This window comes from Lissotriton helveticus, chromosome 4_1 (assembly GCF_964261635.1).
Source record: "Lissotriton helveticus chromosome 4_1, aLisHel1.1, whole genome shotgun sequence".
Taxonomy (NCBI): Eukaryota; Metazoa; Chordata; class Amphibia; order Caudata; family Salamandridae; genus Lissotriton; species Lissotriton helveticus.
Genome location: NC_136063.1, coordinates 1,337,233,359 through 1,337,305,447, shown reverse-complemented (window position 1 = coordinate 1,337,305,447; position 72,089 = coordinate 1,337,233,359).

Sequence of the window (72,089 nt, the reverse complement as noted above, 5' to 3'; positions counted from 1 at the left end):
CTCAGGCATCAGGCTTCAACATCAGCCATCCCACATTTGCCAAAGAATCCTCTAATGGCAAAACGAGCCAGTGTTTGGGCTGTAGTATCAATATTCGTAGGAAACTAAGGTGAAAAGAATAAGAAAAGCGGGGGGTTCAAGTAAAAATCCCTACCACCTGGCAGTTATTTATTTAATTTGTATTTCTTGGTGATGGAAGGATAATTAAAAACACTAGGCATAGGACAATCACAGTCTGCTTATGGTGCTAATTGTCCACTAGATCAACATGTTTCAGCCCTATTGTGGCCCCCTGTGAGGTTTCCAGGGGTTTCCTCAGGACTGTACTGAACCCAATATGTCCCTATCATACTTCCTTACACACTGTGTTCAAATATCACGCATACTATACCCGACTGACACTTGGTCCAAACCGGGTTACTTCCGCTTCTGTAGGAACGTTATCTACAACACATAAAAAGTATATTAATGTTACAATAAGCACATTTATATGTAAAGGCAATCACAGTAGATTGATCTTTGTGAGTAGCCAGAGAATACTTATCATGCAATGGTCCTTCCAAAACAATCCAAGATCGAAAGATTACTTTAAGTCAATTGAATTTCATTGTTAAAAACACCTGTGTATACACACATTAACCTTACAAAGTTACAAGGCCACTGTCTGTGCATCAATATCAATAGTATTCAATATCGATTCTTACCCTTACTGTTTAGGAATTATACCACATGGAGGGGTGGGAGAGGGAGTCCTGTCGTCACATCCTAATTCAGTATAATAATAACAACCCCCAAGCCCAATGTTTTTTCTTATCTCGTGGTCCTGTTGAATGCCAAGATGAACTAGGGCCTCAGAAAAAGCAGCAAAAAATGGGGATTTTACAAGGGCAAATGTGGCTATTTTTTATTTTGCCTCTAGATTGGGCAAGAAACAAATTGGGGCACTTTGGCGGATCTATAGGGCCAACAGTATTGCCAAGGTGTTGTATGGCAGCATAATCTGGGGTTATATCACTCAATAAGCCTACAAATAGCCGAAAATATCTTTCTGAGAGGGCTCCTGGCAGTAACTCAGGGTACCTCTACCTTTGTAGTCCTTGAAGAGCTCAGTATGTCTTATCTCTCCGACTTGTTGGCCTTCCCCTCCCCCCCTCGTTATGGATACAAATCTGGCTTGGTAAAGGGACTGTTTTAAACAAACAGATTTTAAAGGACTGCACGGCCCTTGATGAGATTTCCTATATTCCGTGGCTCAAATATATCAAGGAGTGGCTTTTTGAGCCCGGGAAGTGTAGATTTTTTTTTTAACCTGGAATTGAGTAGCAAGAAGGATTTGGATCAGTTAAAGGGGACCTTCTTTAGACCGCAGTCTTCAGTCAAAGAAGTCCAGGAGCTAATGAAGCCCAGCATATGTAGATGTATCTTATTAAAAACTAAGCAATTCACGGAACCTTGTCTACTGGGCCTTTCAAGCTCTCACAATCGCTTTCTATTGACTAGGTTCCGGTTTGACCTCTTTCATCTACTTCTCCACGGGACATGATCCATCATTTAGGAAGATTTCATGTGTGCCACGAATCTGTTTTTAATTAGATGAAATATTTTAAATAATGGAAAAGTATTGTTGAACTGAATGTTTTTTATATTTTGATTAAAACTTGATCATCTTTTTACATTTTTTGTTTGAACTCATTTGTTGCAATAGTTACTATTATTTACCTTTGTGCATAATTTTAAGTTACTTGGGAATGATATTTTTCATTGTGTTCCATTAATTAATGCTCCATTATTTAATGTTTTGCAGTTTTTATGAATCGCCTAGGAAGACTTATATCATCTTTATTTTAAAATTGGCTAATTTTAGGCAAGTCCATCCAGCTTTTACCTTTTTTTTAATGTTTTCAGGTAGCACAGTATTTGATGTTCTTAGCTTTTGAAATTCCACAGCTAGGCTCAGATCTAGCTGTGATTAACAAGTGGAGGGCGTAAAATGGGCATCCCCTATTTTTCTCATCATGTATTTTGTTTATGTACTTTTATCTTTTTTTTAAAAAAAAGAAAAACAATTATATAGGTAACGTTATTACATTTATGTTAGCAGCATTTGGGTTGTTAGTTGTGTTCTATAGACCTGATATTTTGTATATTTTCTCTGGCAATCTGACTTTTATGGTTTTTGCACAAGCCAAATAAAGTTGTTGTTGTTCTTGTATGCTATTGTTTTGCAGTTGAAACTGGGTCTGGAAAAAAGTGGTAATTTGAGAGACAAATGTATGACTTCAAATGTGATATTGACCTCCACAGCCCACTTGACTTCTCATGCTTGGATGTATGTAAGAATAATGAGGATTTCAATTGTTTCTTTTACTTTTGGAGATAGTCATAACCGATACTCTAAACAGGCACTGGAGCTTATAACAGAGAGACCTTCATACATACTGACGGCAAATGGTCTAAGGAGTTTATTAAAGAGTAAACATAGCTGAAAAACAACAGATTTCTGTAAAAGAGGCAAGGAGTTCTGTTGACTGGTCTGAAGACAATTCCATGACATCTTCATAGGGTTGAGTGTTAGATGGTCAGATATAGACAACGGTTAGTATTTTGAAGGGCCTTTCCTAAACATTAAGTGCTGCCAGTCTTCTGAAGAATGTAATTCTTAAGCACAGGTGCACCACATGTAGGAATTGTAAAAACGAAGTCACAAGCTTATTACAAAGACACTGAGAGTAATGTTAATTTTTTTAGAAAAAGTCCTCTTTATTGTTCCATTTGTAAGAAAGAACAGCCGACGCATTTCGTCCCAGATGGGACTTCTTCAGGGCGAGATGTAAAAAGAAGAAGACCACGTGGTCGGTAAGGCAGCTTATGTAGATATCAGCAAATGATGTGTTAACTGCTTCTTTATAAGCTGCCCGGATGTCTGTATATGAAATTGTAGTGAAGTTCCTCCTATTCACTTCGTAGTTGAAGGAGAAGGGTCCCTGATCAGGGTGCAATGGAGACGAAACTGCAGCTTGAACGTTATAAGTTCTGACACTCGTTGCCCTTGTGTAATATCCAGGCGTGCAACATCAATGAGATGTGCCACTATTACCTGGTTTCCAAATCTATGGCTCAGATCGACAATCCAAGGTATGAATAAAAACCTTTCTTTGTCTGCAGCCGACTCCAATCAAAGAAAATTATGTCATGTCCAGGGGTGCACCATCAAATAGATGTGCCATCTTGACCTGGTCTCCAAAACTGTAGCTCAAATCGGCAGTTCAAGGTGTAAATAAGAACCTTCCTGTTTCCGCGGCCGACTCGCGGTAGGACGGCTTAGGATGCTCGATCTGTCTCCTTCAAAACACGACTTCACTCCTCCAGTACGAATAGCACCTGGTAGTCTTCTGAAGAATATTGGACTACACTACTCAGGGGGAGTTAAGTAATTAGCAGGAAATAATATTCTATACCCATATAAACATCGGGATTAAATTATAATGAAAGTAATATTTTCAAGTGTGATTAGTAAAACAATTGAAGACAATTACATTGTGAAGAATCCAAGAAAACTTACAGTGTAATCCTTAACTTTGTTAGGCTTGTACCGCTCATTTCTTCATTATATGAATATTACTTAGTTACTGATATAAACTGTGGCCCAGTGCTTCCTTAAATTCACATAAGGCAGTAGCCTAAGGATACCAACTTGAGATCATGGTAAATTACTGTCAAAGGACTGAAACTGCTTATTTATATCTGGCATACGATAAGCCAAAAGCTTATTGCATTGTAAACACTCAGCGTGTGGTCAGCTCCCTTTTTTTTGATAGGCCAAATGCATTGCCCTTTTAATGTGTTAAGTCTGTTTTGGGTCAATCAACAGGATTTTGCAAATGTTTGCATTTTTTATTAGAAAACAAAGGTTTTCTTTTCCTACTCATTGTGACAATAATAACTTGTGTTTTTAACACCTTAGCCGCGGTAGGATTTACCGTGGCGTGCTGAGTTTTTTTAAAACCCGCGTTACATAACGAGCTCAGCTCGTCATGAGTGTACGAGAGGCGTACCTCATGACGAGCTGAGCTCGTCATGAGCGTGGAAGGGGTTAATAGAGCGTCCTATCACACATCTCCAGAACTGTAAAAAACTAATGCACGGTTACCAAATCAATGGTACTCAGTATACTGACCTTATTTATTTGCTTGTAAAGCACCAGAATCGACCCCGAAGGGGTATCTCTGCGCTCGAGAATGGGCTGCGTGAGGGAAGAATGTCAGTTAGAGATCGGAGGTGAAGAGATGGGTTTTGAGCTGCTTTCTGAAATGAAGATGTTCCGTGCACTGTCTGAGTTGTACAGGGAGTTTGTTCCAGTGGAGGGGACCCAGATAAGATAGGGCCTTCCCACCCTGCCTGGCTTGTTTGATTCTAAGCACAGCGAGGAGATGCTTGGATTCTAGAAAGGATCAATGTGTCTTGCAAGGATTTGAATCTATAAGCCGCAGCTCACCACATTTTGTTAGTGGTGTGCATTCAATTCGGTAATCCACCCAGCTGGCTCATGAGAGGTCTGCCCTCACTCTGTCTTTAGTATCCCACTAATTAAATGTCCCCACCATCCTGCTTTCAGTGAATGTGCCGCCAAAGGAGGAAGACAGAGAGACGTCACTACAAGAAGAGAGATTTCCAGGAACATTGTGATGTATTCCTATAGGTTCTGTATCGATCCCCCTATTCCTGACCCTATTCTGGTTAACAAGTTAACTAGCAGCCATCCCGTGATGCAGAAAGCCCCCATGATGCAGGAACCGTTATCTGATTAAGCCACACTACGGCACAGGAACGTGTTATCTGATTAGGTCATAACGCTTGCCATCTAATTAGACAAGCGATATTCCTCCAGCCCCTGATAAGGCATACGGAGTTCTCAAAACAAATCAAACCTATGACAGACCTGGGAAAACCCTGCGGCCATTGTTTTGATTTCACCGAGAACTTCAGCAAAAGAATGTGCTAACGACCAGGTCGTATGACATCCTTATTGATGTATCTATGTCCATCCTTACGTCAATATCGGCACCTTAAAGGTATAAATATTACCGATATTGCCCTATGCAAACACACGCGGTGGTGACGAGATCGGAGCAGCCAGACTTGCCGAAGCCGAGAGCAGAGCAGACCCCGCTGGCGCAGCCCCGCCTTCCTGACGCGCTGAGAACGAGACGCTGCTTTCTCCTGCCGAGAAATCCAGCTCCGGCGCTTCCGGGTAGCCCTCGCAGGCAGCCTGGAATATCGAGACCAGAGATGAGAGATACCATCCCTCATTCATCCTAGACTCCAGGTACAGAACTGAATAACCCCTCACAGAGAATTCTTGAGTCAGTCACTTGGCAAAACAAACTTAACTTAAACTGCTACTTTCTACTCCCGCCCACGTATTAGGCTTAGGTCAGGTACATCTGGGGTAGGCGTAGTTAGAAACACCAGTTGAGTACGATTAGTCAAATGTATATGTGTATGTATCTATTTTATCCATTTTAAACCATCATATGGCTTAGAAACCATATCAATGTTTTTACAGTATTATTTTATACTTCTGCTTTTAATGTATGCACTTTACTTAACCATAAGTATTGCAATAATATCGATCCATTTCTCTTGTATGAGAAAAGAGACTGATCAATAAATAACATCTTTTATTGAACACGCCCGTCTCTTCCTTTTCTCTACAATCTGGTGAGATTAAGAATGCACGTACTGACCGAGTAAAATAAGTCGTCTTTTGTTTTCACACGACTCTAGAGATACACTCTTGATTAGGGGAGAGCAAAGTTGTCATGTTCTATGGTTGTCAGAAACTAAATCCCTTCTTGTCTATCCAGGGAGGTTCAACTCCTCCTTGCCTAGTCGAGAAAGTTTCTAGTGAACTCTGAGCTAGCTGGCAAACCCAAAACTTTAAGTCTAATATCGACAGTAGTAGACCTAGTTAACGTCTGGTTCAGGCCTATACTATTGAAGGTATTATTCCAATGCGCAGAGCCTATTGGGATAATAGGAACTACACTACATGGCGCCCAACGCGTTTGGATGGGCGATAAAACTAACGTAAGACATTTAGAGTAACTCAGTCGTGCTTTTTCACTCAGACCCCTTTTTCCCATAAAACTCCAAAGACGTCTGGAGTGGGTGAAAGGTAATATCCGCCAAACCTCGCAGGAGGAAACTCCTATGTATGGTCCTTGGTTTAGTCAACGTTGAAGGATACACTGTTCCAAAATATTGTGCATCTAATCTTTGTTTCCATAAGAACCTGATCTGCAAACAAACAAAATAACCTTCTGGACAGTACAATGTCAGACAATGAAGGAGAAAGAGAGGCAGTTAGAATAGCAACTGAACTCGCAGCAGCTGATAATGCACTGCAAGACGCTGACCCGGAGATAATACTCATCGCGGTCAACACAAGAACATCTATAACTTTAAAACTTATAGAAAATGGACTGACACCTAGAGGTGGCACGGTCATATTCGTAATTGAGGCACACGAATATCGGCAGACAGAGGTATTCTATTCATGGATACATTTTCCAGCAGCAAATGCTGTAACAAAGGTCTTCCACTATTACAAAACAGAGGAACCTCCTAATGAGTACACTCCTTTCGAGGAGGTGGAAGTACCACTTAAATTTCAAGAGCATCTGCTCTTATTTAATGGCGCCCTAAAACATAATAATCACATCACCAGGCTCGGTCCATTAGGTAGACCAGGAGCAACGTGGCCGGTTCTAGCCGGATACACACCACATCCAGACATCGATGGGATGTCTGCAGCAAACCTTTTAATACAACTAAAACAATTAATAAAAATACATAGACAATTAGTCCAATATGTAATGCGGACTTCAACAATCCAACCAGCAATTAAAATTCCACAGCTGACCCCTCATCAGGGGAACACAAATAAAATTACACCACAGAACATACAGTCCTGCCTAGGTAAAATACCAGCTAAACGGGATCAAATACCATTCTGGTTAGCACAAAAAATCACCCAAATAGAGGCGGTGTTTCCAGACACCACCCCTTTAGAAAAACACAGGATTCTGACTATCTGTCTTCCAATGGGAATCGCACCACACGTGGAGGACTGTGACACTTGGGGTACAGTCTTTGCTTCCATCTACACAAAAACGCACGGTGTTCCATCCATTTCGGTAATACCAGATGTGCTAAAACAAATTCAAGACGAATACGGTCCAGAACCCGCTTTAACTCTTGGTATGAAATTACTGAAAGACTTCAAGCAGGTCTCGGCTATATTATTAGCCAACATAAAGGGAGAAGCAGCAAACGTGGCGATCCGCCAGAGGTTAAAGGAGACAGATATAGCAGACCAACCAGCTGAAATTGCCAGAATTATAAAAAAATCCTATGAGGAACTAGGTAGAGATAGTTTAGGTGGAATACCAGTAAAACCACAACTGATTGAAAGTCCTGAAAAAATATTTTTTAATAATAATTCAACATCACAAAAAAAGAGCTGGGATGGAAACAAACAATCCAATCCTAAAGAAAAGAAATTCCAGTCCAGAGGAAGGTCTCCTCGGCGGAGAGAAAAATCTCCGAACCAGAGACACAGGTCACCCCAAAGTGACCCCTCTGGGAAAAGATATAACCTTAGGAATAGGGATAATATAAAGAAGCCTGATAGATATCAAGACATTGATACACGTCCCTCTCAATCTTTTCAGACTTCCTTGCAGAAATCGGAAAGAAGAGGACGATCAGAACAAAGAGAAGAGCACGCCAAGTTCAAAAACAAGGAATCTGCTCATCTAAAAAAGAAACTACAATTTCCAAAAAAGAAGGTAGCCAGTATCAAGGTAGTAAACAATGCCGAGAATACTGAGGACACAACTGAAAAACGGAGAATGGGCTCAGACAATGCTAGACAGCGCAGCAGAAGTGAGCATAGCTCGCAAAGTCCTTATGAATCTTCTGGAGACAGTGGACACGAAGGAATATCTTCAAGTGGAAACTGCAGACACCAGAGTTAGCAAACCTCACAAAATATATGAAATAACTTTACGTATAGAAGGGGATAAGACTAGAAAAATAAGGGGACTATTTTGGGATAATCTCTCCAAGGGCTATGACATCCTTCTAGCTGAAAAAGACTGGCCACCAGAGTTTTTCAGGGAGTGCCCTCATGGCGAAGAAATAATTATGCCTGCCTTCTCAAATCATATCCCAATTCATAAAAAATACACACTTGCCAGAAAGTGGGCAGTAGCTCAAGCTCCTGCTTTATATAAAAATCATGTAGGATGGGATGAGGACTCTCCTCCTCACAAAATCCAGTTAAAATCACAACCTACTGCACAAAGACAGTACCCAATTAAGCAAGAAGCTAAAAAACAGGTAAAAGAAATCCTAGATCAATTAGAATACCAGGGGGTGATTGAAACTTGCACCTCATAAATGAACAACCCTTTGTTTCCGGTCTCCAAACCAGACAATTCATATCGTCTAGTTTTGGATTACCGACACCTTAACTCATGTTGCAAAACTTTTGCAGTGCAAAACTCGCATAGTGCTGCACTAATGAATAACATAGTGCGCAAAAAATACAAAACAACATTAGACATCTCTAATGGATTCTTTTGTCAAAACATAGCACCAGAGAGCAGATATTTGTCTGTGTTCTCAATAAATGGCACTCAAAAACAATTCTGTCGGTTAGCCCAGGGGTACAAGAATAGCCCAGGGGTATTCTCAGCGAGAGTAACAGAGTTACTACAAACATATGATGACGAAGCATTATCTTATGTCGATGACATATACCTAACAGATGATGACTTGGATACTCACTTGAAGAGAGTGAACACCATAATACTTGGGTTCGCAGCAGAGGGTTACAAATTCAACTTTAAAAAATCTAGAATTACCCATCTAACAGTCCTGTTCTTAGGATACGAATTATCAAGTGAAGGCAAAAGCCTGGCTGACAATTTCCTAGAGAAATGTGCCGTACTCCAAGCACCTAGAACACTAAAAAACCTACAGTCAATTCTAGGCTTCCTAAATTTCGGAAGAACATACATTGCAAATTACGCAGAAAGGGTCAAACCCCTTTATGATCTAATAAAACCAGATTTTAAAAGAACCAATTGGACTCAAATACACACAGAAATTTTGAGATCCTTACAAACAGACATGTTAATTAAAACAAAATTAGAAACACATGATAACACACGCAATCTTGTGATTCGAGTCATCCCAGGAAGATGCGGATTCACATACCTGACCTCTAATGAGGGAGAAAAGGTACCAATTGCATTCAAATCACACTTGTACACTAAGGCTGAAATGAAATTTAGCCCAAAGGAAAAAATTCTTACTGCAACACAGACAGCTATAGCAAAAGAACGAGCCCTGGCACAAGGTAAACGAATAATAATCGTGACACCAATACCAGCCCTAGAGGCTGTAACAAAAGCAAGCATTCCAAATGCTAAAGCGCTCCATCCGAGATGGATACAATGGGCTAATTCTCTTGCTGCAACAGACGTGGCATACGAATTTGATCCTAACTTAAAAACACAAGAATTTCTCCAATATGAATTTGAATGTCCTCCGCCGACCGAAATTCTGCCTCTAGAGCATTACGGCTGTATAATATATACAGACGGATCAGCACAACCCGCAGTAGGGGGTAAACAAGCTTACAGTGCTGCGTGAGCGATTGTTAAAGGTCGCTGGCACGAAGGAAAATTCAAACCAGCTATCACTAAGACACAATCTCTAGGAGATTGTACAGCTCAGCGAGCTGAACTACTGGCGTTTAAGATGGCGCTTGAAAATACCGATCGAGAATTCCCCACACTCATAGTGTGCGATTCGTATTACTGCGTTCAGTCTTACAATGAATACTTGCAGATCTGGCTTCAGAATGGCTTTAAGGATGCAAAAGGAGGCACAATCAAGCATAAGATGCTCTGGGAACAAGTAGTTCTATTACAAAAAGAACTACCAAAGACTCACGTGATACATACGCTGAGTCATCAACGTGATGGCGTTCACGTTGCAGGGAATTCATTGGCTGATGAGGCCGCGAAGGCAGCTGTGCAAATGGCTTCCGTAGCTGCCATCACACGGTCAAAAACAAAAATAGACAGCGAAATATTACAGGCTGTCAGCGCTACAGAAAAGGATTCGATAGAAACACTCCCGAAAGGCTTTCCAGTAAAATACTCATACATAACTGATGCAAACAATGTTCCTTTTGCTCGAATCCCTGGAGTGGGGGATAGGGCAATTCCAAACATGGAACATAGGTTAGGACTGATAATAGCGGCACACGAAGGGCTTGCTTCTATACATGCTGGCGTCTCAGCCACAGTATCATTATTAAAACAGAGATACTGGTGGCCACAAATGAGAAGACAAACAAGGAACTATGTTTTAGAATGTGAAATATGTCAAAGAATGAAAGTATCAACGGTGAGACGTCCAGCGCAGACGCCCCTTCTAATCTCGGATAAACCATTAGCCTGTGTTTACCTAGACCACTGTGGTCCCTTACAAAGGGATGGTAACTATAAATATATCTTGGTTGCAGTGGACTCATGCACGAGATTCATATGGATGTGGCCCCAGCGAACGGCTGACGCCAGAACTGTTATAAAAGATTTGCGAGTCTTTATCGGCACATACGCAATTGGCATGCTGCATTCGGACCATGGTCCTGCTTTTAGCTCTAGAGCTTATAAGGAGGCCATGGTCAGCATGGGCGTTACATTGCGGTACTCTTGTCCATTTCACCCTGAGGGGAACGGAATTGTTGAAAGAAAAAACCGTGACATAAAGCAATCTATAACGGCAAAGGTATTAGGTTCGGGAGCTGGGTGGGTCAAACATCTAATAAGTGTCCAACGTAGTCTAAATAACCTGCCAAGAAATTCTCTGAAGGGATTCAGTCCGTACGAATTAATATTTTGAACTAGGATGTTAGTCTTAGACCTCGACAGTCAGACTTCAGTGGTGAAGGAAAAATGCTTTGATATCAAAGATCGTTTGGCTATTTTGCAGGACTTAAACGAAACAAGAAAAGACCTGAGCAACATAAAGTTGAAACAGCAGCCAACAACCACTGAAGAACCACCACCTGTCCCAGCAAGACCTGTCTGGATTCCAAAAGTCGGGGATCTAGTCAGAGAAAAGATCGCGGTAAAGAAGGAATTTGGGCCTTCTTACAGAAAAGCAGTTCCTGTCTTGTCTATCAACGGGACAAGATCAGTTGTACTACCGCCGCTTGCTGGTAAAAAGGAGAACCGAGTTGTATCCATCGACCTGGTAAAACCACAATCATGTGGCCGATAACAAATAGTAGGCCAAGTGGACTCCCGAAAAGTAGTAGAACACCAAGATTTGCTACAAACACAGAGGTCCAATCTAAGAGGCTAATCACATTCGAAATGCCTACAGAACTACAACAAGGACTATGCAACAATGCAATGGAACTTAGACCTCTGAAAACCCAAATAAAAACATTTAGCAGAGACACACCAATCTATAATGAAGTAACAAACGACTATGCAAGAAACAGTAATCCTGAAGCAATTGGAACAATTGACAGAACTGCATCCGGCTACTTCATAAACTTCGATGATTCCTCTGAAGGCTTCACTGAATCAAAAACACAGCCATCAACAAAAACCTTTAAAGATAAAGTTAAAGTACTTTTGAAACAACTGAAAGAAAACATATCTGATTTCTCCATGGATTGAATTTTGGGTGGGTTTTGGTGCATTTATCCTCATACTTTGGCTCATCATGGTACTAACTTTGGGACGCTTCATTGAGGGAAAATATGCTAAAATGGACACAGCAAGTCAGAAAATCAACTTGATCCTCAAACCACACACATCTTCACACGTCGAGAAAAGAGAACTTTCTTCAGTCAACTTCACAGCCAATCCTATACCGGGTGGGGTAGCATGGGACAACACTGACTACGAAATTTATGGTCCGGTTGAAATCCTGAAATATCCACACCAAATTAAGATCTCGTTGAGTGACTTTGTAAAACCAAGCTCATTTGCTGATGATTGGGACTTTGAAAGTATAAATAATATGATGTCTGACTTAGTGATGTCTGCTAAATTTACCAAACATGATTATTTGCAGGGTTCGACAAATTATGATAGTATGTACTGTTATAACCACTATGGTAACCATTTTCTACATAGATCTGCACAACCTAGAAATGTTTTAAATTATAATCAATGGGAACATTGTGCAACCCCTCCAAAAGGAAGCTCAAGAACCGTTTATGACAAATATTCATACTTTTCAGGTTTCAACTCAAGTAATGCTGAAACATTTTATTTCAAATTGTCAAATAAGACAGGGACAAAGACCATGATAACAAACACAAAATTGATATATTCAGACTCATTCTTTGAACAAATGAATACTTTTGGTTTTGATTATTGGGACAAAAATGTTGAAGTAAAGAGTGTTTGGGGTACAAAAGAATGGCAAGTACAGGGTATAGAATCTTTGTTTAGAGCCTGCATGATCCCAGAACAAATTATATTTTTAAATGACACTGTTCAACAAACTACCTGTCTTGGCCTAGCCAAAATCAAAGACTTAAATAAACCGTCTATTCCAAAACCAACAATGAACAGCAATAGCTCTACAGATGAAGAGATAGACGTAAATTATGTATTAAACCAAAACAGAACACATCCTGATTGGAAAAAGTGGTTGATCTGGCCCACAGATACTAATAACTGTCAAGACAGATTCCTGTCCAAAACACAGGGGTTCAAAATGACCAGGCCAGACCCTAGATATTCCCAAAGACAACACCCAGGAATAATAACCACCTACAGTGTGGGCAAATTATGCCTTCAATGGCTACAAACTTCCACACTGGCAGAAATTAAGCAACACCTAACTTTACTTACTGATGGTGCTGACTTGCGTGATTTCATTATGGGACCGCGCAAACAGCGTCAGAAACGTTTCATAGCAGCCTCTGTATATGCAGCATACAACGAGGCCTGGAAGGTGACTCAAATTGAGACAGCAGAAAGAATACGGGAAATTGACCGTATTAATTTGGAAAAATCACTTTCTGTAGTGGACAATGGGTTAATGACTCTGTCCTCCAGAATTTTTTCTCTGGACAGCATTGTGTCTTCAGCAATCGACATAATATCGCAAGACTTACTGTTGTTACAACACGGTCAGTCTCAATTGCGTTCTATTGTACAGCTAGGCTGGACGTTACAAAATCTTCGTTCAGGCTATGTGCCTTGGCGTTTAATCAACACAACGTCACTATTCAATATCTTTAACCTTACTGATAAACAAATCAGTATGGCACAAAAGGGTGCTGATTATACAATCCTGAGCATTGAGAAACTCGAGAGATTACCAGTGACAATGTCAGAACGACCTGTCAGTGAATGGATAATACATGGGATAATTAATATTCCAATATCAACCTTCAGGTTTCAATACTGCCAAAAATATATACAGGCTGGCATGTACGAAAAATTGGGAAAAGGGTACATTAAAACAACATGGAACTTGCCCTATTCACATGCATGTGTCAGTAATAAAGGACAGAAAGTGTTTCTTAGTGGCAATAATTGTGCGTTGTCACTGAGCGGTACACTTCTGTGTAATGGAATTAGTTTGCATGGAGCCTGTGAAGGGAACTCAAATAACCTTTCATGTCACCAGCTAGGCGCACCTGCAACAGAGATAGAACCATTCTTTCAAAGACTCTATAATGGGAGTTACGTTCTAATTGTGGACCGCAGATGCTGTAGTCTTATGCCCGGGACTCCTTATCTCGTAACTACGACTGCGAAGGTCAAGTGCTCTGGACGCTTATTGTTCCCCAGCTCCCTTCCAGACATGGAGGCAAGGGCATGGCCCAACTTGAAAATTACTTCTATTCGAATAGATACTTTAAGCAGAATGAAAACAGTGCTTCTTCAGACGCCGACCAGGCTCACGTCATCAAAAGAAACGTATGATCTCCTAGTCGCAAGGACGACTGCAGAGATTCACTCATTGTTATCAACTAATTCCCCCATACATTTCGCAGAAATCCTGAATGAAATCTTAAATATTTCTGATACCAGTGGAGTCTCAAAAGTATTTAAGACAGTATTTTCGATGGCATTAACACCATTCAAAGCCATACTGGGTATTTTTCCAGATTTCGTCCATTCGATTTTTGGCGGACTTCCCCTCATTTTGGGACTATTTGCAGGAATCCTATTCCTAGTCCTTATATTTCGTTATGGCAAACCATGTCACAGACAAAACACCTGCGACAAGGGAAGAAACAATCCTAGCCATTGGATACCGGGACCGGATATCAAAAATCCTGGGACTATCCCGGCTTAGAGACCTGAACATGACTTGGTTTCTTTCATTTCGACCAATGTGGCAACGATGTGTTTTACCTGTATTAAGGTGCTTGCTATGCGGAGAAGAATGCGTGTTAGACACCTGTCTGACGCTACAATCAGATGCGCCAATGGATGCAGAAACATTGTTGAGTCCAATAAAGGCTCATGCTTTGTGCTGCCCTCAACGGCTACCAATCCTGATGACGGCATTCGTGGAAGCTTCACCACTACGATTAAGGGGTAGTGAAGTTCAAGATGAAAGCAGCATTGATCAGGTACGACCTTCTGTCAGCAATTCTAATCAAAACGTCAATGGAGACAATCATGCGCACGAATGCATGGTTACATCCTTTTCCGAGTTAGTGGAACTCTCCCAGGAAGCTGTTGACAGCTTTTTCGACAGTCTAAATGATATGATGTTCTCACCAGAGCAGAAATAGAGACTTTTGAGCAAGCTCGCACACGGCGTTCCCTGAATTTGGCCTTCAACTAGAATAGCAAAATACCATGAACAATTTTCCCTCCAGTTCACGGACAGCAATTTTTTTCAGCAGCCCCAAAATATTTTTACGAATTTTTCGGGACACTTATTTTCTGCTTAAAGTAAGAACTATTCTTAGAGAACTAACATTTCTATTTTTAGATACTTTATAGACATTAGCTGCCCGCTGGTATGTTCATAATTATTTTAATCTGTGATGGAATGGTCTCGAACCTTTTTTTTGTATTAAGAGCCATTTCATGTGTAGATTCTCATATACAAATTAGTGATAATGTATAGATATGCGTGATTACTTTAGCATTATTCTACGGCTTGAGTGCATATATTACATGTGACTGTTTTTTCCGTATATTTGATAATTTCAAAATGCATTTTATGTATTTTGGGGTGGTAAGGTATACACGATACTCTACAGTATGTTTTACTATGCATAGATTCGTAAATATGTCCATAGTTAGCGTGGAGTGGGTGTGATGTATTCCTATAGGTTCTGTATCGATCCCCCTATTCCTGACCCTATTCTGGTTAACAAGTTAACTAGCAGCCATCCCGTGATGCAGAAAGCCCCCATGATGCAGGAACCGTTATCTGATTAAGCCACACTACGGCACAGGAACGTGTTATCTGATTAGGTCATAACGCTTGCCATCTAATTAGACAAGCGATATTCCTCCAGCCCCTGATAAGGCATACGGAGTTCTCAAAACAAATCAAACCTATGACAGACCTGGGAAAAACCCTGCGGCCATTGTTTTGATTTCACCGAGAACTTCAGCAAAAGAATGTGCTAACGACCAGGTCGTATGACATCCTTATTGACGTATCTATGTCCATCCTTACGTCAATCTCGGCACCTTAAAGGTGTAAATATTACCGATATTGCCCTATGCAAACACACGCGGTGGTGACGAGATCGGAGCGGCCAGACTTGCCGAAGCCCAGAGCAGAGCAGACCCCGCTGGCGCAGCCCCGCCTTCCTGACGCGCTGAGAACGAGACGCTGCTTTCTCCTGCCGAGAAATCCAGCTCCGGCGCTTCCGGGTAGCCCTCGCAGGCAGCCTGGAATATCGAGACCAGAGACGAGAGATACCATCCCTCATTCATCCTAGACTCCAGGTACAGAACTGAATAACCCCTCACAGAGAATTCTTGAGTCAGTCACTTGGCAAAACAAACTTAACTTAAACTGCTACTTTCTACTCCCACCCACGTATTAGGCTTAGGTCAGGTACATCTGGGGTAGGCGTAGTTAGAAACACCAGTTGAGTACGATTAGTCAAATGTATATGTGTATGTATCTATTTTATCCATTTTAAACCATCATATGGCTTAGAAACCATATCAATGTTTTTACAGTATTATTTTATACTTCTGCTTTTAATGTATGCACTTTACTTAACCATAAGTATTGCAATAATATCGATCCATTTCTCTTGTATGAGAAAAGAGACTGTTCAATAAATAACATCTTTTATTGAACACGCCCGTCTCTTCCTTTTCTCTACAATCTGGTGAGACTAAGAATGCACGTACTGACTGAGTAAAATAAGTCGTCTTTTGTTTTCACACGACTCTAGAGATACACTCTTGATTAGGGGAGAGCAAAGTTGTCATGTTCTATGGTTGTCAGAAACTAAATCCCTTCTTGTCTATCCAGGGAGGTTCAACTCCTCCTTGCCTAGTTGAGAAAGTTTCTAGTGAACTCTGAGCTAGCTGGCAAACCCAAAACTTTAAGTCTAATATCGACAGTAGTAGACCTAGTTAACGTCTGGTCTAGGCCTATACTATTGAAGGTATTATTCCAATGCGCAGAGCCTATTGGGATAATAGGAACTACACTACAACATATATACAACAATATTTTCTGAGCCAACCTAAATAAACAGCACATGCTAGCGATAAAGGTGCCAATTCTTGACATGCAGGCATTCCTGAATTTTCAAAATGAAGAGCACTGACAAAATTAAAGACTATTTCCTATGATTGGAAACTTCTGCGCAGCTCTACCTCTATCTCCATTTTGCTTGGATGTGCCCTCGCTGCTATAGTTTACATAAATTGTAAAAATAACAAAAATAACATGAGATTTATATGTAGCTCCATGCTTCAGTTCTGCAATGTCTACCGAAAGTAAAGTACTCAATTTACCAACCTATGTAAAAAAGGTGAATCTGCATTTTCGATTCAATCTCATCAGTTCAGCACCTTGCATTTTGGTGTTGGTCTAAGATCAGCTCAGGGAGCTCTCCTGCCATCTAAATAGGAAGATATGAGTATGTCAGCTCGGTGGATGTAAGATATCAGACATGATATTGTGGGTAAAGTAAGTACATTGGAGATCACTATAGCATTGACCCTTCGCTCATGTAGCATTCTGGATGCATTCTCTGCATTTTTTTGTGTATTTACTCAGGGCTGTTCACTCACCATGCTAATCCAGTTTCCAAACGGTTAGGTAATGTTTGAGGATGTGGAGGTTATTGCCAAGGAGAAATTGGCATGACTGTAACTCAGTCACATAACCTGAGTACTCTTAGTTGGGAAAATCATCATTGAATGTTCTGGTTGTTTTTCCCTCGGTATCATTGTGCAGAGGGGGTTAATTTGAAGTTCCGCAATATATGTTTTCTATTTTTCCAGATCTAATATTTCTGCTATGGCAGTAGTGAGCACATTTATTCCAAAAGTAAACCGGTCCTGTGCTATCCAGATATTTGTAAATGAGACAAAGAAGTTTAAACAAGGATCCTTTCCTTACTGGAAGCCAGTAAAGAGCTTTGAGCAAAGGGACAGATGGGGACCCTGGGGGAAGCTAAATGACCAGGGAGTTCAGCCGTATTTTGAATGACCTGTAGTTTGGAGAGGATCAGCTTCTTAGCCGCTGCCAGTAAGGCATTCCCATAGTTAAGATGACTGAGGAGTGAAGAATGCTGAAGAATGCTGATGGGGAGCATGGGCTGCTGTGACCTCTCTGAACCTGGTCCTGTGAGGGTCCCAAGGAGAGTGCTCCTTCATGCTGCTTGGCCTGCCTGGTGAAAGCTACTGTTGGGCGGTGGCCCTGCACTGGTCCTTGCAGTGGGGTCTGAAGCTTGGGGGGACTCGTTGTTAGGTCCCCTGGTATGTGCGATTAACTGATGGGTTGGGACCAACTGACTGAAGGAGGCCTGGCTACTTCCCTGACATCTGTGGTTTGAGAGGCAGCTCTGGAGATGCTGGAGGGCTCTGGCATTGCGACGTCTGGGCGATGCCGCTCGGCCTGGAGTCCTGCTGGGGGAGGGGCTGATGCTGAGAGTTGGACAAATGCTGTGCTTTCCCCGTTGATCACTGTGTGTGAACAATATGGGAAAGTACTCTTAGAAGAGGGAATTGATGGATCCCAGTTGTCCGGTTATGCCAGTGACCAGTGATGTTGAGGATTAAGGACAGACAGCATCTGGCACAGATAGGGGCTCACATGGGGCCACATTGGACACTATCTTGAAAGCAATCAAAGACTCACAAGAGGCCCTCAAATTGACAATGGGCGTTGTGGTGGCAGACATGGGGATTCTATGGGATGACCAGAGGAAGCTGGCGGAATGGGTCAGGTTCAGCGAGTGTTATACATCTTTGTACATGGAGGCTTGATCAGGAGCAGCAGGAGATTGCCACCTTCTTGGCAGCCCTACCCCTAACGGTGCTCACCCAAAGAGGAGGCTGAATTGTTGGGGGGTGATATTATGATCTTTGAGATTAATGAAGTGGTAAAGAATATGGCCCTGGGGAGGGTGCTGGGGGTGGATAGTATCTCAGTTGAGTTTTATGCCATGTATATTGATATGCTTTTCCCCAGACAAGTGGAGGTCTACAAGATGACGAGGAAACTCAGTTGTTTACTGGCCACTATCTGTGAGGTGCTGGAGATCCCATTAATAAAACCTGACTATTGCTACCAATCCTCAGCACACTCAATTATTAACATAGTAATAAAATGTAATCTATATTTACTATTATAAAGAGAACTGGGAACCTTTGAAGCGGGTAAAGTCGGGAACTACCGCGCCAATCCAAACACCCAATACATCATTGGAATTGTCAGGGTAAGCAGATGGACATAGGCTATATAACAAAAAAATATATATGTTAGAAGGGCAAAGTATGTTCTTTGCCAAAGTAGTCCCTTGGAAGTAGCGCCATGTCTGAGGTGGGCATGTGCGCTAACGATGTACGTGTGGAACGTGCTGACATCACGGTCAGACATTTGGTAAAGTAAAGTAAGTAAACCAGGAGCACGAGAAAGAACGGTCAGGAGCGCGAGGAAGAGCAGCCAGGACAGCGAGGCTGAGGAGCGGCGGCGCCCGCGGTGGGCTAAGGTAGAGGTCCGACATGCCATGGGGTAGGAGCGGCCAGGAGCGTGGGGAGGAGTGGCCAGGAGCGTGAGGCTGAGGAGCGGCGGTGGCTAAGGTAGGTGAGTGTCACCCGGTCTTTGGCCCACGGCTGCACAGGTGGTTGGGGGCCAGGGATTCGGGACGCGGCATGCTGCCGGAGGTCTGTGCACGCGGACCATGTGCGGCTGCTTGGGGGCCCTGAAGGTGGCAGTTGCGCTCAGGAGGACTGCGCAGTGAGCCTCATCACCCCCGGACAACGTCGGGACGGGCTGCTAGTCATTATATAAGAAAAAGTAAATCATTGTATTCTGTTCTTTGTCTTTATTTCACAACGCCCAGCCAACACTTGTTTCGTCGATAGGGGAATATTCTGTGACTTTTTCAGGGCTAGAAGAACATGATAACACCAGTTTCAAAGTCAATTCATAAGTATAATACTGAGATATGGTGAAGACAAATCACCAATGTGCAGAAACCAGTACAAACGGAGTGAAAGCACAGACGTCCAAATCATAAACACTTCCGTATCATGGAAACCCATGCATCCCGTACTCTTGTGACAGAATGATACATCATGTGAGCCAAAGCTCCCAGACGGTGTTGCACTTGTGACGCCTCATTAGGAGGTGTAGAGTTATTACATGGTGCGCAATGTTGAACTTTGTTAAAAAAACAATTTTATATGAATCCGTGTATATCAGTGTATATTCTAACCGTGTGACAAATAATAACCCCCTACACCTCACTCCCAGAAAGATATATCCCATCCGTCATGCTCGTCACTTCTCTTGCTATACTACTCCTCATCAATAATGGGGATAGAGAGAATCACCAAAAGCTCCCCGATGTGTTCAGAGAGCCATAAGTGCAATTATAGTTTGTAGCCCTAAAGTATTAGAGTACTGCATGATCTCTTGTGTCCCTTACCTCTCTGCGGGTTCTACTTCTGACCCGGCTGGTCAATTAGATCTAAGTCCTCCCATAATTGAAGTGAAAAGTCACCCGTATAATTATCCCCTATCGATCAAGAACCAAGAATTACTGTCTAACTCAATTCAGATGTTCCCAAACATGTTCTCATGAATTTAAGAGACACCCTACACGTCTTACCTGATTATAGGGGTATGTTTCACCGACTGCTGTTAAATCCAGTGTGAGACGCTCATTTGTCACGCAATTTCCTGTCAATACATAAGCCAAATGGCAGAGTATTCCATATCCCAAAGTGATTTTTACCACCCCTCCTGGCTGCGTCCGGTGTATTCAGACACACACCTGTAATTGAGTACGCTTGCAGACTCCAATCCTTCCAGCGGTCGTAACGTACCCCCTGAATGGGAAGCGGAAGTTACAGCTTCAGTCCCACTATTTGGCTGTCCGGTTCCTCAATGACTAGAGCGCTAGTACCATCTTCTCTTATAAGATCTACCATGCAGGAGCTGCCACCAAGTCTATTTATAGTGTTTATTTGTAAAATTTGTTATCATATGGCCTCGCTGTGGGCACCAACCTAATCTCCATTGATTATCGAGATAAACCTAGTGCGAGCGTATAAATCGCAGTGTGTGTATATTAGTGACTGGGTATACCCTCGTCCCAGCTCAACCTCTCTAATGCTCAACTCGTTCCAGTCACATTCTTCCCTGTGTGTAACTATCGATAAATAGTGATACAGTTGTCACACCTGTGATTACAACTCAGACAGACATATAATTGCTATATATTCAGAGATGTCCTACTTACAAAGTGTCACAGCAAGAGGCCCTCATTATAAGGCCAATACAACGTCTATGGCTGAATATATGGTACTGCAATAACCATGTTGTATCTTATACATTTAGAAATGACCTGTTGTTTAAGTATCACAACGCGATGCCCTTAATTTGTGGCCATTACAGAGTATATAGATGTGCGTATGGTAACATTAAAACTATCCCGTGTGAACCCTATCATATCCACCAAACGTGATTCATTCAGAGTGTACAGGAACACATCATGAGATCAACATATGGACACATTGTTTTTTATATTCATTTACATTGTCCTGTCATCCCCATCTTCCTCCAAAATGAAATGTTAAATCCCTTTTAGGAGTCTCTTCCCTAATCTCCAAGGAAATATTGCAGCTCGTGGTCCATATTAAGGCCCAGATCAACAGATTAAAGGTGCATTATCAACATAGCTTTTACGCGTCTTAGTTTAAGCGCTCTATTGCCACCTCTGGGATTCTGTGCTATTATATCAATCCCGAAAAAAGGGAAACTGTTTGTGTGAACCCTGTGCCATGCACTCAATGGCATGTATTGCCATTGGATATCTGGTGTCTTGTGTTTTCAGCGCTCTTGCGTGCTACCTGATTCTCTCTTTCAGGGCTCTGATTGTGCTCTCTATGTACATACAATTGCATCTACACTCAATGATGTAGACCACGAATTTGGAGTTGCAAGTTATGTTGTGTCTGAACGTGTACTCCCTGTTGTCATGTCCTCTAAATTCCTTCTTGTTATCCATAGCCCACCTGCAGAAACCACATGCCCCACATTTGTGAAATCTTATAGATTGCTGTGCAAGCCAATCTTCCACCGTTCTATTTTGTAGAACGCTCGGACTCAGGCTGGACTTCAATGTCCTGCCTTTCCTGAATGTAATCCCAGGTCTGGCTTTTGTGCGCAATTCCAATGATTTGTCCGCCCTTAGTATGCCCCAATGTTTTTCAGGCTTCTCAGTAATGTCTTAGTCAATCCATTATAATTTGTTATAAGTCTGACTGCTTGGTCTTGTTTCTTGTTTGAAGTTTTCTCCTTAACCCCTTCGGGGCTGATGACGAGCTGGGCTCGTCATGGTGCACACCGGTCGTGCGCTGATGACGAGCCCAGCTCGTCATGAGCCCCAGCCTCGGGGGAAGCGCTGGCGCTCCCCCCGAGGGTCTGCGATCTTCTTGCATGGGAATCCCTGATGACGTCAGCGCGCACAGCGCGCGCTGACATCATCAGGGATTCCCAGGCGCTCGGGAAGCCATTTGCTTCCTGCGCACCAAGGGAAAAGGTGGGTTTCTCGTGCTTGGGGGGGGGGGGTTTGGGGCCGCAAAGAGGCATCAGGGGAGAGGAAAGAGATTTTCCTCTCCCCTGATGTCTCTTTGCAGGGCATTTCTGCCTCACGATCGCGCACAGCGTCGCGATCGTGCAGCGGAAATGCCCCCACTAGCACCAGGGATTTTGAATTTAGCTTTTAGGAAGCGACCCCTTGGGCAAGGGTCACTTCCAGGTGGGCAGACATTTACTTTTCGATTTTCTGCCCCCCCTGGGGGCAAATCGGCCCGTTTTTTTTGCCGTTTTGCCCCCAGGGGGGGGGCAGAAATTCCCCACTAGCACCAGGGATTTTTGTTGGGGCAATGTGTTTGTTTTGGGAAGCGACCCCTTGGGTAAGGGTCGCTTCCAGGTGGCCATGATTGTGAAATGCCCACTAGCAGCAGGGAATTTAAATTTAGTTTTTAGGAAACGACCCCTTGGGCAAGGGTCGCTTCCAGGCGGGCTGTGATAATCTTTTTGATTTTCTGCCCCCCCGGGGGCAAATCGGCCCATTTTTTTGGCCGTTTTGGGGGGGGGGGGGCAGAAATTCCCCACTAGCACCAGGGATTTGCTTTGGGGCAAAGTTTATGTTTTGGAAGCGACCCCTTGGGCAAGGGCCGCTTCCTGGTTTCAAGTAGTTATGTTTTTGAATTTCTGCCCCCCCCCCCCCCTTGGGGCAAATTGGCCCGTTTTTTTGACGTTTTGCCTCCTGGGGGGGCAGAAAATTGCCGCTAGCACCAGGGTTATTTTTTTGCATGGTTTGTATTGACCCCTTGTGCAATGGTCACTTCCTGGAGGGGTCTTAATTTTTTATGTATATTTTTGCCCCCCCCCCCGGGGGCAAATAGGCCAGTTTTTTTGCCCGGGGGGGGGGGCAGAAAATGCCACTAGGCACCAGGGATTGTTTTTTTTATTGTTATGGCGGGTACCCCTTGGGCAAGGTTTGCTTCTTAGAGGGAACTTGTTTTAGGAATGTTTTTCTGCTTCACCCCCACCCCCCTGGGGGCGAATTGGCCCTTTTCTTTTCTGTTTTTTGGCCCACTAGACCCTAGGATTTGAGTTTTGTAGTGTCAAAGCGAGCCCTTGGGCAAAGCTTAGTTCCAATGGTGGTTATATTTTTGGTTGTTTTTTACTGGCCGCCTCCCTTGGTGCCAGTTGGTCTTTTTTTGTCCTTACTGCCCAGTGTGATGGGGGTACTGTTAGGAGCAAAAGACCGACTGGCACCAAAGGGGTCAGGCAGTAAAAAACCTTCAAAAAATTAACCAGTGTCTTGATGGTTTTCCTCACCTAGGGGCATATTACCAAGCAATAGCGATAATTATCGCTATTGCTTGGTTAGAGATAAAAATTTACCGCAAAGCTGCGGCGATTTTTATCGCAAATAAACCTTGGTATTACCAAGGTTTATCGCAAATGCGATAAAAATGAGGATTATGAATCCGAAACCGGTCCCAGGATGCTTGTTTCCGGTCCAGGGAAGACATGGCTTGGCAGTTCGGGCTGGACTGTTCCCATGAGGCACAGGGTCAGACTGATTGGCATATGGCCATGTCTGAACTGGGGTGGCAGAGTGGGCTAAATAACGGTGTTGGATTAGACCCAGATCTGTTGACTGGGTGTGAGTGTTTGATTGATTCAGATGCTCCATCCATCACCACCCCCTTTTGTACAGCTTTGTTCACCATAAGTTGGCAGGGTATGCTCAGACGTGAGTCCCTTGCTCACTTTGCCACTGGATACAAGCAAGCCTGGCTGAAGACGGCTGTAATGCCAGAAACCGGTCCTAGGAAGCTTTTTTCCGGTCCAGGGAAGGCATGGCTTGGCAGTTGGGGCTGGACTGTTCCCATGAGGCACAGGGTCAGACTGATTGGCATATGGCCATGTCTGAACTGGGGTGGCAGAGTGGGCTAAAGAACGGTGATGGATTACACCCAGATCTGTTGACTGGGTGTGAGTGTTTGATTGATTCAGATGCTCCATCCATCACCACCCCCTTTTGTACTGCTTTGTTCGCCATAAGTTGGCAGAGTATGCTCAGACGTGAGTCCCTTGCTCACTTTGCCACTGGATACAAGCAAGCCTGGCTGAAGACGGCTGTAATGCCAGAAACCGGTCCTAGGAAGCTTGTTTCCGGTCCAGGGAAGGCATGGCTTGGCAGTTCGGGCTGGACTGTTCCCATGAGGCACAGGGTCAGACTGATTGGCATATGGCCATGTCTGAACTGGGGTGGCAGAGTGGGCTAAATAACGGTGATGGATTAGACCCACATCTGTTGACTGGGTGTGAGTGTTTGATTGATTCAGATGCTCCATCCATCACCACCCCCTTTTGTACTGCTTTGTTCGCCATAAGTTGGCAGGGTATGCTCAGACGTGAGTCCCTTGCTCACTTTGCCACTGGATACAAGCAAGCCTGGCTGAAGATGGCTGTAATGCCAGAAACCGGTCCTATGATACTTGTTTCTGGTCCAGGGAAGGCATGGCTTGGCAGTTGGGGCTGGACTGTTCCCATGAGGCACAGGGTCAGACTGATTGGCATATGGCCATGTCTGAACTGGGGTGGCAGAGTGGGCTACAGAACGGTGATGGATTAGACCCAGATCTGTTGACTGGGTGTGAGTGTTTGATTGATTCAGATGCTCCATCCATCACCACCCCCTTTTGTACTGCTTTGTTCGCCATAAGTTGGCAGGGTATGCTCAGACGTGAGTCCCTTGCTCACTTTGCCACTGGATACAAGCAAGCCTGGCTGAAGACGGCTGTAATTCCAGAAACCGGTCATAGGAAGCTTGTTTCCGATCCAGGGAAGGCATGGCTTGGCAGTTCGGGCTGGACTGTTCCCATGAGGCACAGGGTCAGACTGATTGGCATATGGCCATGTCTGAACTGGGGTGGCAGAGTGGGCTAAAGAACGGTGATGGATTAGACCCAGATCTGTTGACTGGGTGTGAGTGTTTGATTGATTCAGATGCTCCATCCATCACCACCCCCTTTTGTACTGCTTTGTTCGCCATAAGTTGGCAGGGTATGCTTAGACGTGAGTCCCTTGCTCACTTTGCAACTGGATACAAGCAAGCCTGGCTCCAGACGGCTGTAATGCCAGAAACCGGTCCTAGGAAGCTTGTTTCCGATCCAGGGAAGGCATGGCTTGGCAGTTCGGGCTGGACTGTTCCCATGAGGCACAGGGTCAGACTGATTGGCATATGGCCATGTCTGAACTGGGGTGGCAGAGTGGGCTAAAGAACGTGATGGATTAGACCCAGATCTGTTGACTGGGTGTGAGTGTTTGATTGATTCAGATGCTCCATCCATCACCATCCCCTTTTGTACTGCTTTGTTCGCCATAAGTTGGCAGGGTATGCTCAGACGTGAGTCCCTTGCTCCCTTTGCCACTGGATACAAGCAAGCCTGGCTGAAGACGGTTGTAATGCCAGAAACCGGTCCTAGGAAGCTTGTTTCCCGTCCAGGGAAGGCATTGCTTGGCAGTTGGGGCTGGACTGTTCCCATGAGGCACAGGGTCAGACTGATTGGCATATGGCCATGTCTGAACTGGGGTGGCAGAGTGGGCTAAAGAACGGTGATGGATTAGACCCAGATCTGTTGACTGGGTGTGAGTGTTTGATTGATTCAGATGCTCCATCCATCACCACCCCCTTTTGTACTGCTTTGTTCGCCATAAGTTGGCAGGGTATGCTCAGACGTGAGTCCCTTGCTCACTTTGCCGCTGAATACAAGCAAGCCTGGCTGAAGACGGCTGTAATGCCAGAAACCGGTCCTAGGAAGCTTGTTTCGGTCCAGGGAAGGCATGGCTTGGCAGTTCGGGCTGGACTGTTCCCATGAGGCACAGGGTGAGACTGATTGGCATATGGCCATGTCTGAAGTGGGGTGGCAGAGTGGGCTAAAGAACGGTGATGGATTAGACCCAGATCTGTTGACTGGGTGTGAGTGTTTGATTGATTCAGATGCTCCATCCATCACCACCCCCTTTTGTACTGCCTTGTTCGCCATCAGTTGGCAGGGTATGCTCAGACGTGAGTCCCTTGCTCCCTTTGCCACTGGATACAAGCAAGCCTGGCTGAAGACGGCTGGAATGCCAGAAACTGGTCCTAGGAAGCTTGTTTCCGGTCCAGGGAAGGCATGGCTTGGCAGTTTGGGCTGGACTGTTCCCATGAGGCACAGGGTCAGACTGATTGGCATATGGCCATGTCTGAACTGGGGTGGCAGAGTGGGCTAAAGAACGGTGATGGATTAGACCCAGATCTGTTGACTGGGTGTGAGTGTTTGATTGATTCAGATGCTCCACCCATCACCACCCCCTTTTGTACTGCTTTGTTCGCCATAAGTTGGCAGAGTATGCTCAGACGTGAGTCTCTTGCTCACTTTGCCACTGGATACAAGCAAGCCTGGCTGAAGACAGCTGTAATGCCAGAAACCGGTCCTAGGAAGCTTGTTTCCGGTCCAGGGAAGGCATGGCTTGGCAGTTCGGGCTGGACTGTTCCCATGAGGCACAGGGTCAGACTGATTGGCATATGGCCATGTCTGAATTGGGGTGGCAGAGTGGGCTAAAGAACGGTGATGGATTAGACCCAGATCTGTTGACTGGGTGTGAGTGTTTGATTGATTCAGATGCTCCATCCATCACCACCCCCTTTTGTACTGCTTTGTTCGCCATAAGTTGGCAGGGTATGCTCAGACGTGAGTCCCTTGCTCACTTTGCCACTGGATACAAGCAAGCCTGGCTGAATACGGCTGTAATGCCAGAAACCGGTCCTAGGAAGCTTGTTTCCGGTCCAGGGAAGGCATGGCTTGGCAGTTGGGGCTGGACTGTTCCCATGAGGCACAGGGTCAGACTGATTGGCATATGGCCATGTCTGAACTGGGGTGGCAGAGTGGGCTAAAGAACGGTGATGGATTAGACCCAGATCTGTTGACTGGGTGTGAGTGTTTGATTGATTCAGATGCTCCATCCATCACCACCCCCTTTTGTACTGCTTTGTTCGCCATAAGTTGGCAGGGTATGCTCAGACGTGAGTCTCTTGCTCACTTTGCCACTGGATACAAGCAAGCCTGGCTAAATACGGCTGTAATGCCAGAAACCGGTCCTAGGAAGCTTGTTTCCGGTCCAGGGAAGGCATGGCTTGGCAGTTCGGGCTGGGCTGTTCCCATGAGGCACAGGGTCAGACTGATTGGCATATGGCCATGTCTGAACTGGGGTGGCAGAGTGGGCTAAATAACGGTGATGGATTAGACCCAGATCTGTTGACTGGGTGTGAGTGTTTGATTGATTCAGATGCTCCGTCCATCACCACCCCCTTTTGTACTGCTTTGTTTGCCATAAGTTGGCAGGGTATGCTCAGACGTGAGTCCCTTGCTCACTTTGCCACTGGATACAAGCAAGCCTGGCTGAAGACGGCTGTAATGCCAGAAACCAGTTCTAGGAAGCTTGTTTCCGGTCCAGGGAAGGCATGGCTTGGCAGTTGGGGCTGGACTGTTCCCATGAGGCACAGGGTCAGACTGATTGGCATATGGCCATGTCTGAACTGGGGTGGCAGAGTGGGCTAAAGAACGGTGATGGATTAGACCCAGATCTCTTGACTGGGTGTGAGTATTTGATTGATTCAGATGCTCCATCCATCACCACCCCCTTTTGTACTGCTTTGTTCGCCATAAGTTGGCAGGGTATGCTCAGATGTGAGTCCCTTGCTCACTTTGCCACTGGATACAAGCAAGCCTGGCTGAAGACGGCTGTAATGCCAGAAACCAGTCCTAGGAAGCTTGTTTCCGGTCCAGGGAAGGCATGGCTTGGCATTTGGGGCTGGACTGTTCCCATGAGGCACAGGGTCAGACTGATTGGCATATGGCCATGTCTGAACTGGGGTGGCAGAGTGGGCTAAAGAACGGTGATGGATTAGACCCAGATCTGTTGACTGGGTGTGAGTGTTTGATTGATTCAGATGCTCCATCCATCACCACCCCCTTTTGTACTGCTTTGTTTGCCATAAGTTGGCAGGGTATGCTCAGACGTGAGTCCCTTGCTCACTTTGCAACTGGCTACAAGCAAGCCTGGCTGAAGACGGCTGTAATGCCAGAAACCAGTCCTAGAAAGCTTGTTTCCGGTCCAGGGAAGGCATGGCTTGGCAGTTCGGGCTGGACTGTTCCCATGAGGCACAGGGTGAGACTGATTGGCATATGGCCATGTCTGAAGTGGGGTGGCAGAGTGGGCTAAAGAACGGTGATGGATTAGACCCAGATCTGTTGACTGGGTGTGAGTGTTTGATTGATTCAGATGCTCCATCCATCACCACCCCCTTTTGTACTGCTTTGTTCGCCATAAGTTGGCAGGGTATGCTCAGATGTGAGTCCCTTGCTCACTTTGCCACTGGATACAAGCAAGCCTGGCTGAAGACGGCTGTAATGCTAGAAACCGGTCCTAGGAAGCTTGTTTCCGGTCCAGGGAAGGCATGGCTTGGCAGTTGGGGCTGGACTGTTCCCATGAGGCACAGGGTCAGACTGATTGGCATATGGCCATGTCTGAACTGGGGTGGCAGAGTGGGCTAAAGAACGGTGATGGTTTAGACCCAGATCTGTTGACTGGGTGTAAGTGTTTGATTGATTCAGATGCTCCATCCATCACCACCCCCTTTTGTACTGCTAGATTGAAAGATCGCCACTTTCCTGAATACATTCCTCCCACTTCCGCAAGAGACTTTCCGACTAGAAGATGCAGAGTCTGTTGGCGAAGAGGCGTGCGAAAGGAGTCTCGTATGTACTGCCCTGACTGTCCTTCTAAGACTGGATTGTGTGTGTCAGCTTGTTTTAAATCGTACCACACGCAAAAAAAGTTTTGGGAGTTTTAATGAGCTGTAAAGTGAATTGCCTGGTCTGTATTCTGTAAAAAAAAATTGTTTGTTTCAAGGATTGGCATTAGTGCAATGTGTTTAGTTTTAGAATTTGTGTTAGCTGATTTGTAGGTATTTCCATTTGTGTAGTGTTATTTTGAAAAAAATAGTTCTAAATGTTATTGTGGTGTGTGCAGGCAGGTGCTTGGATGGCGGTGTACGTGGACTGGCGCTTGGCTGGTGGTGTGCGTGGACTGGTGCCTGGCTGGCAGAGTGCATGGATTTGTGTTTTGCGGGTGGTGTGTGTGGATTTTTGCTTGGCTGGCGGAGTGCATGGTTAGGTGCTTGGCTGGTGGTGTGCATGCACTGGTGGTTGGCTGGCAGGCTGCGTGGACTGGCGCTTGGCTGGTGGTGTGTGTGGAGTGGTGCTTGGCTGGTGGTGTGTGCGGAGTGGTGCTTGGCTGGCGGTGTGTGTGGAGTGGCGCTTGGCTGGATGGTGTGCGTGGAGTGGTACTTGGCTGTATGTGCACGGAGTGGTGCTTGGCTGGCAGTGTGTGTGGAGTGGTGCTTGGCTGGATGGTGTGTGTGGAGTGGTACTTGGCTGTCTGTGCACGGAGTGGTGCTTGCCTGGCGGTGTGTGTGGAGTGGCGCTTGGCTGGATGGTGTGCGTGGAGTGGTACTTGGCTGTCTGTGTACGGAGTGGTGCTTGGCTGGCGGTGTGTGTGGAGTGGCGCTTGGCTGGTGGTGTGCGTGTAGTGGTACTTGGCTGTCTGTGCACGGAGTGGTGTTTGGCTGGCGGTGTGTGTGGAGTGGCACTTGGCTTGCGGTGTGCGTGGAGTGGTGCTTGGCTGGTGGTGTGTGTGGAGTGGCGCTTGGCTGGATGGTGTGCGCGGAGTGGTACTTGGCTGTCTGTGCACGGAGTGGTGCTTGGCTGGCGGTGTGTGTGGAGTGGCGCTTGGCTTGCTGTGTGCGTGGAGTGGAGCTTGGCTAGTGGTGTGTGTGGAGTGGTGCTTGGCTGGCGGTGTGTGTGGAGTGGCGCTTGGCTGGATGGTGTGCGTGGAGTGGTACTTGGCTGTCTGTGCACGGAGTGGTGCTTGGCTGGCGGTGTGTGTGGAGTGGTGCTTGGCTGGTGGTGTGCGTGGAGTGGTACTTGGCTGTCTGTGCATGGAGTGGTGCTTGGCTGGCGGTGTGTGTGGAGTGGCGCTTGGCTGGATGGTGTGCGTGGAGTGGTACTTGGCTATCTGTGCACGGAGTGGTGCTTGGCTGACGGTGTGTGTGGATTGGCGCTTGGCTGGATGGTGTGTGTGGAGTGGTACATGGCTGTCTGTGCACGGAGTGGTTCTTGCTTGGCGGTGTGTGTGGAGTGGCGCTTGGCTGGTGGTGTGCGTGGAGTGGTACTTGGCTGTCTGTGCATGGAGTGGTGCTTGGCTGGCGGTGTGTGTGGAGTGGCGCTTGGCTTGCGGTGTGTGTGGAGTGGTGCTTGGCTGGTGGTGTGCGTGGAGTGGTACTTGGCTTGCGGTGTGAGTGGAGTGGTGCTTGTCTGGTGGTGTGTGTGGAGTGGCGCTTGGCTTGCGGTGTGTGTGGAGTGGTGCTTGGCTGGTGGTGTGTGTGGAGTGGTGCTTGTCTGGCGGTGTGTGGAGTGGCCTTTGGCTGGTGGTGTGCGTGGAGTGGTACTTGGCTGTCTGTGCACAGAGTGGTGCTTGGCTGGCGGTATGTGTGGAGTGGCGCTTGGCTTGCGGTGTGCGTGGGGTGGTGCTTGGTTGGTGGTGTGTGTGGAGTGGCGCTTGACTTGCGGTGTGCGTGGAGTGGTGCTTGGCTGGTGGTGTGTGTGGAGTGGCGCTTGGCTTGCGGTGTGCGTGGAGTGGTGCTTGGCTGGTGGTGTGCGTGTAGTGGTACTTGGCTGTCTGTGCACGGAGTGGTGCTTGGCTGGCGGTGTGTGTGGAGTGGCGCTTGGCTGGTGGTGTGCGTGGAGTGGCGCTTGGCTGTCTGTGCACGGAGTGGTGCTTGCATGGCGGTGTGTGTGGAGTGGCGCTTGGCTGGATGGTGTGCGTGGAGTGGTACTTGGCTGTCTGTGTACGGAGTGGTTCTTGGCTTGCGGTGTGTGTGGAGTGGCGCTTGGCTGGTGGTGTGCGTGTAGTGGTACTTGGCTGTCTGTGCACGGAGTGGTGCTTGGCTGGCGGTGTGTGTGGAGTGGCACTTAGCTTGCGGTGTGCGTGGAGTGGTGCTTGGCTGGTGGTGTGTGTGGAGTGGTGCTTGGCTGGTGGTGTGTGGGGAGTGGCGCTTGGCTGGATGGTGTGCGTGGAGTGGTACTTGGCTGTCTGTGCACGGAGTGGTGCTTGGCTGGCGGTGTGTGTGGAGTGGCGCTTGGCTGGTGGTGTGCGTGGAGTGGCGCTTGGCTGTCTGTGCACGGAGTGGTGCTTGGCTGGCGGTGTGTGTGGAGTGGCGCTTGGCTGGTGGTGTGCGTGGAGTGGCGCTTGGCTGTCTGTGCACGGAGTGGTGCTTGGCTGGCAGTGTGTGTGGAGTGGTGCTTGGCTGGATGGTGTGCGTGGAGTGGTGCTTGGCTGGTGGTGTATGTGGAGTGGTGCTTGGCTGGTGGTGTGTGGGGAGTGGCGCTTGGCTGAATGGTGTGCGTGGAGTGGTTCTTGGCTGTATGTGCACGGAGTGGTGCTTGGCTGGCAGTGTGTGTGGAGTGGTGCTTGGCTGGATGGTGTGCGTGGAGTGGTACTTGGCTGTCTGTGCACGGAGTGGTGCTTGGCTGGCGGTGTGTGTGGAGTGGCGCTTGGCTGGATGGTGTGTGTGGAGTGGTACTTGGCTGTCTGTGCACGGAGTGGTGCTTGGCTGGCGGTGTGTGTGGAGTGGCACTTGGCTTGCGTTGTGCGTGGGGTGGTGCTTGGTTGGTGGTGTGTGTGGAGTGGCGCTTGGCTTGCGGTGTGCGTGGAGTGGTGCTTGGCTGGTGGTGTGTGTGGAGTGGTGCTAGGCTGGCGGTATGTGTGGAGTGGCGCTTGGCTGGATGGAGTGTGTGGCGTGGTACTTGGCTGTCTGTGCACGGAGTGGTGCTTGGCTGGCGGCGTGTGTGGAGTGGTGCTTGGCTGGTGGTGTGCGTGGAGTGGTACTTGGCTGTCTGTGCATGGAGTGGTGCTTGGCTGGCGGTGTGTGTGGAGTGGCGCTTGGCTGGATGGTGTGCGTGGAGTGGTATTTGGCTATCTGTGCACGGAGTGGTGCTTGGCTGACGGTGTGTGTGGAGTGGCGCTTGGCTGGATGGTGTGTGTGGAGTGGTACATGGCTGTCTGTGCACGGAGTGGTTCTTGCTTGGCGGTGTGTGTGGAGTGGCGCTTGGCTGGTGGTGTGCGTGGAGTGGTACTTGGCTGTCTGTGCATGGAGTGGTGCTTGGCTGGCGGTGTGTGTGGAGTGGCGCTTGGCTTGCGGTGTGAGTGGAGTGGTGCTTGTCTGGTGGTGTGTGTGGAGTGGCGCTTGGCTTGCGGTGTGTGTGGAGTGGTGCTTGGCTGGTGGTGTGTGTGGAGTGGTGCTTGTCTGGCGGTGTGTGGAGTGGCCTTTGGCTGGTGGTGTGCGTGGAGTGGTACTTGGCTGTCTGTGCACAGAGTGGTGCTTGGCTGGCGGTATGTGTGGAGTGGCGCTTGGCTTGCGGTGTGCGTGGGGTGGTGCTTGGTTGGTGGTGTGTGTGGAGTGGCGCTTGGCTGGTGGTGTGTGTGGAGTGGCGCTTGGCTTGCGGTGTGCGTGGAGTGGTGCTTGGCTGGTGGTGTGCGTGTAGTGGTACTTGGCTGTCTGTGCACGGAGTGGTGCTTGGCTGGCGGTGTGTGTAGAGTGGCGCTTGGCTGGTGGTGTGCGTGGAGTGGCGCTTGGCTGTCTGTGCACGGAGTGGTGCTTGCCTGGCGGTGTGTGTGGAGTGGCGCTTGGCTGGATGGTGTGCGTGGAGTGGTACTTGGCTGTCTGTGTACGGAGTGGTGCTTGGCTTGCGGTGTGTGTGGAGTGGCGCTTGGCTGGTGGTGTGCGTGTAGTGGTACTTGGCTGTCTGTGCACGGAGTGGCACTTAGCTTGCGGTGTGCGTGGAGTGGTGCTTGGCTGGTGGTGTGTGTGGAGTGGTGCTTGGCTGGTGGTGTGTGGGGAGTGGCGCTTGGCTGGATGGTGTGCGTGGAGTGGTACTTGGCTGTCTGTGCAAGGAGTGGTGCTTGTCTGGCGGTGTGTGTGGAGTGGCGCTTGGCTTGCGGTGTGCGTGGAGTGGTGCTTGGCTGGTGGTGTGTGTGGAGTGGTGCTTGGCTGGCGGTGTGTTCGGAGAGGCGCTTGGCTGGATGGTGTGCGTGGAGTGGTACTTGGCTGTCTGTGCACGGAGTGGTGCTTGGCTGGCGGTGTGTGTGGAGTGGCGCTTGGCTGGTGGTGTGCGTGGAGTGGCGCTTGGCTGTCTGTGCACGGAGTGGTGCTTGGCTGGCGGTGTGTGTGGAGTGGTGCTTGGCTGGTGGTGTGCGTGGAGTGGCGCTTGGCTGTCTGTGCACGGAGTGGTGCTTGGCTGGCAGTGTGTGTGGAGTGGTGCTTGGCTGGATGGTGTGCGTGGAGTGGTGCTTGGCTGGTGGTGTATGTGGAGTGGTGCTTGGCTGGTGGTGTGTGGGGAGTGGCGCTTGGCTGAATGGTGTGCGTGGAGTGGTTCTTGGCTATATGTGCACGGAGTGGTGCTTGGCTGGCAGTGTGTGTGGAGTGGTGCTTGGCTGGATGGTGTGCGTGGAGTGGTACTTGGCTGTCTGTGCACGGAGTGGTGCTTGGCTGGCGGTGTGTGTGGAGTGGCGCTTGGCTGGATGGTGTGTGTGGAGTGGTACTTGGCTGTCTGTGCACGGAGTGGTGCTTGGCTGGCGGTGTGTGTGGAGTGGCACTTGGCTGGTGGTGTGCGTGGAGTGTTCCTTGCTGTCTGTGCACGGAGTGGTGCTTGGCTGGCGGTGTGTGTGGAGTGGCGCATGGCTGGATGGTGTGCGTGGAGTGGTACTTGGCTGTCTGTGCACGGAGTGGTGCTTGGCTGGACGGTGTGTGTGGAGTGGCGCTTGGCTGGATGGTGTGTGTGGAGTGGTACTTGGCTGTCTGTGCACGGAGTGGTTCTTGCCTGGTGGTGTGTGTGGAGTGGCGCTTGGCTGGTGGTTTGCGTGGAGTGGTACTTGGCTGTCTGTGCACGGAGTAGTGCTTGGCTGGCGGTGTGTGTGGAGTGGCGCTTGGCTTGCGGTGTGAGTGGAGTGGTGCTTGGCTGGTGGTGTGTGTGGAGTGGCGCTTGGCTTGCAGTGTGTGTGAAGTGGTGCTTGGCTGATGGTGTGTGTGGAGTAGTGCTTGTCTGGCGGTGTGTGTGGAGTGGCGCTTGGCTGGTGGTGTGCGTGGAGTGGTACTTGGCTGTCTGTGCACAGAGTGGTGCTTGGCTGGCAGTGTGTGTGGAGTGACGCTTGGCTTGCGTTGTGCGTGGGGTGGTGCTTGGTTGGTAGTGTGTGTGGAGTGGCGCTTGGCTTGCGGTGTGCGTGGAGTGGTGCTTGGCTGGTGGTGTGTGTGGAGTGGTGCTAGGCTGGCGGTATGTGTGGAGTGGCGCTTGGCTGGATGGAGTGTGTGGAGTGGTACTTGGCTGTCTGTGCACGGAGTGGTGCTTGGCTGGCGGTGTGTGTGGAGTGGCGCTTGGCTGGTGGTGTGCGTGGAGTGGCGCTTGGCTGTCTGTGCACGGAGTGGTGCTTGGCTGGCAGTGTGTGTGGAGTGGTGCTTGGCTGGATGGTGTGCGTGGAGTGGTGCTTGGCTGGTGGTGTATGTGGAGTGGTGCTTGGCTGGTGGTGTGTGGGGAGTGGCGCTTGGCTGAATGGTGTGCGTGGAGTGGTTCTTGGCTGTATGTGCACGGAGTGGTGCTTGGCTGGCAGTGTGTGTGGAGTGGTGCTTGGCTGGATGGTGTGCGTGGAGTGGTACTTGGCTGTCTGTGCACGGAGTGGTGCTTGGCTGGCGGTGTGTGTGGAGTGGCGCTTGGCTGGATGGTGTGTGTGGAGTGGTACTTGGCTGTCTGTGCACGGAGTGGTGCTTGGCTGGCGGTGTGTGTGGAGTGGCACTTGGCTTGCGTTGTGCGTGGGGTGGTGCTTGGTTGGTGGTGTGTGTGGAGTGGCGCTTGGCTTGCGGTGTGCGTGGAGTGGTGCTTGGCTGGTGGTGTGTGTGGAGTGGTGCTAGGCTGGCGGTATGTGTGGAGTGGCGCTTGGCTGGATGGAGTGTGTGGCGTGGTACTTGGCTGTCTGTGCACGGAGTGGTGCTTGGCTGGCGGCGTGTGTGGAGTGGTGCTTGGCTGGTGGTGTGCGTGGAGTGGTACTTGGCTGTCTGTGCATGGAGTGGTGCTTGGCTGGCGGTGTGTGTGGAGTGGCGCTTGGCTGGATGGTGTGCGTGGAGTGGTATTTGGCTATCTGTGCACGGAGTGGTGCTTGGCTGACGGTGTGTGTGGAGTGGCGCTTGGCTGGATGGTGTGTGTGGAGTGGTACATGGCTGTCTGTGCACGGAGTGGTTCTTGCTTGGCGGTGTGTGTGGAGTGGCGCTTGGCTGGTGGTGTGCGTGGAGTGGTACTTGGCTGTCTGTGCATGGAGTGGTGCTTGGCTGGCGGTGTGTGTGGAGTGGCGCTTGGCTTGCGGTGTGAGTGGAGTGGTGCTTGTCTGGTGGTGTGTGTGGAGTGGCGCTTGGCTTGCGGTGTGTGTGGAGTGGTGCTTGGCTGGTGGTGTGTGTGGAGTGGTGCTTGTCTGGCGGTGTGTGGAGTGGCCTTTGGCTGGTGGTGTGCGTGGAGTGGTACTTGGCTGTCTGTGCACAGAGTGGTGCTTGGCTGGCGGTATGTGTGGAGTGGCGCTTGGCTTGCGGTGTGCGTGGGGTGGTGCTTGGTTGGTGGTGTGTGTGGAGTGGCGCTTGGCTGGTGGTGTGTGTGGAGTGGCGCTTGGCTTGCGGTGTGCGTGGAGTGGTGCTTGGCTGGTGGTGTGCGTGTAGTGGTACTTGGCTGTCTGTGCACGGAGTGGTGCTTGGCTGGCGGTGTGTGTAGAGTGGCGCTTGGCTGGTGGTGTGCGTGGAGTGGCGCTTGGCTGTCTGTGCACGGAGTGGTGCTTGCCTGGCGGTGTGTGTGGAGTGGCGCTTGGCTGGATGGTGTGCGTGGAGTGGTACTTGGCTGTCTGTGTACGGAGTGGTGCTTGGCTTGCGGTGTGTGTGGAGTGGCGCTTGGCTGGTGGTGTGCGTGTAGTGGTACTTGGCTGTCTGTGCACGGAGTGGCACTTAGCTTGCGGTGTGCGTGGAGTGGTGCTTGGCTGGTGGTGTGTGTGGAGTGGTGCTTGGCTGGTGGTGTGTGGGGAGTGGCGCTTGGCTGGATGGTGTGCGTGGAGTGGTACTTGGCTGTCTGTGCAAGGAGTGGTGCTTGTCTGGCGGTGTGTGTGGAGTGGCGCTTGGCTTGCGGTGTGCGTGGAGTGGTGCTTGGCTGGTGGTGTGTGTGGAGTGGTGCTTGGCTGGCGGTGTGTTCGGAGAGGCGCTTGGCTGGATGGTGTGCGTGGAGTGGTACTTGGCTGTCTGTGCACGGAGTGGTGCTTGGCTGGCGGTGTGTGTGGAGTGGCGCTTGGCTGGTGGTGTGCGTGGAGTGGCGCTTGGCTGTCTGTGCACGGAGTGGTGCTTGGCTGGCGGTGTGTGTGGAGTGGTGCTTGGCTGGTGGTGTGCGTGGAGTGGCGCTTGGCTGTCTGTGCACGGAGTGGTGCTTGGCTGGCAGTGTGTGTGGAGTGGTGCTTGGCTGGATGGTGTGCGTGGAGTGGTGCTTGGCTGGTGGTGTATGTGGAGTGGTGCTTGGCTGGTGGTGTGTGGGGAGTGGCGCTTGGCTGAATGGTGTGCGTGGAGTGGTTCTTGGCTATATGTGCACGGAGTGGTGCTTGGCTGGCAGTGTGTGTGGAGTGGTGCTTGGCTGGATGGTGTGCGTGGAGTGGTACTTGGCTGTCTGTGCACGGAGTGGTGCTTGGCTGGCGGTGTGTGTGGAGTGGCGCTTGGCTGGATGGTGTGTGTGGAGTGGTACTTGGCTGTCTGTGCACGGAGTGGTGCTTGGCTGGCGGTGTGTGTGGAGTGGCACTTGGCTGGTGGTGTGCGTGGAGTGTTCCTTGCTGTCTGTGCACGGAGTGGTGCTTGGCTGGCGGTGTGTGTGGAGTGGCGCATGGCTGGATGGTGTGCGTGGAGTGGTACTTGGCTGTCTGTGCACGGAGTGGTGCTTGGCTGGACGGTGTGTGTGGAGTGGCGCTTGGCTGGATGGTGTGTGTGGAGTGGTACTTGGCTGTCTGTGCACGGAGTGGTTCTTGCCTGGTGGTGTGTGTGGAGTGGCGCTTGGCTGGTGGTTTGCGTGGAGTGGTACTTGGCTGTCTGTGCACGGAGTAGTGCTTGGCTGGCGGTGTGTGTGGAGTGGCGCTTGGCTTGCGGTGTGAGTGGAGTGGTGCTTGGCTGGTGGTGTGTGTGGAGTGGCGCTTGGCTTGCAGTGTGTGTGAAGTGGTGCTTGGCTGATGGTGTGTGTGGAGTAGTGCTTGTCTGGCGGTGTGTGTGGAGTGGCGCTTGGCTGGTGGTGTGCGTGGAGTGGTACTTGGCTGTCTGTGCACAGAGTGGTGCTTGGCTGGCAGTGTGTGTGGAGTGACGCTTGGCTTGCGTTGTGCGTGGGGTGGTGCTTGGTTGGTAGTGTGTGTGGAGTGGCGCTTGGCTTGCGGTGTGCGTGGAGTGGTGCTTGGCTGGTGGTGTGTGTGGAGTGGTGCTAGGCTGGCGGTATGTGTGGAGTGGCGCTTGGCTGGATGGAGTGTGTGGAGTGGTACTTGGCTGTCTGTGCACGGAGTGGTGCTTGGCTGGCGGTGTGTGTGGAGTGGCGCTTGGCTGGTGGTGTGCGTGTAGTGGTACTTTGGCTGTCTGTGCACGGAGTGGTGCTTGGGTGGCGGTGTGTGTGGAGTGGCACTTGGCTTGCGGTGTGCGTGGAGTGGTGCTTGGCTGGTGGTGTGTGTGGAGTGGCGCTTGGCTGGATGGTGTGCGTGGAGTGGTACTTGGCTGTCTGTGCACGGAGTGGTGCTTGGCTGGCGGTGTGTGTGGAGTGGCGCTTGGCTTGCTGTGTGCGTGGAGTGGAGCTTGGCTGGTGGTGTGTGTGGAGTGGTGCTTGGCTGGCGGTGTGTGTGGAGTGGCGCTTGGCTGGATGGTGTGCGTGGAGTGGTACTTGGCTGTCTGTGCACGGAGTGGTGCTTGGCTGGCGGTGTTTGTGGCGTGGTGCTTGGCTGGTGGTGTGCGTGGAGTGGCGCTTGGCTGTCTGTGCACGGAGTGGTGCTTGGCTGGCGGTGTGTTGGAGTGGCGCTTGGCTGGTGGTGTGTGTGGAGTGGCGCTTGGCTGGATGGTGTGCGTGGAGTGGTACTTGGCTGTCTGTGCACAGAGTGGTGCTTGGCAGGCGGTGTGTGTGGAGTGGCGCTTGGCTGGATGGTGTGTGTGGAGTGGTACTTGGCTGTCTGTGCACAGAGTGGTTCTTGCCTGGCGGTGTGTGTGGAGTGGCGCTTGGCTGGTGGTGTGCGTGGAGTGGTACTTGGCTGTCTGTGCATGGAGTGGTGCTTGGCTGGCGGTGTGTGTGGAGTGGCGCTTGGCTTGCGGTGTGAGTGGAGTAGTGCTTGGCTGGTGGTGTGTGTGGAGTGGCGCTTGGCTTGCGGTGTGTGTGGAGTGGTGCTTGGCTGGTGGTGTGTGTGGAGTGGTGCTTGTCTGGCGGTGTGTGGAGTGGCCTTTGGCTGGTGGTGTGCGTGGAGTGGTACTTGGCTGTCTGTGCACAGAGTGGTGCTTGGCTGGCGGTATGTGTGGAGTGGCGCTTGGCTTGCGGTGTGCGTGGGGTGGTGCTTGGTTGGTGGTGTGTGTGGAGTGGCGCTTGGCTTGCGGTGTGCGTGGAGTGGTGCTTGGCTGGTGGTGTGTGTGCAGTGGTGCTAGGCTGGCGGTGTGTGTGGAGTGGCACTTGGCTGGATGGTGTGTGTGGAGTAGTGCTTGGCTATCTGTGCACGGAGTGGTACTTGCCTGGCGGTGTGTGTGGAGTGGCGCTTGGCTGGATGGTGTGCGTGGAGTGGTACTTGGCTGTCTGTGTACGGAGTGGTGCTTGGCTTGCGGTGTGTGTGGAGTGGCGCTTGGCTGGTGGTGTGCGTGAAGTGGTACTTGGCTGTCTGTGCACGGAGTGGTGCTTGGCTGGCGGTGTGTGTGGAGTGGCACTTAGCTTTCGGTGTGCGTGGAGTGGTGCTTGGCTGGTGGTGTGTGTGGAGTGGTGCTTGGCTGGTGGTGTGTGTGGAGTGGCGCTTGGCTGGATGGTGTGCGTGGAGTGGTACTTGGCTGTCTGTGCACGGAGTGGTGCTTGGCTGGCAGTGTGTGTGGAGTGGCGCTTGGCTTGCCGTGTGCGTGGAGTGGTGCTTGGCTGGTGGTGTGTGTGGAGTGGTGCTTGGCTGGCGGTGTGTGTGGAGTGGCGCTTGGCTGGTGGTGTGCGTGGAGTGGCGCTTGGCTGTCTGTGCACGGAGTGGTGCTTGACTGGCGGTGTGTGTGGAGTGGTGCTTGGCTGTCGGTGTGCGCTGAGTGGTGCTTGGCTGTCAGTGTGCGCTGAGAGGTGTTTGGCTGGGGGTGTGCATGGTCTGGTGCTTGGATGGTGGTGTGGGTGGACTGGCGCTTGGCTGGCGGTGTGTGAGTAGTTACGTTCTGTTGGTCACTACACACACTGCTAGTTGAGTGACACTCCACGCAGTCCATCATTTTGTGTAGTTGCAGTGTCAGATATGTGGGCGTGTGAAAGTGATGGGCCCTTGAATGGCGCTGTCTGCTGGTGTGAGTGTTGTAATGTGATGGGTCCGCGGCTGGCGGTGTGAATGTTTTGTATGTGTCACACGTACGAAAGGTGTATGAATGGCCTGTAAAGAGGTTGGTGCTTTGACGTGGCTTTACAGGTCACGAGCTGTGAGTCAGTGGTTCATTTTATCATACTTTCAATTATACGCAGTGTATTTTATTTTTGTGAAATTACTTGCGAATACAATTGTATGTACTGAGTCATCACTCACCCTCGTGCCAAATCCAACCAGTATGTGTGTGTGCTTGCGGTTTAGATGGCTGTCCAGTAATATGTCTTTTTTCTCTTTCTGAAGTAGGGTGTACCTTGTCCCTTTTTGTGAATGTTGTAATGTCTTGCTTTTCCTTCCGGATGGTGTCAATGATCTGGTGTGTATCAGGTATGAAAGGTGCGTGAATGGCCTGTAAAACGGTTGGTGCCTTGTCATGGCTTTACAGCTCACGAGTTGCGAGTCACTGGTTCGGTTTTTATGCATTTATTTAATGACAGAGCATTTCATTTTTCTGAAATATCTTGTTAATAAAATTTTATGTACTGAACCATCACTCGCCCTTGTGGCAAATCCAACCTGCATGTGTGTGTCTTTGAGGAATAGATAGCTGTGCTTGAATGTTTGACTTTTGAGTAACTCTGTTAAGGTGTACATTATAGATATAAATAACTTACTAAATTTAGATATTATTGTTAAACCATGGGAGTATATGGTCATGTCTTTCTGGTGTAATCTATCGTTTTTTTTTATCCACAATCTCCTGGAAACTTGAAAATGTCTGTCACAATTGCCATGCAATATTGTCCCAAGAATCGCACGCTCTCAAATTGAAACTTAATTTTTTCAAAACAATTTGGTTTTGCAAGGGGGTTCCCATGAGTTTTTGGCCCAGGGCTCGGCGGAAATCTTTGGAAACTACCATACCCAAACTGTTCTGAAAACTAGACACCCGGGGGAGTCCAGGGATGTATGGCATGCGTGGGTCTCCCAATGTTTTTCTATCCAGAAATCCCTGCAAACCTTAAATTTAGGTTAAAATAAACACTTTTCCATACATTTTTGCGTGTGATCTCCGTGGCAGCACAAATGTCCTACAACCCTGCGTTTCCCTTGATCTCCCGAGTAAAATGATACCTCACTTGTGTGGGTGGGTCAAAGGCCTGTGACTAAGGTGAGGTGCTTAATTTGTCAATCCCAAATACTATAATTTAAAAAAAATCTTTTTTAGCCTGTTCTGCTTTGGGGCACCCACACAAGTGAGGTATCATTTTACTTGTGAGAACAAGGGGAATACTGGGCTGTAGGACATTTTTGCCGCCACGGTGATCCCACGCAAAAATGTATGAAAAATTGTTTTTTTAACCTAAATTTAAGGTTTGCATCGATTTCTGGGTAGGAAGACATTGGGGAGCTCACGCATGCCATACCTCCCTGGACTCCCCCGGGTGTCTAGTTTTGACACCCTCCCAGCGGACCCTCCCTCCCGGCTCCCTTCCTATGACGCCCCCTCAGCGACCGCGCAGCGGACGCGCGCAGCGGTAGCACCGAATGAGCGCCGAAGGTGCGCCAAAGGTAAGCCCGTCTGCGCCCGTCCGCGCCTGGACCGCGCCCAGTGCCAGGACCCCTGGCCCCCACCGACGGCAGCCGACCAGACGGACCTACGACGCCACCGAACTCATCGCACTCAACACCGGCCGAACCCCAGGCTGCTACGGAGCCACACCGAGACGCACCCACGGACCCTTCAGCTGCCACTCCTGCAAGTTCACCTGCAACAGGACCCACGCCACACCAGCACCCACCAAGCCGAACTCCAGCAGCACCCACCTGAACTGCATCCTGCTCAACACCTGCTCCGTCCACAGACACGCCGTCGAGCTCTGGAACCTGCTCGACACCACAGCCCCAGACGTCGCCTTCCTCACGGAAACCTGGATGAACGCCTCCTCAGCGCCCGACATTGCCATCGCCATCCCGGACGACTACAAGATCATCCGGAGGGACCGCGTCAACCAGACAGGAGGAGCCATCGCCATCATCCACAGGAACGCCATCCGCATCACGACCGACACCGACGATACCCTCGCACCCGCCGAACACCTGCACTTCCAGATCCACGTCAACCCCAAGACCACCCTCAGAGGCACCCTCATCTACAGACCCCCGGGACCACGCACGCAATTCAGCGAAGACATCGCCGACTTCATCAGCCCGCACGCCCTCCTCTCTGCCGACTACATCCTCCTCGGGGACCTCAACTTCCACCTGGAGAACAACAACGACCGCAACACCACCACCCTGCTGGACAACCTCTCCAACCTCGGACTCAAGCAACTGGTTACCACCCCCACCCACTACGCCGGACACACACTCGACCCGGTCTTCTCTTCCAGCAAGGACATCGCCTTCAGCCACGCCACGGGACTCCACTGGACGGACCACAGCTGCGTCCACTTCAGCTTCAGAAGGACCACGTTCCACCATCACCAGCAACAGGTTCCCCGCAGAAGCTGGAACAAGATCACCGCAGACCAGCTCGCCGCTTCCCTGAGCAAGAACCCTCCCACCAGCACAACGAACCCCAGCCAAGCGGCCACCAACCTCACGAAATGGATCAGCGACTGTGCAGACGACCTCGCCCCTCTGAAGACCCCGCCGAGCCAACCCGGCAGCAAGAAGGCAGCATGGTTTAACGATGAACTCAAGAGCTCCAAGAAGAACTGCAGAGCACTCGAGAAAACCTGGCGCAGAGACCCAACACCGGACAACATGACTGCCCTCAAGTTCGCCACCCGTAAACACCACCAGCTGATCCACACCACCAAGAAAACCGCATTCAAGGAACGACTGGACAACAACGCACACAACAGCAAGGAACTCTTCAACATCGTGAAAGAGCTCTCCAACCCCAACGCCGGAAACAACGACATCACCCCTTCGCAAGACCTCTGTAACTCCCTCGCCTCCTACTTCCACAACAAGATCGCGGACATCCACAACAGCTTCAGCACTCAACCGACGCACGCCACAACCGAACCACCGCCCCCCACCACCACCCTCCGCGCCTGGACCACGATCAGCACCGAAGACACCATCCACACGATGAACTCCATCCACTCCGGATCTCCGACAGACCCCTGCCCTCACCACGTCTTCAACAAGGCCGACGCTGTCATCGCACCCCACCTGCGGGACATCATCAACACCTCCTTCGACACCGCGACCTTCCCGGAGAGCTGGAAGCACGCCGAACTCAGCGCCCTACTTAAGAAGCCATCAGCCAACCCCACCGACCTCAAGAACTACCGCCCCATCTCGCTGCTCCCGTTTCCGGCAAAAGTCATCGAGAAGACCGTCAACAAGCAACTGGCCGCCTTCCTCGAGACGAACGGCTCCCTCGACCTCTCGCAGTCTGGCTTCCGGGCCAACCACAGCACTGAGACCGCCCTGATCGCAGCTACCGATGACATCCGAGCCCTGCTCGACAACGGAGAAACAGCGGCCCTCATCCTCCTGGACCTATCCGCGGCCTTCGACACTGTCTGCCACCGAACCCTAGTACAGCGCCTCAGCAACGTCGGAATCCAGGAGAAGGCACTGGAGTGGATCTTCTCCTTCCTCGCCGGAAGGACACAGAGAGTCCGCCTCCCCCCGTTCAGATCGGAGGCCACCGAAGTCATCTGCGGCGTCCCTCAAGGGTCCTCGCTCAGCCCAACACTCTTTAATGTCTACATGAGCCCCCTCGCAGCCATCGCACGCCAGCACCACCTCAACATCATCTCCTACGCCGACGACACCCAGCTGATCCTCTCCCTCACCAACGACCCCGTCACCGCCAGAGCCAACCTTCACGAAGGGATGACAGACGTTGCCAAGTGGATGATGAACAGTCGCCTGAAACTGAACTCGGACAAGACGGAAGTCCTCATCCTTGGATCTTCACCCTCCGCCTGGGATGACTCCTGGTGGCCCCCCGCCCTGGGCAGCGCACCCAAACCCACAGACCACGCACGCAACCTGGGCTTCATCCTGGACTCCTCCCTCTCCATGACCAGACAAGTCAACGCCGTCTCTTCGTCATGCTTCAACATCCTGCGCATGCTACGTAAGATCTTTCGATGGATCCCCACCGAGACCAGGAAGACGGTCACCCAGGCCCTCGTCACCAGCCGTCTGGACTACGGCAACTCCCTCTACGCCGGAACCACCGCCAAACTCCAGAAGAGACTCCAGCGGATCCAGAACACCTCAGCACGACTCATCCTGGACATCCCCCGACGCAGCCACATCTCCGGACACCTGAGAGACCTGCACTGGCTCCCGGTCAACAAGAGAATCACCTTCCGGCTCCTCACCCACGCACACAAAGCCCTACACAACCAAGGCCCAGGATACCTCAACAGCCGCCTCAACTTCTACGTTCCCAAACGCCAGCTTCGATCGACCAACCACGCCCTCGCCGCACTCCCCCGCATCCGAAGAGCCACCTCAGGAGGAAGGTCCTTCTCCCACCCGACCGCCAAGACTTGGAACTCCCTTCCGACCCACCTCCGCCTGACCCAGGACCACCTCGCCTTCAGGAAGCAGCTCTTGACCTGGCTGTTCGAGCAGTAGCGGACCCCCTCCCCCCAGCGCCTTGAGACCCTCTGGGTGAGTAGCGCGCTTTATAAATGCTTTGATTGATTGATTGATTGAGAATTGTTTGGGTTTGGTAGTTTCCAAAGATGGCCGCTGAGCCCCGGGCCAAAAACTCAGGTCCCCCCCCCAAAAACAGAAGGTAGTTTTGCTATAGGTTATTTTAAATTCTCCACCGTATGATTTGGACCGTTTCCTGTTGCAGCCACTATGCCTACCCACGCAAGTGAGGTACCATTTTTATCGGGAGACCTGGAGGAACGCAGGGTAGGAGGAAATTTATGTGAGCCCAGTGATGCCACGCTTTCCCACACAAAAAAGTGCGAAAATACTGATTTTTTCAGCTAAAATTGAGGTTTGCAAGGGATTCTGGGTAAAGGAATGTTGGAGGAACCATGCAAGCCATACCTCCTTGGAAGCCCCCGGGTGTCTACTTTTCAGAAATGTATGGGTTTGGTAGGTTTCCCTAGATGGCCGTCGAGCACGGGGCCAAAAACCCAGGTAACCCCTCTTTCAAAAGCTGGTGGTTTTGACATTGTCAAAACCACCAGCTTGTGATTAATTTGTCAATCCCAAATACTACAATTTTTAAAAATTAATTTTTAGCCTGTTCTGCTTTGGGGCACCCACACAAGTGAGGTATCATTTTACTCGGGAGAACAAGGGGAACACTGGGCTGTAGGACATTTTTGCCGCAACGGTGATCCCACGCAAAAATGTATGGAAAATTGTTTTTTTAACCTAAATTTAAGGTTTGCATCGATTTCTGGGTAACCTTGGTGGACCCACGCATGCCATACCTCGCTGGACTCCCCCAGATGTCTAGTTTCCAGAAATGTGTGGGTTAGGTAGGTTTCCCTAGATGGCCGCCGAGCCCCGGGCCAAAAACTCATGGGAACCCCCTTGCAAAACCCGGTTGATTAGTGATAGGTTATTTTGAAGTCGCCTCCTTAGGTTTGGTGCCCTTGTCTATCGCGGGTCCTCGAGCCACCCACGCAAGTGACGTACCATTTTTTTTGGGAGACCCGGGGGAACGCTTTGTAGGTGGAAATTTGTTGATCCACACAGATTCAAGAACTTTCCACCACAGAAATGTGAGGAACATGCGTTTTTTTTGTCAATTTCTTAGCTTTGCAAAGGATTCTGGGTAACAGAACCTGGTGGCAGGCAGTCGAGTCACCCCATCCTGAATTCCCCTGGGTGTCTAGTTCTCAAAAATGTATAGGTTTGCTAGGTTTCCCTAGGTGCCAGCACAGCTTGGGTTCAAAAAGAAAAGGTAGTCTCTTTGCCCAAAAAGGGCACAATTTCACTGCGAAATTGCGGTGCAACCATGTTGCATTTTGAGCTGTTTCCTGTCGCAGGCACTAGGCAGACCCAGGCAAGTGAAGTACCATTTTTTTCGGGAAACCCGGGGGAACGTTGGGTGGGTGGAAATTTGTTAATCTACGCAGATTCCAGAACTTTCCACCACATAAACGTGAGGAAAATGCTTTTTTTTGTCAATTTCTTAGATTTGCAAGGGATTCTGGGTAACAGAACCTGGTGGTAGGCAGTCGAATCACCCCATCCTGAATTCCCCTGGGTGTCTAGTTTTCAAAAATGTATAGGTTTGCTAGGTTTCCCTAGGTGCCGGCAGAGCTAGGGTTCAAAAACAAAAGGTAGTCTCTTTGCCCAAAAAGGGCACGTTTTCACTGCAAAATTGAGGTGCGACCACGTTGTGTTTTGCGCTGTTTCCTGTCACAGGCACTAGGCAGACCCAGGCAAGTGAGGTACCATTTTTTGGGGGAGACCCGGGGGAACGCTGGGTGGGTAGAAATTTGTTGATCCATGCAGATTCCAGAACTTTCCACCACAGAAATGTGAGGGAAATGCGTTTTTTTTGTCTATTGTTTAGCTTTGCAAGGGATTCTGGGTAACAGATCCTGGTGGTAGGCAGTCGAGTCACCCCATCCTGAATTCCCCTGGGTATCTTGTTTTCAAAAATGTATAGGTTTGCTAAGTTTCTCTAGGTGCCAGCAGAGCTAGGGTGCAAAAACTACAGCTAGGCACTTTGCCATAAAAGGGTACATTTTTAACTGCAAAATTGAGGTGTGACCACGATGCATTTTGCGCCGTTTACTGTTGCAGGCACAAGGCCGACCCACACAAGTGAGGGAGACTTAGGGTAATTCAGATTTGTAAATCAACTGTTATTACCAATTGAGTTTTTATGCATTTCTCCCTTCCCAATGAAAGACATTGTGTAAAAAAATAATCTTTTTAAAAAAATGACCAATAATTCTCATGCTAGTATGAGTATTCCCAATTTTGCAAATGTGCAAATATATACTGTTTCTAAACTCTATAATTTGTACCCAATTCAGAAATACATAGGTGTCTTTCATACAGATTGTTCCATGTATACATTTTCCAAGAAAAATTGCTCTATACCCAGTAAATAAAAAAATACCATTGCAAGTTGCTGCTCAGTTTTTGGATTTGGGTTCGTCGGGTTCTTGGTGAAACTCCAATTCCTATATATCCCCACAACCAGGAAGGTCTAACGGATGTAATGGTATATTGCTTTCCAAGAGCTGTCAAAATTACAAGAAGTTATAGGTGAAAACATTGAGAAAAAAGGCTGTTTTTCTCAACAAATTTTCAATTATTCCAATATTTAACTGTTAGTTTCTATAAAGAAACCTTCATGGATTTAGACAAATGACCCCTTTCTGAATTCAGAATTTTGTCCACTTTTGGAAAATGCATAGCTTTCCAGGACCCATTATTGCTTTCAAACTCATTTCTACCATTAACTGGAAGGAGGTTGAAAGCTCTAAAAATAGCAAAAATAGGCTGTGTCCCAGAAAAATGCCAAAACTGTGTGAAAAATGTTGGTTCTCTGACAAAAGACTGTCATTCCCTAAAAGCTGGGAAAATGGAAATTTCAGCCCCACAAACCCTTTTTTGATAACATTTGCAGGGAAAAACCCAGAGGCTTTCATTTGCTGCCCGTTTTTCCCATTTTTCTGAAAAAAACAAAAATTTCACTGTATTTTGGTTAATTTCTGGGACCCCTCCAAGGGAATCCACAAACCCTGGGCACCTTTAGAATCTACATGATGTTGGAAGAAAAGGACACAAATTTGGCGTGGATACCTTATGTGGTCAAAAAGTTACAGGAGCCTAAGCGCGCACTACCCCAAATCACCAAAAAAAGGCTTAGCAAAGGAGGGGAAAAGGCCTAGCAGTGAAGGGGTTACGTGTGTCATGTCTCTGTATTCTCAATATCCTACATTCAGCTTTCCCAATTGTACGTGAACTGTAGCCCCTCACCATGAATCATGTTTTCATACTCTCCAAACAGGATTTGATATTATCATCTTCACCACAATCCACCTAGTTCTTTTAAATTCTCCAAATGGAATCGCCTGAATCTGATGTGAGGGATGTACTCTTGTAGCATCTAATAAGGAGTTGCATGCTGTCGGTTTACGGCGCAGTTTTCTATGTAGTTTGTTATCCATCACATAGAGTTCAATGTCTAGGATCGTTATGTTAGTCCCACTGTACTGGTAGGTAAATTTGATGTCCATGTTATTTGTATTTAAAAAGTAATAGAATTGTGTGAGTTTCTCCTGGGTCCCTGTCCATACCATCAAGCAGTTATCTATGTAGCGCCCCCAATAAATAATTGAGTCATTCCAGGTACGCCCTTTCCGTCCCCAGATCCACTCATCCTCTAACCAACCCATGACAGATTCACAAATGATAGGGAGAACTTGGAACCCATGGCCACTCCCTGCGTTTGTCTGTACCATTGGCTCTCGAATTGGAAGACGTTGTTGTTCAGTATCAAATCTACCATCCTTAAAAGAAGCTCAGTGTGTTGCCACTGAGTTGCTGACCTCGTCTTGAGATACCGTTTCATTTGCTTCAGACCCAAGTTAGATCTAATGCTAGTGTATAATGATTGTCTAATGTTGCTAGGGTCATTCCTTCATCCCATGCCAAGTATGTGAGGAGACTCAGGATCTGCTTGGTGTCCCTAATGTGTGAGGGGAAGTTACGTACCAATGGTGGGACGTCTCTCCGTCAGCTAGTCTCTCCGTCAGGCCCCCAATGCTGGACACAATGGTCTCCCTGGTGGGAAGGGTAAGTGTTTTTGCACTTTAGGTAGTGTATAAAGGCTCGGGAACCTTGGTCCGAACACCTTTGAATTCATGTACTCGTCATCATCAATAAAGCCCTTCTGGTGCGACTCCTTAAGACTAATATTGATTTTAATCATGAATGACCCGATGGGATTTGATTCCAATGTCTCATAGTAAGTAGTATCAGTGAGTTCTGTCATAGCTTCTAGGTCATAGCCCTTTTTATTCATGATGACAATATTCCCTCCTTTGTCTGCTTACCTAATCTGTTTGTCCGATTCCAATTGTTTCAGTGCTGTGCGTTCCCCCTTGTTCAGATTATCTATGAACCTATGTTATGTTATGTTATGTTATGTTATGTTATGTTATGTTATGTTATGTTATGTTATGTTATGGTGGCTTCTATCGTGCATGGCTGTCCCAGCAACAGGGCGTCCCAACGCTTGCAGAGTGGGAGGCAAGAAGAAGTGCAGCTAGATGGATGAGAAAAGCCAGGTTTTAATCAGCTTCCTGAATGTCAAGTGATCGTAAGTGCTACGGGCGGCCAGAGGGATGGAGTTCCACAGTGCGGGGGCCTGGGCTTTGAAGGAGCGACCCCCAGCCCTGCAGCGGGAAACTCATGGAACGCATAGCAAATGTTGATTGGCGGACTGTAATGCGCACCTGGGAACACAGGCAGTGCAGAGCTCCTGCAGGATTTGGGGACACTGGCCATGCAGAATCCTATAAATAGTGCATAAGGTTTTAAACTGGATACTTTGCTTAATGGGTAACCAATGAAGAGGGTGTGGAAGATTGAAGGTGCAGCAGTGCCTAGGTAAGGCAAAAAGGGTGCGTGCCGCTGCATTTTGCACTCGCTGAAGTGTGGCCGAGACACTTTTATTAGTGCCCAGCAGAAGACCATTACAGTGGTCTAGGCGCGATTGAACCACCGACTGCATACACTATCAACTGGCGGATAGGGGCTTCAAAGAACCCCAGAATGGGTTTGAGGTGGCGCAGGAGGCCAAAACATGTACCTGCCACCTTCTTTGCAAGGGGCTCAAAAGTGAGGGCAGTGTCAATCAGAACCCCTAATCTTTAACAGCATTTTTTGGTTGCGGGGGAGAGCCTTAGGTCACAGGCCACCACTGGTAGTCCCATTTGTGAGTGTTGCGGCCTACCAGGAGCAACTCTGTTTTGGCAGAGTTCAATTGTAGGTAGGTATTAGTCATCCAGTCTGAAATGGCCAGAACATCCGCATGGAATTTCAATTGGTCAGTGATCGGGCTGTTGGTAAAAGTGAACACCAGCTGGGTATTGTCCTTGTAGGATACCATTTTGATGTTACGTTCTTTGGCTAGAAGAGTCAAAGGGCAGACGTATACGTTAAACAATGTAGGGCTCAGGGCAGAGCCCTGGGGAACACCACAGTTTAGAGGGTAAACACTGGACAGATGTGGGGGGCATGGACCTGGAAGGAGCGTTCTGATAGAAATAAAGCAAACCAGGCCAGGGCCCTGCCTTTCACTCCGATCTCCTCAACACATTGGAGAAGAATTTTATGGGAGACCATGTCAAAGGCTGCACTAAGATCCAGTAAAAACAGTGCCGACGTGGCTCTGTGACTGCCTAGAGCGCTGATTCCGTGCTGTGTCTGGAATGGAACCCGTTCTGAGAACTATCCAGAATCTGATTGGATTCTAGGTAATTGGTCAGAATGAGGTTAACGTGAGATTCCATAATCTTGGCCAGATAAGGAAGCAGAGATATAGGTCTAAAATTCTCTGGCAGAGATGGATCAAGAGTGGGTTTTTTGAGTAGCGGTACAACTTTAGCATGTTTCCAGGATTTAGGAATCACTGCTGATTGGAGTGAGTTGTTAATAAATTTCCAGCCCTCCATCATAAGGCAGTTGTAGAGTTTTCTAAAGATGTCTGGTTTTACTGGGTCGTCTGGGAACCCGATTTGACTTTGGCTGCTAGAGTAGCTAAGTCTTCAGGGGACAGAGGTGGCAGAGTTTCTAGGTGGTGTGGGGGTGTACAAGGGACAGAGGTTGCCATGGGTTTGGAGGGACGTTGCCTCGTGTCAAGGGCACTATAAATATGCTCAACCTTCTGTTAATGAAGAATTTTGTCAGTGAGTCGCATTGGGTATTGGATGAAGTGGATCCTGTTGGAGGTTGCAGCATATCTTTCATGAGGGAAAAAATGGTTTTAGAGGGATTGGAGCTGGAAGCAATCGATGCTGCATAGAAAGAGGCTTTAGTTTTTTTAACTAAATTATGATAGGTTTTTATGGCCTTTCTTTATGTGTGTTTAGCAGTGTCATTATAAGTACGCCTCCAGGCCCACTCGAAGATTTTACATTTTTTCTTTTCCCCCAGAAGGGTCTCATTATACCACGTGCGTGTTTGTGCATGCCTGGTCCCTAACAATTTCTTCGGGATGCACTGGTCAACTGAATTATTGATCCAGCCAGGATCTGTCGGCTGCCTCCGGATCAGAAGACCAGTCTGGACGGGAAGCATTTAGGGTAGATAAAAAGGTGGTTTCGTCCAGTTTATGCCAGGGATGTTTTCAGAGAGATTGCCGAGGGGCCCTCAGGATGGTCCCTTCCAGATTCAGGTACATAGAAATAAGATAGGACAGAAAACTCTGTTAGAGATATTCTTTCCACTGTGTCTCTCTAGGTTTTCCAAAACTAGTTTGTGAAAGTTATCTATTGTGTTACTACTCGGCAGGACCAGAGTCCATTTGGATTTGTTTTTCAACCCGCTAGCTAATGTTTGGTCTGTGTCAATATTTAGATCCTCTAATAGTTTGGCCATGTAACTCTGTGATTGTTCAAGGTCTGTGATGAATAGTAAAAGTCGAGTGTCATGTACATCCTGTATGATCAATTAATCAGACACAATACTAGATGGAATGTTTCTTCTGCTTTTATTCTCAATAGGGTTGTTACTGTAAAACGTTTTAAGTTTCAATCCCCTTTCAAATTTGAACAAATCCACTATCAGTTTGCACAAATCTCCCTCCTCACTAGGACAAAATCCCAAACCATTTTCTTATAGTGTTGTCATGTTCGGGGTGAGTGTTTTGGTTGTGAGATTCATTACCTCCACCCCCATGTTCTTGGTGTTCATTAGTTCCCTTTGTCTCCTGATCTTAACTTCATTCTATCCTCTTCTACTTCCTGCTCTCTTGCCTCTACGTTTTTTTATTAAGCCCCCACGCCAGGGGTGGTCTCTGTTGCACCTCTTTATTCTTTGGACCTCCCTTTAAAAAGAGCTTTCTGTCCGGTTGCCTGATGCATGTGTGTCAATATCGCTGTCACTGGTGAGTGGAGCACTCAGATATGTGGAACTCAACGAGACGGAGATGGTCCCTGGTCTATTCTGTCTTTCTTATCTTGATCCGTTAGTAGGAGTTGATCGTATTTTCTAGCGGAAGTGAAATATCTCCCTTCCTCATAATCAATCTTGTCTCTTCTCATTTCCTTGTCTTTCTCTGTTTAATTTCATCTTGGTCCTTCTGTAGTACATCCTTCATCTTTCAAATCACATTGGTGATTTGTATTTACCATATCTCAGTTGTATAAACATCAAAAGGAGGCAGATTTGCTATATCAGATCTGCACATCAAAACATGTCTCCCTCTTTTGTAAAAAAATCATTCATCTAGGTATGAAGTCCAATTATTGAGTGCAACTTTGGTGTAAAATGCTTATCCACCTCAAGCATTAACAATAGACAATCTACCCACCAACAGTGTTAGAGTGTCACATCAACAGAAGACAAAAACACCTTCGCACATCACAACAAGTCACTTTTATCCTTGTGTATTCAGCACTTTTCTTAAGTTTGTATCTTTGTACAGACACTTCTTCTTAATCCAAAGGAGTCGCGGTGTGTAGACAGATTTAATATTTATTTCTTTTAACACACAGTGCTTCACAGCCGACGCACGTTTCGTCCTTTGCAGGCTTCCTCAAGGCTGTAAATCATATACAAAAAACACAAAAAAACACAACATATTGTAACCTACTTTTCCGTAACATTGTCAATTATACAAGCTACCAATCCATGTGTGTATATCAACAACACATCGTCCAATCATGTGATAAGCATACTATAAACTGACCACCAAAGACTTATTAAAAAAAATATCATGCTGTAAGCGATGCTTTATACACGGCACCCTGATATTGGTTGCAGCTATAAAGCATATAGATGAAAAAAGGACAGCCACCCTATGAACTCGCCAATATCTAATTAAAAAGTCTAAGCTTAAAAGTCCAAAAGTGAAAAGACAAAAGAAACAGCCCAGGTTTTAGGAAAAAAACACACCTGCACGTGTGCTATATAAAAAGTACCAAAGGTGTGGAAAGAACATATAGGCTTCTAATCAGAGGCAATTTGATATAAAGCTCACCAGATTTCCAATGTAATCAGCACTGTATTTGTCAGAGCTTGGCACTTTAAATCACTCTGTGAAATAAATTGGTAATACCGAGATTAAAAAGTATTCTTTTCCGAACGTGTCTTCTTAATTTATCACATATGAAGACACCACATATTTCAAATTCTTACCTTAATACAAGCTTCACACCAAGTAAGTTCCACTCTATTCAAACACCAGCAATGAAAGCAGTAATCCTCATTTAATATTTATCAGGAGCCATGATAAGTTCCATCTAATGTATAAAGAAAATTATCTTGTCAGACAGGGAACCCATGGATGTAGCAGCTTTGATTCATGGTTAAACAAATGTCCTCTCATTGCTTTTAATGCCATTCAAAGCCTTGTCCGCACACGTATTGTCCTCCCACAATTTTTAAAACCATTAAAAACCTTGTCCACAAGCAGAAGCCTTACTACATACAGTGTCAACACTGCCCCCATATACTGTATCGCAAACTATATAAATTCATCTTGTAATTCAACCTTTTGAGACTCAAACAAGAATGCGCAGTGTACTGCCAAAAACAAGAATCAACCTCCTACCACATGTGTAAACAGTATACATTCACTCTCCACACAGGCAATTTGTCCGACATTCACATTCAATGAAGTTTCACGCTCCCTGAGTGCCAAGAGGTGTGGTATTTCCTATGTTCGGACTATCGGTCATTTGGCTCTAATATGCCATAGCTTGTCAGTTAATCATACAGTTATTATATTGCCAGCGCCTTAATTTATAACCCGACATTCAATAGCGCTTTATGCTCCCCGAATGTCAAAACACGTGGTTTCTCCTATATCCAAAAATCACGGTCATTCAGCTCTAGTACGCCTTAGCTTGTCATTAGATCAAGCATTATCATATTTCAAGCACCTTAATTAATATCCCTTACAGCGACGACGGTTATGTCACTTACCACAAACGCCGTGAATTCTATTAGACCTCCATGTTCAATCTTCGTAACCGAGTTCCGCTTCACTTTCACATTGCGCATGATTAATAGGACTCCTGTCCTAAACCAAAACAGATGACGGACTTCTCACCTGATATTATGCTCAATCTCTTGGTTTTAGTGGAGGCCATCATAAGCTGGCTAGAAAGCGCTTATTTTTAGAAAAACACTAAGGCAAGTTGCACTAGAAAAACGCCCCTCGTATGTTAACAGAGGGACATATCAAATACTTTGGTACCCACACCCGGTGGCTGTCCTTGTTTCTTCGTCCATGAGTTTTATTTTTTGCAAAGATTTAAAACTCAAATATTAAACACAGTATTAGCCACATCATTATATATTCCAAGAACATGTATAATAGCATGATTTTGTTCTTATGATTTTTGGTAGGCGTGCATATATTTATTTGTTATAAAACAACAATTTTTACAGGCATGTATCTAATGTCCATTACTATACTTCGATCCTTAGATCTAATAAACGTTTGTATGTACAACTTAATATATCCCCATATGACCAGTTGTTAACCTGACACGTTTTTGTTTGTTTAAAAGAGACAAAAGTATAGACCAGAAAAGATAAAAATAAAACACTTTAAATTGTGTTCTATATGAGGATCCCCCCTCTTCACCCAACTTATTTCCCTTGTATCACTGTCGACATTTTAGGGCGTCACAAATCCATGAGCAATATTTTATTTCATAGAAAGATAATGGAAGATGTGTTAAGTTTTAGTGTTACCACTGCCCAGCTTTTTTTGGGTCATTACCAGTCATTACGATTTTAATTTACATTGTAGTCTTCATTTTTTCCCACACCATTGTGCTTCATGACCAGTTTGAGATAGATGTAATTACCTATTTGCTGTCAACAAAGTATCCCTATTGGTTGTATCCGTACAGTCATAGGAATTCAGACATCTCTTTATCTATGTTGACACCCTGTTCTACCGCACGAAGAGACATGATCCATTTACTTTCCATTTGGCATAGTTTAGAGATTCTGTTACCCCCTTTTGTGTCTACCACTGCCACACCTATACCATGAAACCCTATTTTGTGCAGTTCATTATTTGCATGTTAGGTGTTAAAATGTACTGCAAAAGGATATTGCATGTTGTTATTCCGTATCGCTCGGATATGTTCTTCTATTCTCTCTTTTAAGGGCCTCATGGTACTGCCTATGTAGATTTGATTACATATACATTTCAGGCAATAAACTGTGTATGTGGTGTTGCAGTTTATAAAGTGGTTTATGTTGTGCATTTTTGGACTGTTATACTGAAATTTGGTGGTTTTGTTCCTAGCGAAACAGCAGACACAACATACTCCGCATTTATAAAACCCATTAGGTGCTGTCGGTAACCAAGTCTCTACTTTTTTGGGAGGAATGTAGCTCGGGCATAACTCCTGTCTTAATGTTCTTCCTTTTTTAAAAGTAATTGAGGGTTTGATACCTATCTTCTCCTGTAGGCTGGCATCCTCGATTAGGAGATGCCAGTGTTTGTTTAATATCCTATACAGATCAGAACTCACTGAGGTGTATGGTGTTATGAATCGTATTTTGTTGGTGTTTGTGGCATTCTTCTGCTTTCTGCGTTTGAGTAATGAATTCCTATTTTTCTTCTCGATTTTAATCCGGGCCTTGGAAATAATGTCCCTCCCATAGCCTCTGAATAAAAACCTTTTCTCTACTGATAGTAATTCTTCATCCAGTCTGCTCTCATCACTACATTTTCTCTTTGTTCTTATCATCTCCCCATAGGGGATTGCCTTGATCTGTGAGATGTGGTGTGCACTTTCTGCATGTAATAATGCATTACAGGCAGTAGCTTTTCTATAGGGAACTGTAAGCAATTTGTCATTGTTTACAACAATGGGGATATCCAGAAAGTTAATACTGGACAGGCTTTGCTCTTTTGTGAAACTTAGATTAAATGGGTTTTCACTCAAGTATTCGAAGAAATGCTCTAACTCATCTTTAGATCCTGCCCAGAACATCAACATATCGTATATGTATCTACCTGGATATAGGATGTTATTTAATAGATTCACCGGGCCTTTGCGCCATATGTGTATCATTTCAAAATACCCCATATAGAGGTTGGCCAATGAGGGGGAAAACTTTGCCCCCATGGCCACACCTCTTATTTGGCGAAACCAATCTCCATTGTGTAGAAAGATGTTATTGTTGAGAACCAATTCAATAATTGCCATTAGCATTACAGAATGTTCGTACGTTTCAATTAGTCTGGTATCTAAAAAATGGCGTACTGCTTCCAAACCAAACTCACACGGTATGCTCGTATATAACGAGCACACATCCATCGTAACCAAATAGTGTACAGATACCCAGTCAATGTCCCCAATTTTGTTAAGGACATCCCCCATATCTTGAATAAATGAGGGCAGATTGGTAACCAAAGGCTGGAGGAATAGGTCTATGTACTCTGAGATTTTCTCCGTTGGTGACCCAATTCCAGCTATGATGGGTCTCCCAGGGGGAAAGTTTCCTCCCTCGTGCAATTTGGGTAAGCAATAGATGCACAGATATGTTGGTACATCATTGAAGAGATATTTCATCCCTATATCAGAGATTAAACATTGGTCATTCCAAGATTTTAAATGGCTATATATTACATCTTTGGTTCCTTTGATTGGATTGCCACTCAGCTTTATATATGTCCTTGTATCACTGAGCTGTCCGTCATTCTCCGCAGTATAGTCCCGATGATTCATCAGGACTATATTGCCTCCCTTGTCCGCCACTCGGATGACAAGGGAGTCCATTTTCTTGAGATTTGTCTTTGTCTTGCGTTCCTCCATGGTGATGTTTTGTCTTTTAAATCTATGGTTTGTGTGATATTTGTCTTCTAGTTTATATAGATCTAGCATGGTAATTTTTTTATATAGCACAAGTGCAGGTGTTGTTTTTTTTCTAAAACCTGGGCTGTTTCTTGTGTCTTTTCACTTTTGGACTTTTAAGCTTAGACTTTTTAATTAGATATTGGCAAATTCACAGGATGGCTGTCCTTTTTTCATCTATATGCTTTATAGCTGCAACCAATATCAGGGTGCTGTGTATAAAACAAGGCTTACATCATGATATTTTTTAAAATAAGTCTTTGGTGGTCGGTTTATAGTATGCTTATCACATGATTGGACGATGTGTTGTTGATATACACACATGGATTGGTAGCTTGTATAATTAACAATGTTACGGAAAAGTAGGTTACAATATGTTGTGTTTGTTGGTGTTTTTTTGTATATGATATACAGCCTTGAGGAAGCCTGCAAAGGGCTAAACGTGCGTCGGCTGTGAAGCACTGTGTGTTAAAAGAAATAAAAATTAAATCTGTCTACACAACGCGACTCTTTTGGATTAAGAAGAAGTGTCTGTACAAAAATACAAACTTAAGAAAAGTGCTCAATGCACAAGGATAAAAGTGACTTGTGATGTGCACTGGTGTTTTTGTCCCATATCTCAGTTGTATACTCATGAATTGACTTTGGACTGGTGTTATCATGTTCTTCTAGCATTGAAGAAGTCTCGGGTATTCCCCTATCAATGAAACATGTGTTCGCTGGGTGTTGTGGAATGAAGACAAAGGACAGAATACAACGATTTACTCTTTCTTATGTAATGATGAAATTTTAATACTATGTTAATATTTGCGTGTTCTGAGGATTAGTAGAAATTTTTGGGAACAATCTTTAGGACAGAGATTGGAGGGTTTAGGGTGATTCCCATCCCCTTTAGCACCGCTGAGGACCGTAGCCTTTTTCCAGAAAATGTACGTAATTTTATGAGCGACATAGGCCTTTATCGATGCTTAATGTTGATTATAAAATTCTTAGTTATGTTCTTGCCACACGGCTGCTGACTTATATGACGTGACAAATACATTCAGATCAGGTGGGATTTATTTTGGGGCAAAACACAAAGCTCATTATCCGTAGACTCTTGACGTTGCTGAGGGATAATGCTTATGATAGGCGAGCGGCAGTGGAAAAGATATTGAGAAAGCCTTGGATAGTATGGAATGGGCGTTTCCCTATAGTGTGATGGAGAAGATGGGCATTGGTTGCAGCTTTTTGGGCTAGACTAAACTTCTGTACTGGCCCCCCAAGGCCCGAGCGAAGACAGGCAGGATGATATCAGTGTCATATTTGGTGGAGTGAGGGACCCAGCAGGCATGCTTCTATCTACATAGCTTTTCATGCAGGCGGTGGCACCTTTAGCTTGTAGTGAGAGATTTGGCGCATACTACAAGGGCTTGGCTGTATCATATTGCCCCGTATGCTGAAGATATGCTGGTATTTTTGAATGATGGGGCAATGGACCCAGATAGTGCCATCTGACTGTTGGATCGGTTTGGGGAGGTATCAGGGTTGCATATGAATTGGCAGAAAACTAGCTTATTCCCCATTTGTGCCGGATGAGTGCCAACCGCAGCCCCAAGAGGGCTGATGAGGGAATCCACCTACTTGAAGAATTGTGGAGTGAAGATCTACCATGACCCGGGGCCCTATTGAGGGTAATGTGGGAGCACATATTCGGGCTCTGCGGTCTAGCATAGAATTCAGGAAGACATTGCCAATTACGGTTGCTAGATGTATTGCCATTGCTAAGATAGTATGTGTCCTCTGGCTGTTTTACTTCTTTTTGGTATTCCCACTGATCTTACCTCTCAGCATGTTTTGGGAGCGTGATTCACTGCTGATGATTTCGTCTGGAGTAGTGGCAGGCTTTGGGTAGCACTGTCTAAATTGCAACGACCTGTGATCGAGGGTGGTTTGGCAGCTCCAAATTTTGAGTCGTATTATTTGTTGGATTAAATGCAGTGGTTCACCCAGTGAGTGGATTTTAAGCAGTGTCCCGATGAGGTGGTGGGCTTGGCTGTCCCCACATTCTGGGAACTATTTCAGTTGCTTTTGACCCCCCAGTGGACTGCCCAGGAGAACCCTACATAGATAGTTCTTGTAAGGCAGTGTTGACTGTACTGCTTGCAGAAAACACGCACATGATTTTGTTACTCTCCTGATTTACAGATGATGTAGCTGGCAGTATTGCTGCACAGTGTAAATTAGAGGAAATTGATCGAGTGGAAGGCCATTGGTATTACCGAGGTGGATGACTTGTTTCATGTAGGCGACTTGCTCCCTTTTGAGGACCTTCAGATGGATTTTGGTTTGTCGGTGGAACAGTTCTTGTTAAATGGGATGGTAGTGGCAGCATTAAAGAAGCACTGGGGGGCTAGATGGCAGCGCCACTCAGCCACTAAAGCTGTTTTCTCATTTGCACCTCCACAGGTACTCACAGGGTGATCACAGGATTCCAAAAGGCTCTTTCAGCGGGTGTCATTACTCCCCTGACTGGGTTGCAGGAGAAGTGGGAAGAAGAGTTGGTTGCCCTGACTCTAGAGGTGAAAGATTCTAGAATGGTCAAAGATCTTGGAACAGGTTCCATGTGTGTCTAGGAACACCACGTTCAGGTTAATTAACTTTTATTTCCTTCACAGGGCATATCTTACTCTGGGTAGGATCAACATATTTTACTGGACTGCCAGAGCAGATTTCTTAGATGTGGGGGGGCTGAAATGTTTCACATGGTATGGACCTGTCCTTCCTTCTTGGCGTTCTGGGTAGAGGTGATGGAGTTTGTCAATTATATTACCCATCGCAATGTTTCCTGTGCCCCGAACACATGATTGTTGACTTGGTACCCGGCCAAATGTTGTTGAATTTTTCATTTGGTCATGATCCTCACTAAGCATTCAGATTATGCTACTTTGGAAGGACACTGGAGGAGCCAGGGTGGATAAATGGCACACGGAGCTTGTCTGATGGGCAGAATATGAGAGTGGTGGGTTTTTGAGGGAGGCGAAGCAAGGGCAAAGATCCATTGATATGACACGAGAATGGGATGATTTGGTTGATAGCATGAAAGAGCCAGAATCTTCTTTGCAGGCAAGGTCCCCGCAAGAAGGAGCAGCAGTTGAAAAGGACGGGGAATGAGTTATGATTGTTGGATGCCTATGGTCTAATATGTATGAGAGATGCTTTCCAACCTTGACAAGTGATTGTGTTGCCACATGTGGGGGAATTCAACCCTGGGACTCACTAGAAGTGGAATTGTTCTGTCTATGAACTGAACAGGTTGGACCATTGGGGGTTTAAGCTGCTGATATTGTGCATTAGTGAGTTCGTTGGAGGGGGAGGTTGTTACAATTATGTCGGGGGGACTGGGGCATACTAAACTGAAATCTGGTCAAGCTCTGTCTTTAATAATTTTTTGGGATATGAGGTATTTTGATGGATGTGAAGGCCTATACTGTACCGTACTTTTCCTTCTTTGTCTGAAACTAATAAACATTTTGGTGCAAATAAAAATAAAAAGTACTACCTAAACATGAATTGACAAAAGTAACACATATGGCTTTCCAATAGTGAATTCACAGAGAGAAAAAAACTGGAGACAAATATTTGTACACAAAAAACTTCAACGCATTCATCTACATGTATGTATTGTCAGTATGTGCATCTATGCGAGGCCCTTTATGTGTTGTGTGTGCATTTGTGGTGATGTGTTGCCTGTATGCATGACATATGTGCATGTATATCTACCTATAGCCTCTTTTGATGGTACCTGCTAAAAAGGAAAGCCAGATTGTTAGCTCTTCAATGAGTGCTTCCTCTTATACGTAAGCTCTGGAACTGGCAACATTTTGCTTTGCCTGAAGCACACAAATTCATAGTTGATTTTATAGTATGCTGTATGTCTTCACTAACCTCCATAAGAAAGCTATAATTGCTCAACAGTACTAATATTCACATACAAGTGTTACGATGGCATAATACAATGGACCCTGAGACAGCAGTGCCAAACATCCCTAGGTTTCATGGCTTACACACACTAGGCCAGGCCTGATCTGTGAAACTCCAAATAGCTTCACTTCACTCTTTGTGAATCATTCTGAGTGTGTGCATATAAAGGAAGTAAATTCTGGACCCTCAATGTAATCAGTAGCGCTAAAAACATTGAAGAGTAATGTGCCATTATAAACATAAAAAGTGTTACTTTTCTAGAGATAATAACTAATGTAAATCTGGTATCAACTATCATTATGTTTCATATATTCATTATTTTTTTTCTTCCATATAGAGCAGCGAGATATCAGGCATCAGCCTCAACTGTGACCACTCTGTCTGAGTAAAGATCACAAGCCTTCAGTTTGCAGCAGAACTTCTGCCCATGAGCATGGTCTTGAGGACTAACCTGTCCATCAGGATTGTGTGGTCAGCAAACTACAACTCCCCTTCTTACTCAGATCACAAGGTCTACTACCTCTAGACGAGTCATATCCACATTAAAGACGTCTGTGTCCTCAACAAGCCTCCTCTGGCCCCACACTTCCAATAACTATGACCAGTGCTGCCATGGCTCCTGCTGTACAGCCTGAACAATCTATACATGTGGCATCCTATTCAAGGCCACAGGGGCGTGTGCAAATATTTGGACCTGCTGTAGGGAGGGAGACTCACGAAGTAGTCATCAATGTCAAAATCATGAGTAGAGACCTGATGGATGCAGCTACATGGCAGGAGGATTAGCTGGCCAGAATATTGAACTTCTAAGGGCCCATCAGGATCTCCTGAAGACCCAGAATGGGATCCAAATGGTCTAGAATAATCTTCTGGTTTGTCCAATGAGTGAAGTGTCCGCAGTTTACCATCTATGGTAGTGCAGAGTGTCTTTATAACACTGTCTGCAGCAATGTCTCATTTAGCTGCCATTTTATGTGGTCAAGCACCATTTTCTTCCAGCTCGGTCTCAGAAACATCTTCAGCTAGCAGCTCCATGGAAATCAGGACCCAGGTGTCCATGAAGAGTATGGCAGGTGGACAACACCCTTCTCCTCTATTTACACTCAGAGCACTTCAGTGGCCCTTAGTAGTGCTGTTCATGTAGCTCAGTTGAAGGCAACACCCAAAAATTGTCCATTAGTAGATGCAAAAAATGAAGTCTTAATGTAAGCGTCTAGTCTATTCACCTTCTCCACATTACGCCACACATTTCACTTTGTCTGCATAAGGACTTCAAGCAACTGTGGACTGATCTTTAAATCCTCATCCAACATACAAGTTAACTTTTTTACCGAGAATCTCAATTTTTGATAATGTTTTAGATCATCAACCAATAGGATAACGAATGCAAATATTGTGTGTGACAACCTTCTTCTGATAAAATGAATTAAATGAACTACTGATGTTTTATGAAAACATGCATAATTCTCCTAAAATGTAAAGTATTTGCCAATCATTTAGTATGCAAAAACAATACACATTTCACCATAAAACAATACTTTAATTGCTGTGATATAAGTATGTACAAGTATATCTATAACAGTTTGTTAATTAGAATTTAAATGCAAAGTTTAACACATCCAAAAGCCCAGCAAGGGAGTAGGGTACAACAACACGGTGTACAAATACTTGTCTCCATTCAAACAATGCAGAGAAGACACAACATAAAGAAGTATGGACCCAAAATTAACACAGTTGAATGAGGCATAATGACCAAAAACTTTACTTTTAAAAAGTAGATAGTGATTCTACCTATTGTGAAGATAAAAACTCTATGTTATATTCGTTAGCAGACGTAGAATTCGAACACACAGCCTTACACGCCATCACTCAATTTGCCCCAATGCATTATGGTAAATACAGTGCATGATAACATTTCCTTCGGTAGTAGTCCTTAATTTTTCATACTTATTGGTGCAGCCTGTGCTGTGTAACTCTAGACACGTGGTTCTGGATTCTTCCCTTCATCAGCAGAGAGCAACAAGTCATTTTAGAGTTCTCTAAATGCTGCCCAAAGTCTCCTCAGGCCTATTGTTTGCTAGAAACTACTCCTTCAAATAAATTCACAACATAATTAGTGGTCTTCAGCCATACGTTCGACTGTCCCCCTGTATACCACAGACATTATCCTCGCATGCAGTCATACACTACACCAAATTTTAACAGAAAAGCTACAGTTGATACCATCAAGTCTTAGATGTAAACTGTGGCACACACACAATATGTGTCAGGTACATTAGATGAAACTGATTTACAATGTCATTACTCCATAACTAAAAGGAAGCATATTTATCCAGCCAATATTCAGACAACTGGCACTGTAGATTTCCCTATAACTAGTATCTGTGAAACACTTCAAAGTGTTTTCCTGCCATGACTTGCTAGTTCTGCAGCAGGTGACAGGAGGACATGATCTAGGAAGGACTAAGCAAAAACGTAAATGCATTTGTTACGAATATAGGAGCATATTACCAATAACTAGCAATAATTATCGCTACGTTGGCTTAGCGGCAATATTTTTATCGCTGAGCTGCGGCGATTTTTATCGCTTAGGAAACTTGCTATTATCAAGGTTTATCTCCTAAGCGATAAAAATCGGCCGAAATGCATGAATATCGCTGAAAAGTCAGCGATATTCATGCATTACCGAGCTAATGCTCTTAGCCATGTTATCCACCTACCATTGGATAACATGGCTAAGAACTGCTCAGGGGCAGGTGTTAGCTTTTGGAGATATTCGCGCTTAGCGCGAATATCTCCAAAAGTTGGTAATAGGAGATAGCGATGTTAGCGACTGTTTCCAGTCGCTAACATCTTGGCATGCCCACTTTGCATGTCATTAGCGATACATTTCACTGACATGCAAAGCGGGACTCAAGATGGTCGCTATCTCCTACTAGCTATCGCTAACTGGTGTTAGCGACAGCTAGGTAATAGGGAGATAATTTTATCTCCGCTTTCTTTGCTTTTAAAGCCAAAAAAGCGGAGATAAACCCCCTTGATAATATGCCCCATTATCATTTATAGATTTAAGATCATTTCTGGTAATTAAACCTCAACAGATTAAAAGCATAAAATCTCATACAGCATGCTTATCATTAAATGTAAGATATTTGCAACATAATATTGCACGTTCAAAAAACCTTTATAAAACAATCACATTTTCTGAAGATTGAAAAATAAAAAATATGAAATGTAATTAGCAGATTTGTAGCATAAATTCTGAACACAAATATGTCCCTAGAGAATGCAAACAAGTGTCATTTGATGACAGTGCCTTACCACCAGACAAAGAGGGGTTCAATGTGTTCACATCTGAGGTCAGTGCCTTCATTCTCATCACTGTGAGCTTGCTGCCTCATGTCACCAACATCACCCCGGGGTTCTCACTAATATTCGTCATTAAGGGAAAAGCAGAACAATTCTCTGTAGGGAAATGTTTTGAATAAAACAACCTAGCACAATAATCTTGCAGGCCTTGCCTGGAAAGTAGAGACAAGCCCCTTTAGACTTGTCCTGGCACCTGCACCTGCCCTTCAGGAGTTCAAAAGCACACTCCACAGAATCCGTTGCTTACACAAGGACCTCATTAAAGTGTACTTCTCCTGGGGTTGTTGAATTTCTCAGAGGTGTGAAAAATCATGTGTAACTTGAATAAGTCGGGACCCCTAAAAAATATAACCACAAAAGCAAACACATGTAAAATTATGTTGGAAAGCTCACAACGTCCCAACAAGAATTGTCAACTATATAATCTATGGTATTTACCAACAATACAGGCCCTCCTTGGTGCACGTCCTGCCATCTGTTGTGGGTTGCAGCTCTTGAATAGCACCAGTGGGTCATAAGTGGAACCTGCAAATCATACACAGACACACACACACACTGTAGAGATCTGCTATGCAAACCACCTGTATATTGATAGAGCAACAGAGTTTTCTATTGAGGGACACTTGTTCCTGCTCATGAGGTGGCCCCAAAGCAACATGGGTTCAATCTATGGCATCAATTACATGCGTTCATGCCATACAATAGGCAGCCGTGACCCGTGGAGGGAGTTCGGTGGGGCAGGGAGGCGGTGTGGGGGAGGGGCAAGGTGGACAGTGGTAAACACCAGAATATGGACAATTGCAGGTAAGTAAACAAATAAAAAAATGAAATGAATTTTGTAGCACGCGCTGCATCGCATTTTGCGATGCATGGTGCGCTACAAAATTAGTTTTACTTATTAAATTGTTTACTTACCTGCAATTATCCATATTCCGTTGTTTGCCACTGCCCACCCTGCCCCTCCCCCGCACTTGCCACTGCCCACCCTGCCCCTCCCCCGCACCGCCTCCCTGCCCCACCGAACTCCCTCCAAGGGCCACGGCTGACATTAGGTGTACCTAAGCCTAGGTTAATCATATGAGTGCAATGTTTAACTACCATTGATATTATGGGCCCGATTCACAGAACTAACTTAAGACAAAATCCTAAACCTACTACCATTTTGGTATTCACAGAAGGCACTTACTCATTTTGGTATTCACAGAAGGCACTTACTCATTTGGTTTTCACCGAAGTTACGAGTCCTGTATGTGCCCCCCGCCCCCCAGCTGCGAAGGGGTTAAGTTAGTCCTGTGAATCGGGCCCACCGAGCCAGATTACTTAGGTTACCTAGATACATCATCTGATTGGGATATTTGTGGCAAATGGATAAAGTGGGATGAAGGGTAGGTTCTGAATAGTTGTTTGATTTATGTTAAACACCCCAAATTGGAAATATTGTTAGTGTATATGTATTTTGTAGAATATTTAAAAGTGCTTAGGTATCTAGTGTTAGGGCTATAAGTTTGACCATGTTGATCTTTGAATATGAGCATACACTTATTGGCTTGAAGTGAATGAGGTTTTACAATTTTCTTAGGTGAGTATTTGTAGGAAGGTGGATTATTATTTGGGGGGGCAAGTCACATAAAAATAAATTAAATAAACCTGTGCTCAATCGTTGGTAATGTGACATGAAGCAGTCAGGCTTAAATGAAAGGCAATATGTAATGAATAGTAGAATAGCAGTGCATAGACAGAAAAACATGGCACACAATATAAAATAAAATTCCACGCCCAATTTTAAAATAAAGAAAGCAAAATAGGAACAAAATAAACACAAGCCACTACAAGGATCAAGGTATACACATTTTAAAGCTTTAAGTGAAAATAGCATCAAAAAGCATGAAGCTCCAATGATAGTTCCATGTAAGCGGTGGACAGGGACCTAGACATGATTTGAGGCTGACAGTGATGGAACTTTGGACAGATTCAACAAGTGAATTTGTCCTGGTGAAAGTCTGGAGTCAAAGCATTAAAAAAGGTTTGTTAGTCCCAACGCAGAAAGCGTCTTTGTAAAATTTTCAGAAAGATCCTCCCTGAGTATTCCTCCACTGAAAATGTAGTTGCTACCATGGCCAAAAGACTGGATTCTTGAAGCAGGTTGGTCCTGCGGTAGCACTAAAGCTTAGAAGATTTCTCAATCAACATTTTGTAAATGCTAATGCATAATAGGAGTAGCTATTGTTTCCAAAGAACCAGGAGGGAGCAGTAATTCAATTCACCATGGATCTGCTGGTCAGGCATTTTTCCCGCGAGTGCCACTGACGCTCTGAAAGAAACTTTTTTCAAATATTCCAAACTTTCTTCAGGTGCCCAAAGAACCAACCTCTAGGGCCTTAAGGTGTGGCACATAACGGCTCACAGTGTATCAGGCAGATGGCAACAGGAAAGTCCAGTCCAGGTCCAGCTGCCACTGGCCAGCTGGGTACTTCAAGCCTGTTGTGTACCTGTAACCACAGATAATGCCAGCCAGCTGACCTTTGGAGTCTAATATTTTGGCCTGTGTTCTAGAAAGAGCAGGTTCAGTCCCTCAGGGCAGCCCTCATGTCACTGACCACAGGTCTAGTCTTCTTCTGTTCTTCTGAAGGTCCGGAAAGTGTTCTCAGGAGTGTTCCTGGGGATGCTACATTTGTGCCTAGTGCCAGCTACTGTGAGGGGATGACTACTGGGCACTCGTTAACCAATGGAGTAAAAGTTCCAGAGGATCAGGATTTTCTGTTTGCTGTACTGTGAACAGTCTTAAATTACCTTACACCAGGACACCTTTAAGATGGTGAAGGTCTTGGCCCACACTAAACATAGGCTCAGAGGGTGGTGGATGTGTCCTGGTATCCTGTTTGCTCCCTTTCTATTGTACCAAAGTTTTACATGTGCCTCAGAGTGACATGTCAGACAGGTTTTATCACTGCTGTGCCACCAGAAGGCAGCACTCTCTGCTGCCGAGCTTAAATGGGCAAAATCTTTCCCTATTCAGGCTGACCTGGTGGCAGTCACAAACAGAAAGGGGTCCCCAAGGGACCCCCTCCCCTTTGTGACTGGCCACAAAAACATTTTTTTAGAGCAGGCAGTGGTCTCAGGGACCACGGCCCAGTCTTCAAAAATGAAACAGAAATGTTTCATTTTCCTTGTTGACACGCATCCTGTTTTTCATTAAGTAAATTGGGCTGTTTTTTTTAATAAAAATGTTGCTTTATTTAAAGGCAAATACAAACATTTTGATCAGCTGTCCCCAGCCGGCCACCATCCCAGTGTTATTGCCCAAACCAAATGGGTCGCGAATTGTGATCTGCCTAAGGAATTTGGAGGCAGGCCTATTGCGACTTTATCCGCTAATGTGCCTGAGTCACATTCGTACATTTCATCTTGTGAGTCTCCAATTGCGAAATGCAAAAAATCACAATTAGAGACTTTAAAAATGAAACGCGGTACAAAAGGAGGTGGTAAAAAAGGGGGGTGGTGATGGACGGAGCATCTGAATCAATCAAACACTCACACCCAGTCAAAAGATCTGGGTTGAATCCATCACCGTTCTTTAGCCCACTCTGCCACCCCAGTTCAGACATGGCTATATTGAAATCAGTCTGACCCTGTCCCTCATGGGAACAGTCCAGCCCGAACTGCCACGCCATGTCTTCCCTGGACCGGAAACAAGCTTCCGAGGACCGGTTTCTGGCATTCCAGTCGTCTTCAGTCCGGCTTGCTTGAATCCAGTGGCAAAGTGAGCAAGGGACCATCCCAGTGTTATTGCCCAAACCCAATGGGTCGCGAATTGTGATCTGCCTAAGGAATTTGGATGCAGGCCTATTGCGACTTTATTCGGCAATGTGCCTGAGTCACATTCGTACATTTCATCTTGTGAGTCTCCAATTGCGAAATGCAAAAAATCACAATTAGAGACTTTAAAAATCAAACGGTCATACATTTGGCCCATAACCTGTACTTTCCTTATACATCAGTTATAGTCTGAACAGTAGCAGTGTTGTTTTTGGGCCAGTCAGTGGGGGAACGTGCCTTTTTTAATGTAAAACAGTAGAAGACTGGCGTACATCTGGGTATCTTGGGCTACAGTGAATTGAATCTGCTGCTATGGGGGTCCCAACGACTTCCTATATAGATTAACTGGCACTAGTGTCAGTTGCTTACCTCTATGTGAGGGTGGTAAGTGGTTATATTCTATCAGCTATCCCTTGGGGGAGTACTTCCTGGGCCCCAGCCCCCTCCTGTGTCTTTGGGGTGGTTTCTGAGTTGTCAGTTGTGAAGAGAAGGTATGTTGGCTCCATATATCTCTGGGCCTGGAGGTAGGCGGGAGCAGTTCGGCGTAGTTGAGTGATTGCTCCTGCCATGTTGTGAGGTTGTGTATCCATTCTTTGAATTTAGGGTCCCGGCCCCTTCCCCATCTACACACTACCCTATGTTTTGCTACGAAGAAGCCTAAAGCTAAAAACGTCTTGTATGCGGTGTCGACACTATGTGTGTAGCCTTGCAAGGCTATATTTGGTGATGCTTGCATAGGCATATCTATCATTCTTGAAATACCCGTGGACACCTGTTGCAAGTACAGTTGATTGGTCAGGCACAGCCAGGCCAGGTGGAGAAAATCCGCTCCCTCGCCCCTACCCCTGGCACATCTATCATCCTCCCTTAGCTTGAATATATGGAGCTTGGCCGGGATATAGTATAGCCTTTGTATGAACTTATAGTGGATGAGTCTCACTCGGCTACTGGCTGTTATTCCTTCTGTCAGCTTGCAACTGAATTCCCACTGTTCTTCCATTATTTGTCTTCCTAAATCGTTATGCCACTCAAGCCGGGCCCTCAAGGCTCGGAGTTTCGTACGTTTTGTGTTTTGTGATAGATGAGTGAGGTGACATGTCGAGGTGGTTCTGCTTGTAGCAGTGCATGAAGCGGTGGCAGTGTGGGTGGCTCTATGGGGAATGATGGTGTGGCTGCTTTAACATTTTGCCTGAGTCTTACATACATAAATAGTTCCATGGTGGTAGGTGTGTTTGCGCTGAAGAACTGTTCTCTGGACCGGAATGTTCCTCCCAGGTCTCCCCACTTGAAGTGTAGTTTCTCTAACATTGACCGACATTGTCGCTCGTATGTGACTTGGAGGGTTGGGTAGTATATCAGATGTTTAGGGGAGTATAACATTGGCGCATCCAGTCTGGCGGTGATTTTCTTTCAAGCTGTAGTGATACATGCAACTGTGGTGGTATCGCGTTCCTGTTCTCCACAAGAGGTGAACAAGAAGCCTGAGAGGGGAGTGGGGACCATTAATCTCTCCTCTACCACCAGGTGAGGCATGAAAGGAGGTGGATGTAGCCAGTATCTGGCAAAGTTTGCCTGGGCGCAGTGATAGTAGAGTTCGAAATTAGAAACCTCATCTCCTCCCTGTGAAAAAGGCAAAATCAGAGTATCTAGGCCAAGCTAGGCTTGTTTGACCCCCCCATACTAAAAGCATTGTTTTTGTTTTAAGCGCACTTACTAAAAGCTTACCGGGATGTTATGGTATGTTGGTGAAGAGATAAAGGAAATTCAGCAACAGTATAATTTTTACTAAAGAGATCCTCCCAGTCATAGAGCGAGGCAGAGACAGCCATTTTGTAACCAAATCTGTGACTTTATCTAGTGTGGCTCTATAATTGCCCCGTATAAGCTCTACCCTATTTCTGGTGACCTTTACACCCAGGTATTTGATTTCCTCAGACTTCCATGCCAGAAGGTTGTCTAAGGGATACGGGATGGTCACGTCAGTGAGTGGAAAACCACTCACTTGGCCCAGTTGATATTTATGGCCAAAATGGCCCCGAATTTGATCATTTCGCGTAATACGGGATTTAGGTTTTCTTGTGGGTTCGCGATATATAGGGTAACATCGTCCACGTAGAGCAAGATTATGAGCTGCCTGGATGGGTAGATCAGCGCTTGTTCTTTATGGTGCTGCCTGATTTTCGTGGCAAGTGGCTCTATAGCCAAAGCAAATAGTATGTGAGATAGGGGGCAGCTTTGCGCGTGCCCCTGGCGATGGAACAGCTGGGGGATCATGCTCCAATGAGGAGAACTTTAGCCGTGGGATCTTGATCCAATAATTCCACCCACCCGAGGAATGCTAGAGGCGTTCTCATGTAGTGCAGGGTGCCCAGAAGGTAATCCCACTCGACAGAGTCGAATGCCTTAGTGGCATGGAGGAAAATTGCGACTGCAGCACTGTTAGGGTCAATGTCTTGTATTACTGTAAGAAGGGTCCGAAGGTTATGGGACGTGGCACAGTTGGAGATGAATCCGGACTAGTCTAGTAGAACCAGTCTCTCCATTAGCAAATTTAGTCTGTTGAAAAGGACCTTCCCCAGAATTTTGGCATCACAAACAATGAGGGATAGTGGGCGGTAGGATTCACATTGGGTAGGGGGTTTGTCTGGTTTAAGAAGGGATGTTATCAGAGCCTCTCTCATAGTGGTCGGGGGACGTCCTTCCCCTCTAGCTTTGCAGAATACTGCCTTAAGTATGGGAGCTAGTTGTGTCAGGTATGTCTTGTAAAATTCTATGGGGAGTTTGTCTGATTCCGGTGCCCACCCCAATTTCATTTGCATGATCGCTGTGTGATTTCATCTATCTCCAGTTCGGCGCTGAGGAATTCTCGCTGAGTGTCACCAAGCCAGGCTAGGGCTGGGTCCTCAAAATATGCAGAGAGGTCAAGTGGTTGCCCCCAATGTGTTGTGTATAGGGATTTGTAGTATGTCATGAAGGTGTGGAGCTGCCCGGGGGTATTTCTGTGGATCCCACCCCTCATGGACTTCCATAACATGGTTTGAGAACTTTGGCTGTCTGATGAGACTCCCTAGGAACTTCCCGAGGTGGTCACCCTCGCCGTATGTGTGGGCGACATGATACTTGCCTCAGAATTTGCATTCGTGTTCGCCACTGTCTGTATAGTCCATCGGTTTATCACGTAACTCTGCCCTGGTCGTGTCCCCCCGGCTTGTCGCTGAGTTCTCGTTCCAATGTTTTAACATCTTTTTCCAACCCGTTTCGCTCATTACGGATGTCTTTTAAAACACACCTACAACACTTTGTTTAGTGATGAGTGGATGGGATAAATGCCAGGCACCTGTGGTGAAATTGGCGGAATGACCTGTGTCACCTTGCTGTGTCGGTGATCGGAGCGGCAAAGGGATTTTTCCACAGCGGGGTGTAATGCCAGTAAATGGAGCAGTGCTGGTCTTTAGTTACTCCGATATGGCCGAAGGTGGTCAGAGGGTGGCCACTCTCATTTGTTAAAGTGTGTGAATACAGCGCTTTGTTTAGAGTTGTTTGATTGGTCAGGAAGGTGCCAAGAAACGTTGCCCTTCGTGGTGACAGCAGCAGTGCATGCAGCGGCAGCGTGTCTTGAATTATGTCTATCGAATTTAAATGGGAGTGTGACCATCTTGCTTCATTGCACGAGCTTCTGATTACTTTAAACATACCACTTTGGTGAGACTGCACAGGGCAGCTTGAAGCTGCATAAATCCAAATCAGAAATAAATCTTGAGATACTGTTTTCAGTACTGTGTCCAATGGATAACTATGTTTGTATTACATTCTTTATTTTTCTGTTTATTGTTAAGTGAAAGGGAGGGAATGTGTTATAATATAGACTTGTGAAATTAGTTT